Raw genomic sequence first — 72,089 nt, forward strand, 5'->3', positions numbered from 1 at the left:
TCTGTCACCCATGTAGAAGTCCCTGATAGCTCGCGCCACCCCCCCCCCCCCCCCGTCACCATTTCTTAAAAGTGCCGTCTAGCGTGGCTAGTGGGAATTTGTGGTTACCGCAGATGAAGGCCATGGTGGACATCTTGGTTAAGCCGAATGTTGTCTCAATTGGTTCCATGTTTTCAACGTGGCTACCACCACTGGGTTCGACATGTTTTTTGCCGGAGCGGGGATGGAAGCACTGCTATGGCGAGGGCCCGGAGGATCGTTCCCTCACAGGACGCCTCCAGCCTCACCGATTGCGTGCTCAGTTCCCTTCCCCATCCCCTCACTCTCTCGGCTGTGGCTGCCCAGCGGTGGTACTGCAAGTTCAGGAGGGCCAGGCTGCCCATGTTTCTTCTCCTCTGCAGTGTTGTCTTGGGGATTCTCCCTCCCACACACACACAGACCATACTCATTTTGTCTATTCCTCGGATGAAGACCTTGGGGATGAAGATCGGCTTGGATCTAAGCAGGAAGAGGAACCTTGGTAGTACGTTCACCTTGATCATCTGCACCCTCTCTGCCTGGGAGAGCGGGAGCGTGGCCCATCTCTGTAGGTCCTTATTATCTTCCTCCGCCAGACTAGTCAGATTCCATTTGTGGATCCGTGTCCAATCGTGGGCTACCTGAATCTTCAGGTAGCGGAATTTGTGTTGGGCTAGTTTGAATAGTCAACCCTCCAGCTCCATCCCTCCCCTGTTCTGATTCACTGGGAATGCCTCACTCTTACCCAGGTTGAGTTTGTAGCCTAAGAAGGCCCCTGGAATCTTCCAGGAGCTTCATGATTTCTTTCAAGCCATTACATGGGTATGAGAAATAGAGGAGCAGGTCATCTGCATAGAGTGAGTCCCTGTGCTATCTGCCTCCTCTTCGGATTCCCTTCCAGCTTTTTGCGTCTTGCAGAACAATCGCCAGGAGTTCAATTCCCATTCCAACCTCCCCAAACAGGCGCCGGAATGTAGCGACTAGGGGCTTTTCACAGTAACTTCATTGAAGCCTACGTGCGACAATAAGCAATTATTATTATATTATATTATAACTGCCAGGGTAAACAGGAGCAGAGAAAGTGGGCATCCCTGCCTGATGCCTCGGTGCAGCTGGAAGTATTTAGAGCTGGTGGTGTAGCCATCTAAGGTGGCCACTTGCAAAGGACCATGGGAATTATGGCCAACCCAGGACTCAGACAGATACACAGCCTACGTGTATCTAAAACACTGGTAACCAGACCAGACCAAAACCCCCGTTTACATTTCAATGGCCCATTTTCCCAGTACAATAGAACTCCAATCAAGCAACTGGTACAGCCACAGCTTGATCAGTGCCACCCCCTTACTCAGAAATAACAACTACCAAGGTCAATGATCACTAAGGACCCGCCCAGTCACCAAGGCACCCGCCCCTTTGTTGGCCGAAATCGAAGAGAGTGATCAGAGCCCTGTCGAACTATTGGGTCCAAGGTCAAGGACCGCCCCAAAGAGCGCAAAATCCCAGAGGGATAAAAGAGAGCGCAGTGTTCTGTCTCTCTTGGATCCGGCCTGTGCCTAATCCAATTGCAGCAGGAACAGTCAGCTAAATTCAAGACCAACGATCGCTACCTGACGGATGAGCCCAGCAGAGACAAAGCAACTTTCTTCAAACCAGCTAAGTGAAATCCAGATAAAGGCCTTATCCATTTGCACAGTGCCAGTCACCCTGAAGTTAAGTATAGGTTATTGTAGCTGATAGCTATAGCTCAACTCGTAGTAGATAGTGTGTTTGCATGTTGAGATAACTCTTGTGTATGTAAATAAACCATCTTTTGAACTAACTAACTGGTTGTGTGGTCATTTGATCGATATAAGGGAAAGGCTTGTGCTTCACCAAGATAAATAAAAATACCAACATTTTTGGCGTCCCTGGTGAAAGGCAACATTATTGCCGACCTCTGACGAGACTCGATTAGAAGTGACTTTGTCACTCCGAGAGAACCCACAAACTTTGAATCCAATTGCGAGAAAGAGAAAGAACCACAAGTGCAAATCCCATATCGACCAAATAACTGAATTTCGGAAGTGTGTACTAACCTGCATGCGTACTAACAGGAAGAGTAAGGTAAACTCGTTAGAATTGTGTACAATTATAGAGGGATTGTGAGCCAGGAAATTGCTTAAGCGATACCCGCTGTTCAAATTGCCGCCTTATCCCCCTGTCCCAAATTAAAAGTAGAGAAAGAGATAAGAGAAGTAATGGCCACTAAAGCAATGCAAAGATTGATAAATCCACAGGAACCCGAGGTCACAGCGTCTAACAGAGCAGAGCAATGCCCCATATGGGAGGAAGAGTTAAGGAAATACTAAAAGGGAAAAGGATGGCTGCTTTGGTCGAATTTTTGCACTAAGGATGAGTCAGGTCCAGGAAAGATAGAACAAACTTGGTGGGAGAACCTAAGCGAGGTTCACAAGAAAAATGTAGGGAAAGTCAGAAAGCTGATGGCAATAGTGTCCTGTTTGGCACAGTTGCGAGGTACAGAGGAGGTCGTGAAGACGGTCCGTAGGCAGTTAATTGAGAAGGAACGAGGAAAACAGTAACGAAAGTGAGAAGATGATTGAGCAACTCCGGGAACAGTTAGCAGCTAAGGACAAGGAAATGGCCGATGTAAAACGCGCACATCAATCTTGTCTGGTTCACCTTAGTAGCTTCCAGACCCAGTATGATAAAGCCTACCAAGATACATAGCGTGCAGTTCTGGTAAGAGAGGAAACGCCCAGCTAACTAGCAAATGCGCAGATCTAAAAGCAGCTGAGAGCGCTCCACAGCTCCACTAAGGAACAGAGGCAGAGTACCGTTGACCATGCTAAATGCCAACAGAAGATAGAAAAGTTTCAGTCGCTACTCTCAGTACAGAATGGCTTCAGGTACACTTTTGGGCAGGATTTAGATGAGGAAGATACTCCCGATTGGCAAGAGTTAAACAAAAGCACCCAAAAATACGTAGAGGACATGGGAAATCAAAACTGAACCCCCCCACGCCCCAAAAAGAAAAGCACCCGCAGCACCAACTGCACAGCCAGCACACACCCCCTCTCACAATTCGACCCCATGAATCCGATTACCACAGAATGCAGGTCATCGGATCAGGAGGAGCCTGATATCGTTCATACCACCCCACTATCCATAACCCAATTAAGAGACGCTTGCACGAAAATTATTCCATTCCAGCCCACCGCAGACCCACAAAGCTTCTTTAAGGAGGTGCGCCAACAAAAAGCTATGTACGGCCGAGATGAGAGGGAGGAAGTAAAGCTCATAGTTATGAGCCTTAGCCAGTCTGTAAGATCACCTTTGCCGGAACCCCAAAAGGGAGCAGGAGGAACACTACAGGAAGTGAAAACAGCCATATTAGATGCCATCGGGTATAACAAAGGAGATCCAGTCGAGGGTTTAAATCACTGTAGGCAAAAGGAGAGAGAACAGCCAACCGCCTTTGCTGGTTGTCTATGGATTAATTTCATGGCAGTCTACGGAAAATTGAACAATGAGGAGGACACCACTAAATGGTCCCACACCTTAGTCTCGCATGCCACAACGCAGGTCAAAAGGCTTGTGTAAACTACGACCCCGCAGAGAACACACACAGGTTTGGGTACTTAAAACGACATTCTAGGGCATGGGAACAAATCCTTCACCGACGGACAGATCAGGACGATACAGAAGCAAACATCCACCCAGTTAGGACTAGCCAGGACCCAGCATGGATAAACGAGGGTAGACATGAGGGACAGCACCCAAGAGAATAGGCACCACGAGGTTGTTACAATTGTGGCCACATGGGACATTACACCCGAGATTGCCGACAAAACCCCCCGAACCAGCAACGATACCAACAACCAAATCCCCCACCTAGGAACAATGTTAGGCCCATGCATAATGTTAGCGCCCGTTCAGACGACTTAAGTGTTTGACTTCCTAGATTGACGGGTGTTCGGACTCCCAACTTGGGTCTGTGACACACGGTGGGCCAAATCAGGCAGACCAGTAGTTACAGGCACATAGAACATAGAACTATACAGCACAGTACAGGCCCTTCATCCCGTGATGTTGTGCCAAACTAGTATGAAACTAAGATCAAATCAACCAACTCCCCATCATTCTACTGCACTCCATATGCCTATCCAATAACCGCTTGCAATTCCTAAAGTGTTCGACTCCATAGCTGGGATTGCGTTCCATGCCCCAACCACTCTCTGAGTAAAGAACCTACCTCGGACATCCACCATGAACGTTATAGTTATGCCCCCTTGTAACAGCTACATCCACCCGATGAAAAAGTCACTGAACGTCCACTCTATCTACCCTTCTTATACACCTCCGCACAGTCCGGGGACATACAGTCGATTTTCTATAGGACACAGGAGGCTCCCGCACCTCTTTGAACTCCTCCACCATGTTTCAACAGGACAAATGGCCCACCACAGACACCATCACCCTGAGTAGATTCACAGGCCACATGCAACAAGGATCTATCACAGCTCCCGTATCCATCCAAATAGGGAACATTAGCACCAAACACCCCGCCGTTTTAGTTGACTTACCCCAAACTGCAGAACACATCTCAGGCAATGACTTTATGAACTCCCATAACCTTTCGTTTGACTCAGTGAACAAATGTGTCTGCCAAAAGGCTAAAACAGCTAGGGCTCCCGCTACGCTCACAGTAGGGGATTATGAAAACAGGATTTGCTCAGTAGGGGACTATTGGTTTAATCCGCAAACAATTAGTGCAGACCAGGCGTTTAGAGAGGTCCTCGTAAAACACAAAGCTTTGTTTGCAGAACACAAACACAATTGTGGGAAGATCCCAGGTGCAGTGAAGATTTCAGGTCCCAATCTAAAGCCGCAAAGAACAAAGAACAAAGAGCAAAAGCAATATGCTTTCCCACAGCAAGCCGAGGGTGAGATTTTGAATGTTATTAACAGTTTGTTAGACCAAGGAGTTATTCGACCTGTACCTTCCACAAACAACCCCCCTCCCTATCTCCCCCTTACATTCCCCATCCCTGTGATTACCCACCCCCCTGCCAGGCACGCCCTCCCTGCCAAGAGATGCGCCGCAGCCCTGTTTGCCATATTTCCTGCGCTAGCCTTCCCCGCTAGTGTGGTGGCCCCCCTCCCGGGGCTGATCTTACCCCTGTCCCATGTCCGCTAACTATCCGTTCTCTCTGTCTATGCCTCACCCTCTCCTGCGTTCCATTGCCCTAGCCCTTCCCTATGATCTAATCTTTCTTTTTTTTAAATTTAGAGTAGCCAATTAATTTTTTCCAATTAAGGGGTAATTTAGCATAGCCAATCCACCTACCCTGCACATCTTTGGGTTGTGGGGGCGAAACCCACGCAAACACGGGGAGAATGTGCCAACTCTACACGGACAGTGACCCAGAGCCGGGATCGAACCAGAGACCTTGGCGGCGTGAGGCAGCAATGTTAACTACCGCACCACGGTGCTGCACTTGACCTTTCTGATAAAAGCAAGGCAGTACAGTCCCGCACAAACAAGTGTGTGTCCATCACAGCTCTTTTTCCCTCTTTTCTCCCCTTCTTCGCCTCAGCATTCCTTTGTCCATGCCATTCGCCCAAACTCTTTCGCCTCTGCTGGGGTGTTGAAGTAATGTTCCTTGTTTTGGAACGTGACCCAGAATCTGGCTGGGACTAGCGTTCCAAATCTCACTCCATTCTTGTACAGGGCCAATTTCGACTGGTTGAACTCGGCCCTGCGTTTTGCCAAGTCTGTCCCAATGTCTTGATCGACCTGGATTCTAGGTCTTTCCCAACTGCTTGACTTTGTTTGCCTTGCCCACTGCAGGGTCTTCTCACGATCCTGATAACGATGCAGTTTCGCGATTATCGACCTTGGCCGTTCCCCCATCTTGGACTTCAGCCGGAACTATCTGTGTGCCGTTGATTTCCGGCGGGTTGGGGAAGCTGCCTCTCCCAGCATTTGGGCCACTTTGCCCATCGGGTCACTAACCTCGATCCCCTCTGACAGGCCCACAATCCTGGCACATGTTACATGTCTCTCGTGTTTGTTCACTGATGTTCCAGGAGGTCCAACACCTGTGTGAAGGTTTTATTACAGAACTCAGACTGAGAGTTTCTCCCCTGTCTGATAGTTGTGATGGATCAAGAACTACATTGTGTGAAAGCCCGTCACATACCTCACACCTGAACGGTTTGTCACCAGTCTGAATCCACTGGTACTTCAACAAATCAGAGGATTAGGTGAAAGCCTGGTCACAGACATTGCACAAAATGGTTTCTGCACTGTGTAGCCAATTAATTAATTAAATCGGAAACATGCATAAAAACCTTTCTGCAAACCTCAGATTTAAAGGGCTACGCCCCTGTGTGGATTGTCTGATGTTGCAAGAGGCTTGATAACTGTGTGAAGGTTTATTCACAAACCTCACATGTAAAAATCGCTTCTTTCCCCTGGGTGAATGCATTGGTGCCTCACCAGCTCCAATGATTGTGCAAAGCTCTTATTACACACCTCACACCTGAACGGTTTCTCTGCTGTGGTGTTTTCTTTGGTGCAGCAGAAGGGTTGTAGATGTTGCAAAAGCTTTGTCGCAAACCTCACATTTGAAGGGTTTCTCCCCTGTGTGGATTGTCTGATGCCTCGTGAGGCTTGATAACTGTGTGAAGGCTTTGTTACAAACCTTACAAATGTACGGTTTCTCTCCTGTGTGAATACGTTGGTGCACACGGAGATTGATCATGTGTGAGAATGATTTGTTGCACACTTTGCATGTGAAGGGTTTCTCCCCAGTGTGAATCCTCTGATGCGTCTGTATTTCGGAGCATTGGGTGAAAGACATCCCACAAACATCACAGCTGAATGGTTTTTCCCCAGTGTGAATCCTCTGGTGTATCAGAAGCTTTGTAGATGTCATGAAAGCTTTATTACAAACCTCACATTTGAAGGGTTTCTCCCCTGTGTGGATTCTCTGATGGGCCAGAAGATACGATAACTGTGTGAAGGCTTTTCCACAATCCTTGCAAGTGAACGGCTTCTCCCCAGTGTGAATGCGTAGATGTACACGGAGGTTCGATGACTTGGAGAAGGATTTTTGACACACCTTACACGTGTATGGCTTCTCTCCTGTGTGAACGCGTTGGTGTGCACGGACGTTTGATAGTCTTGAGAAGGATTTGTTACACACCTCACATGTGAATGGTTTTTCCCCTGTGTGAATGTGTTGGTGTCTGAGGAGGGTCCATGACCATGGGAATGATTTCTCACACACTTCACATGTGAATGGCTTCTCACCAGTGTGAGTTCGTTGGTGTCTTGCGAGTGTTGATGACTCTCCATAGGCTCGATCACACACCTCGCATTTGAATGGTTTCTCTTCCATTCGTCTGTTCAGAAAATGCACCTTGCGTGTTAAGAGATGTTTTGAGCCTGTACAGTCCTCCTCACACTTGAGCAGCCGCTTACCTGAAGGAATGAGTAAGTGATTCGGGAGGTTCAATGAATGATTGACGCTCTCAGCACACTTGGAGCTCACTCACACTTCTTCTCAGCCTCACCCTGACCGATCATCCACAGCTGAGCCTTTGCAAAGGTTGGTTCTGATGAAAGACTCCACACCACTGACAAGTTGTCAAAACTCCCCTGACCTGAACAATTTCCAGATGATGGTTTTACTGTCCAACCTTCTGTGTTGAGCAATGCTGTGAAGGGACGGGATGTCTTCCCACAGTTGTTCCTTGTATAATGGTCAGGATCTATCTGTGGTGTCTATCCAATCCCTCTGTATTCTCTGGTGTTGTACGGTGCAATATGTCTGTAAAACAGGAAACGGAAACATAATTTTCTCCAACTCCCTCTCCTCATTTGCTGAAGGGGCTGACTTCTCAGTTAGAGACTGTTCCACGATGAGTACTTGTCTGATATTCCCCTGTGACGGGGATCAGGTGCAAGTCCTTTCTTTTCCTCACTTGACTATCACAACCCCTCTGTTTCCAGCAGGGACACTGGATAGTGACCCGGAGCAGAGAACATGGCTATTTTCTTTCTCAGCCCAGCCCTCATCTTCCCAGGCAAAGAAAATACATCGGGCAGGAAGTGCTGGAAGCTGAAGAAAACATTACTTCAGTGAAGCTGATTGAAGGTTCTGGTTTATCCTGGGAAATTAGACACACTGCACTCACTCAGACTGCACATCCCAAATTCAGCTCTCAGACACAGCTCTGGGCAAAACTATCAAATCCAGGCCCAGGCTTTTGGGAAAGGCTGCGGCCTTCAGGTAAAATGTTTAAAGAAGACATTAAAAACATTTGAATAAACGTGTCTCTGCCCCTGCCAGATAATTACACCTCACCTTCTCATATTCAGGACTGACCCATCAACAAAACTCAGCCTGTAAATCAGAAGGGAAAAGCTTCCAATAAACACTCAATATCCAACACAGTCAATCAAACAGTTCAGCACAAAGCACCGAGTAAACAGGTCTCTCAGCTGGATCTTCTCAGACAGAATAAGGGGCATTTCCACAGCTGATTCCCACAGGATAGTCAGACTGCCTGAACATTAGTGTGGATATTGTGCAATGTAATGATTCTAAATTCTGCTCCTTCACTCACCATCTTCTCAATTTGTTTGGAGTCCCTACAGGAAATGAAGCAGCTGTGGTAGAGGAAGAGGAGAGAATGGGCAGAGTGGGTGGGCCTCTCTGATTGACGTCTCTCACAGACAATCCAAATATTTCTGCAGTAACAGGAGGGGCAGGATTCTCCAATCCAGTGGCTAAGTGGTGACGCCATCGTAAAACCCGGAGCATTTTACGGCGGCGTGAACGGGCCGCTTTGAGTAGCGATTCTGGCCCGCTAAAGGGGCTAGCACGGGCGCTCCAAGAAGCACGGGGGGGTGGGGAGAGTGGGGGGGGGGGGGGGGGGGAGCAGCCCCAGACTGGCGTCGGATAGGCGCAACGAGTCAATGACACTGGCCCGCGTCGCTTAAGGGTGCGCGAGCGGCACTCAGTCCCGAGACCCGCAAGATGGCCACCGCCCACCGTGCAGCCCTGAGGTTCAGGGACCATGACCTGGACACGCTGCTGGACGCGGTGGAGGAGAGGAGGATGGTCCTGTGCCCCAGACGTGGACACCACCACCCGTGCAGCACCATCTGGCGTTTGTGAAGGGAGGTGGGCAATGCCATCAGCGCCGTGGGGCACACCCCACGTACCGGCGAACAGTGCTGCAAGAAGATGCACAACCTTACAAGGGCAGACAGGGTGAGTACACATGGGCTGCACCCACCCATGCCAGGCGCTTTGGTCGGGTGCCCCATGCTGCCATGCCATCATTTACCCAACATCAGCGCTGCTTGCGATGGACCATCTAACAGTGATGTTTGTTCCCACCCCAACCCCGCCCCAGGATAAGACCACCACAACCACAGGAAGCGGGAGAGAATCGGAGGGGGTCAACCTGTACTGCACCCCCTCACCGTTCATGAGCAGAGGGATTGGACCTCGCAGGTGGAGCCGAGGACCTGGAGATTGCCAGCTGCCAGGTCGGAGGCGAAACAGCAAGTGAGACTCCCCCGCCTGACTCCACCCCCCTCACCCTATCTCCCCCATGCCCCACTGAACCCCCTCACCCCATGCCCCACTGCACCCACTGCACCCTCTCACCCCATGCCCCACTGCACCCTCTCACACCATGCCCCACTGCACCCTCTCACCCCACTGCCCCACCCTTACCGCCGTCCGCCTGTCTAACGATACATGCTGTCTTGTGTCTTACAGGACCATCCGCCAGTGGTCCCGGCCCGTCTGGCATTGCAGGCCCAAGGCCAGTGCCAGGCTCATTGGCCCCCAGGGATGCAGGCCATGGCGGGGAGGCCAGACACCATGGAAGCCCTTCCATTGACACAGAGACCCAGGACACTGAGACCCAGAGGACGGACACCCAGGACACCGAAAGCCAGGACACGTACACCCAGGATCCAGATGCACACGGCACCGAGGACACTGACACACAGAGGACTGAAAACCGAGAGGACTGAAAACCCAAAGGACTGACAGACCGGACAGTGAAATGCAGATGGGGGCGACTCAGGGCCCATCAGGCCAGGGGTCAACGCAAGGCACCCGGGACTTTGGCTCCGACGACAACCTTGACTTAGCACTGATATCTCCCACATCCTCCACCATCGCAGATACTCTCGCCTTGGTTGGGCACTTTAGTGATGAGGCTTCTGGGACGCTGACTGGTGCGCACCATACAGCTGTATCGGGACAGCAGGTGGAGGTAGGAGCAGCTGAGGGGCCGGACGGTCGGAGGGCAGCCCAGTCCCAGCAACCAGCTGCCGCCTAGATGGGTTCCTGGACTTACCAGACTCACCCCTAGACCCAATGCAGTTAGACACCCAGAGATTAGACAACGGGATGACGGCCAGCTTCCAGCAGCTGCAGACGAAGGTGGAGCAGTCTATCCGAATCCAGGAGCAGCGAGTGGTGCCGGTCATGGCTGCCACCCAGGCTGACACCGCATGGGTGGTGCCCGCGGTGAAGACAATGGGGGCAACGGTGTCGGTCATGGGTCAGGTTATGCAAGGCATGGGGCTGCATGAGCATGCGTCATCCGTGGCCCAGGACAGGCAGGCATGTGCCAGAGGCAGGTGGACATTGCAGCCGCAATGTCTGGCCGAGTTTCAGTAGGCCATCGCTGAGAGCATCAGCGGCCTTGCCCAGATGTTGGGTGGCATCGCACAAGCACAGAGGCAGGTGGCACAGTCCCAGACAGGGAAGGCCCACTCCCTGAGCTCCATCGTTGCTGACGTAAGGACCCTGGTCGACACCACAGCGGGCCTCCAGGACAGGCAGCGCCAGGTGTCGGTGGTGCCTCGGGCTTGTCTCCACTCACACCCCCGTCCTATAGAGAGGCCCGGGGGCCACTGGGCACCCGAGGGAGGAGGAGAGGCTGGGGCCCGTGCCGGTGACTCCTGCAGGGGACGTCCCGGAACACCGCAGCACCTCGGACTCCCCCCGTTCCGGCCCTGGTGCATCTGGTGGGCAGAACAGGGTGGCACCACGCCATCCAGGACATCCGAGGAGCAGCCTGGCCCAGCCAAACTGGGCCACCCCAGGAAACAAGCGCCGACGGGGAGCCAGGTTGCAGGGCCGGGGTCTCAGCAGTCCGCCTCTACTCCTGCTGTACTGTCTGGGGAGGCATAGAGATGTAGTGGTAGGTCCCGTAAGGCCAGGAAGTTAGACTCCTAGTAAGTTTGGATGGGGCTGTTTTTATCCAGTGTGTGCAGGAGGGTTTCCTCACATAATATGTGGATAGACCGACAAGAGGCGGGACCACATTGGATTTGGTACTGGGTAATGAACCGGCCAAGTGTTAGATCTTGTTGTGTGAGAGCACTTTGGAGATAGTGACCACAATTCGGTGACTTTCACAATAGCAATGGAGATGGATAGGAACATACGGCAGGGCAAGGTTTATAACTGGGGGAAGGGTAATTACGATGCGATTAGGCAATAATTGGGGAGCATAAGATGGAAACAGGAACTGTCAGGGACAATTGAGATGCGGAGGTTGTCCAAGGAGCAAATACTTTGTGTCCTTGATATGTATGTCCCTGTCAGGCAGGGAGGAAATGGTTCAGTGAGGGAACCATGGTTTACAAAAGAGGTTGAACGTCTTGTCAAGAGGAAGAAGAGGACTTATGTAAGGATGAGAAAACAAGGTTCAGTTAGGGCACTTGAGGGATACAAGATAGCTAGGAAGTAGCTCAAGAAAGGGCTCAGGAGAGCTAGGAGGGGGCATGAGAAGCCCTTGGCGGGTAGGATCAAGGAAAACCCCAAGACTTTTTACATTTATGTGAGGAATAAAAGAATGACCAAGGTGAAGTTAGGGCCAGTCAAGGACAGTAGTGGGAACGTGTGCATGGAGTCTGAAGATATAGGAGAGGCCCTAAATGAATACTTTTCTTCAGTGTTCACAAAGGAGAGGGGCCATGTTGTTGAGGAGGATAGTGCGATACAGGCTGGTAGGCTGGAGGAAGTAGATATTCGGAAGGAAGATGTGTTAGAAATTTTGAGAAGCTGGAGGACAGATAAGTCCCCTGGGCCTGATGGGATATATCCTAGGATTCTTTGGGAGGTGAGGGATGAGATTGCAGAGCCTTTGGCTTTGATCTTTATGTCCTCACTGTCTACAGGAATAATGCCAGAAGACTGGAGAGAGGCGAATGTTTTCCCCTTGTTCAAGAAAGGGAACAGGTATAACCCTGGGAATTATAGGCCGGTTAGTCTCACTTCGGTCATAGGTAAATTATTGGAAAGGGTCCTGAGGGATAGGATTTATGATCATTTGGAAAGATACAGCTTAATCCAAGATAGTCAGCACGGATTTGTGAGGGGTCAGTTTTGCCTCACAAGTTTGATTGTATTCTTTGAGGAGGTGACTAAGTACATAGATGAAGGTAGAGCAGTTGATGTCGTATACATGGATTTTAGTAAGGCGTTTGATAAGGTTCCCCATGGTCGGCTCATGCAGAAAGTAAGGAGGCATGGCATAGAGGGAAATTTGGCCGATTGGATAAGTAACTGGCTATCACATAGAAGACAGAGGGTGGTGGTAGATAGTAAATTTTCATCCTGGAGCCCAGTCACCAGCGGTGTACCACAGGGATCAGTGATGAGTCCTCTGCTATTTGTGATTTTTATCAATGATCTGGGTGATGCAGTTGAAGGTTGGGTTAGTAAATTTGCTAATGACCCCAAGATTGGTGGAGTAGTGGATAATGTGGAGGGCTGTTATAGGCTGCAAAGAGACATTGATAGGATGCAGAGCTGGGCTGAAACGTGGCAGATGGTGTTTAACCCTGGTAAGTGTGAGGTGATTCATTTTGGTAGGACAAATTTGAATGCGGATTACAGGGTTTACGGCAGGGTTCTGAAGAATGTGGAGGAGCTCAGAGAGATCTCGGAGTTCATGTCCATAGGTCTTTGAAGGTTGCCACCCAAGTGGATAGAGCCGTGAAGAAAGCCTATAGTGTGTTAGCATTTATTAACAGGGGGATTGAGTTTAAAAGCTGCAACTGTACAAGACCTTGGTTAGACCACATTTGGAGTATTGTGTGCAGTTCTGGTCACCTCATTATTGGAAGGAAGTGGAAGCATTGGAAAGGGTGCAAAGGAGATTTACCAGGATGCTGCCTGGATTGGAGGGTAGGTCTTATGAGGAAAGGTTGAGGGAGCTAGGGTTTTTCTCATTGGAGCGAGGTGACTTAATTGAGGTGATAAAGTTGATGAGAGGGATAGAAAGAGTGGATGTTCAGCGAATTGTTTCCTTGTGTTGATGTAGCTGTTACAAGGGGGCATAACTATAAGGTTCACGGTGGGAGATATAGGAGGGATGTCAGAGGTAGGTTCTTTACTCAGAGAGTGGTTGGGGCGTGGAACGCACTCCCAGCTATGGTAGTGGAGTCGGACACTTTAGGAACTTTCAAGCGGTTATTGGATAGGCATATGGAATGCACTAGAATGATTGGGATAGGTTGATTTGATCTTAGTTTCAGACTAGTTCGGCACAACATTGTGGGCCGAAGGGCCTGTATGGTGCTGTACAGTTCTATGTTCTAAGTTGGCATGGGTGCAGGGCACAGTTTAGTTACAGGGGCTAAGGCACGTGTATATAACCTTTCAAATTAAACTCACTGTCACACCAATGCAAGCTGCCTCTGTACTATGTCCGATGACGGCGGGTTCGGGGAGGGGAATGAGTGCCACGGTGGTCGAGGGGTGAAGGAACTGTCATAATATACATCCATGTATATGATGGAGTGCAGACAGGCAGTGATTGGCACACAAGATGACCAGTGAGCACACAGAATACAGCGGCCAATCACCAGACAGGACACGACCACTAGAAAGCCAGAGGGCACCAGTTTTCCCGCTCTCTCGGGATCCAGCCTCTGAGACAGTCAGAGCTCGTGAGCAGCAACTAGTACAAACACCATGTGGTAGTCAGTTAGTCTGGTCAGGTTAGCCTCAGGTCTCCAGTCAAGTCAGCATCGTGTCAACCCACAGTTAAGCATGTATTATAGTTAGATGTTAAATAAAATCATGTTGCATCTCATCAAGTGTTGGAAGCCTGTCGCTCTACTGCATCAAACGCAGTCCACATAGACCCAGCTTACCCAACACATCATGGTACCAGGTATGGATGTTGAGAATTGACGGACTCACCTTGAGACAATCTGCCTTGACCAGCGATCAGCCATCTGGTAGCATGGACAGCGTCCGCCCTCCTCTGCAGCTCCGCATCGCCAGCAACCTCGGTGCAAACTGGAAGATCTTCAAACAGAAGTGCCAACTCTATCTCGAAGCCACCGACCTCGAGGCCGCATCAGATGCCAGGAAGATCGCACTATTCCTTTCTACAGCCGGTGACCACGCTATCCACATCTTACATTCGCTGAAGGCGAAGACAAAACAAAATTTAAAACTGTCCTACTGAAGTTCGACAGCCACTGCGACATGGAGGTGAATGAGAGCTTTCTCATTGATACGGTACGTTTTCCAGCAGAGGCTTCAGGGTAAGGATGAACCTTTTCAGTCCTTTTTCACCCATCTCCACATCCTCGCGCAGTCATGCAATTATGACTCGACGACTGATTCCATGATCCAGGATCAGATCGTTTTCGGGGTCCACTACGATTCCCTTCGCCAGCAGCTCCTGAAAGTCAAGCAGCTCACCCTTACCATCGCTATCGAAACCTGTGTCCTCCACGACCACGCTAACAACCGGTACTCCCACATCAGGGCGGCAGAAACGGCAAGGCTAAACCCCCACGAGGCAGAACGGGTGCAGGCCATCAAATAAATGCAGGGCCTGAGCCTTAATGAGAGTGGCCATTTTGCGCGCTTTTCCCGGGCTCCAGCGCATGCGCCACAACCGAGGGGACGGCGAGACCGACGATCGGCCTGCGCAGGTGCGCACGTCGTTTGACCGCACTGTGCATGCACGTTGGTGCACGGAATGCGCTGACGTTGGCGTCATGACGTATCCGAATTGTGGCTCCGCCCATTTAAAGCGGCAATGTCCGGCAAAATCACGACGCTGTCTCCAGTGTGGCAAGCTTGGCCACTACGTAGCCCTTTGCAGATCTGCTCCACTGCCCAGCATACAACGATCCCAGCCACAGGGTAGAAGCGTCCGTTCGGTACAGCAGGCTGTGCCAGACTCCGACCCCGACAGCCCAACAGATCCTGACGCTGAGGGCTTCAAATCCCCATTCCGGGTGGGCATCATTACTAAGCATGCACTGCCTCTCTCAACGATGGTGAAACACTTCCCAATCCTGAGCGTTGATCCAGACGACAAGTGGTGTGCTACCCTTACAGTTAACAAAGCTCGCATACGTTTCAAGCTGGACACCGGCGTTTCAGCGAACCTCATTTCAAAATCCGACCTCGACATCATCCGCGTCAGACCAAGCATTCTTCCACCGGCCTGCCAGCTCCTCGACTACAATGGCAATGCCATTGCTGCCAGTGGCTCATGCCAGTTTGGGGTGTCCAATAGGTCACTGAAAGCGACGCTGCGATTTGAAATCGTAGCACCCGACAGAGCATTCCTGCTCGGTGCTTGGGCCTGCAAACTCCTGAACCTTGTGCAGCGGGTCCACGCCATGTCATCCACACAGGCAACAGCCTCACCTGATGAAAACTTCCAGGCTCAACTCGATGACATCATAGCGCAATACCATAGCGTGTTCGAAGGTATTGGCACACTCCCATACCGATACAAAATCCTGCTCAAACTAAACGCCACCCCTGTGGTTCAGATACCGCGTCGGGTGCCGGCACCCCTCAAGGACCACCTCAAGCAGCAGCTGCAAGACCTCCAGGACCAGGGCATCATATCAAAGGTCACGGAACCCATGGACTGGGTTAGCTCCATGGTTTGCGTCAAGAAGCCATCAGGGGAACTTCGAACCTGTATCGACCCCAAAGATTTAAACCGCAACATCATGAGGGAACATTACCCAATACCTAAACGAGAAGAGGTAACCAGCGAGATGACTCATGCCAAATTCTTCATGAAGCTGGATGGGTCCAGTCGCAAGCTGTGCACATTCAATACCCAGTTCGGTCGCTACTGCTACAACCGAATGCCCTTTGGCATCATCTCTGCCTCAGAGGTATTTCACCGCATAATGGAACAAATGATCGAGGGGGTGCGAGTGTACGTCGACGATGTCATAATCTGGTCCACAACCCCTCAAGAACACATCGATCGCCTCAAGCGGCTGTTCCACAGGATCTACGAGCATGGCCTTCGACTCAACAGAGCCAAATGCTCCTTCGGTCAATCAGAAATCAAATTACTTGCCGACCACATTTCGCAGCAAGGCGTGCAGCCGGATGCTGACAAGGTTTCGGCGATCAACGCCGTGAAGACCCCGGAGGACAAGAAGGCGGTCCTCTGCTTTCTAGGGATGGTCTACTTCCTTGGGAAATTCATCCCCAACATGGCGTCACACAACACAGCCCTCCGCCACCTCGTTAGAAAAACGACGGAATTCCAGTGGCTACCCGCTCATGAGAAAGAGTGGCATGAGCTGAGGGCGAAACTCACCAAGTTTCTGACGTTTTTCGACCCCGCCAAGGAAACAAAAATATCCACTGACCCGAGCCAGGATGGTATTGGGGCAGTGCTCCTCCAACGGGATGACTCCTCCAGTTGCGTTTACCTCTAGAGTCATGACGCCCACTGAGCAACGGTACGTTCAGATTGAGAAGGAATGCCTGGGCCTCCTTACCGGAATCGACAAGTTCCACAACTATGTATGTAGCCTCCCCAAATTCATGGTTGAGACGGACCACAGGCCATTGGTTCACATCATCCAAAAAGACCTCAATGACACGATGCCATGGTTACAACGCATCTTTCTCAAGCTACACCGCTACGGTTTTGACTTGGTTTGCACCCCGGGCAAAGAGCTCATTGTTGCCGATGCACTTTCCAGGTCTATCACCAGACCGTGTGAGCAGACTGACATTGTCTGTCAAATAGACGCGCAGGTGGAATTCTGTGCCTCCAACTTCCCGGCCTCTGATGAGAGGGTCATTCAAATTCGTGAGGAGACGGCCAGGGATCCTCTGCTCCAGCGGGTGATACAGCACCTCACGGATGGCTGGCAGAAGGGACAGTGTCCCCAGTTTTACAATGTCAAGGACGATCTGATGGTAGTAGACAGCATCCTCATGAAGCTTCACAGAATTGTGATCCCACAGAGCATGCAAAATTTGGTTCTCGGCCAAATCCACGAGGGTCACCTGGGGATCGAGAAATGTCGCCGTCGAGCCCGTGAGGCAGTATACTGGCCAGGCATCAGCCAAAACGTCACCAATACGGTCCTCAATTGCCCTACGTGTCAAAAATTCCAGCCGGCCCAGCCTAAAGAAACTCTACTGCAACATGAGATGGTGACCTCCCCATGGTCCAAAGTCGGTGTTGACCTGTTCCATGCCAAGGGGCGTGACTATGTCCTCCTAGTAGACTACTTTTCCAATTACCCCAAAGTGGTCAGACTGTCTAACCTCACGTCGGCGGCGGTGATCAAGGCATGCAAGGAAACTTTTGCCAGACATGGGATACCACTCACAGTGATGAGTGACAATGGCCCCTTGCTTTTTCAGCCAGGAATGGTCAGATTTTGCCCGGCTGTACAATTTTCGGCACATCACATCCAGCCCCACTACCTCCAGCCGAATGGGAAGGCTGAAAAAGGGGCCATATCGTAAAAAGATTATTATGTAAGGCTGCAGACTGCCGCTGTTGGCATACAGAGCGACCCCTCTGTCCGCTGTCCTGTTCCCAGCGCAGCTCCTCATGCACCGTACACTGCGAACGACGGTTCCGGCTATCCACATTCCGGACCTTGACAACTTCCCGGTTATACAGAGGATGCAGCAGTCTCGGGCCCAATACAAATCGGCATACGACGCCCATGCCAGAGATCTCCCCGAACTGGTTCCTGCTGATCGAGTTCGTGTTCAGCTGCCTGACGGTGGCTGGTCCGCTGCAGCTGTGGTGGTCAAGCAAGTGGCCCCGAGATTGTTCCTTGTTCGCATGCCAGATGGCTCTTTTCTCCGGCGCAACAGGCGGGCACTGCGCAGACTTCCACGCCCGCCACCTGACCGTGACGTCCCGCCTCGCACACTGCTTCCTCCGGACGCGCTCTGCCACGAGGCCATCGATCTACCAGACATTCTACCGACCTATGCGACCACCACAATGGAGGCAGTCCCGCCCGTCCAAGTGCAGGCGGCCGCTGACCCACCCTTGAGGCGGTCAACCTGAATTCGTCGCCCACCACAGAGACTAAATTTATAGACTGACTGTTGCAGAACCTTGTTATCTCATCGTTTTGACATTTGTACATATCGTTTTTTTCTCATGTGTTATCTGCCCTCTATCTGCACTGGACACCTTCCCATGTATATAAGTTAGCATGTTCTGTATGTAGTCAAGTACCTGTACACATCTTCATGCACGCACACCTCATTATTTATTACCTGAACATATCTTTTTTTTAGAAAACAAAAGGAGGGGAGATGTCATAATGTACATCCAGGTATATGATGGAGTGCAGACAGGCAGTGATTGACACACAGGATGACCAGTAATCACACAGAACACAGCAGCCAATCACCAGATGGGACACGACCACTATAAAGCCAGAGGGCACCAGTTTTCCTGCTCTCTCGGGATCCAGCCTCTGAGACAGTCGGAGCTCGTGAGCAGCAGCCAGTGTAAACACCATGTGGTTGTCAGCCTGGTCAGGCTAGCCTCAGGTCTCCAGTCAACTCAGCATAGTGTCAACCCACAGTTAAGCATGTAATATAGTTAGATGTTAAATAAAATTGTGTTGCATCTCATCAAGTGTTGGAAGCCTGTCTCTCTCTCTGCACTGCATCAAACGCAGTCCACATAGACCCAGCCTACCCAACACATCAGGAACATTGAGCCCCGGTGGGTGTAATGTGCAAACCCCCGCCCCACCCCCGGATATCCACGCCACCCCACCCCCAGGACAGGGCCATGCGATGGAGTGTCCAGCACGCAGACACGGAGCAGCCCGGTGGAGGGTGTAACTGTGACCATGAGTCAGACATTGTCTAACTATTTGGAGCTCACAGCTCATCGCAGAGCGGGTTGTCATCATCCTTCATGGCATCGACCACACCAGTTTCCACAAGCAACCGTGTGAGCCCAGCCCTTTGTGCCGCAGGTGGATGTGTAATGGAGGTGTGTGGTGCATGAGGTCGTGTGGGAGGTAAGGGTGGTGGGGAAGGTGCGTCTCATGGGTGTTGTGAGAGGTGGGGGTGCGGGGTGGTGAGGTGGTGTCATACAGTGGGGTCAGTGCCTGTGCTCAGCGAGCCCCTACCCCCCTAGCTGGTGATCAATGCCTCCCATGCTCGCTGGCCAAGCCGATGGCGTTGTGCAGCCTCCCATCCATAACCAGCCCCCATGTCCCATCGATTGCCTCCCCATCCTCCTTATCTGGAGAGCCATGCCCTTCCCCAGGCTCCCCCTCTGCCTCCTCCTCCTCCAGCACATTGCCCCTCGGCTGGGCTATATTGTGGAGGATGCAGCAGACCACAACGATGCGGCCGACCCTCTCTGATGGGTACTGGAGGGCCCCTCCAGAGCAGTCCAGGCACCTGAAGCGAATCTTCAGCAGCCCAAGGCACCTCTCGACCACACCCCTGATTCTGCATGGGCCTCATTGTAGTACTCCACGTCGGTCTGTGGCCTCCATATAGGCGTCATCAGCCATGACCGCAACGGGTAACACTTGTCGCCCAGCAACCAGCCCCTCAGCCGGGTGTTCCTCGAACATGGGGAGGATGAATGATTGTGCCAGGATAAACGCGTCATGTACACTGCCCGGGTACCGGGCGCAGACGTGCAGGATCTTCATCTGGTGGTCGCAGACCGCCTGAATGTTCACAGACCAGGTCCCCTTCCTGTTCATGAACACGTCCCTGTTCTCTGCTGATGGCCACATGGCGATGTGAACCTCATCGATCGCCCCCTGCACCATGGGTATCCCAGCCACGGCAGCGAATCCTGCTGCCCGGGCATTCTGGTGGGCCTGGTCCACAGGGAACTGGATGTACCGGTCCGCGATGTCAGATAGGGCATCAGCCACTGCACAGATCCACCGGTGCACCGATGCCTGGGAGATGCCGGACAGGTCCCCACTCGGCGACTGGAACGACCCCGTGGCATAAAGGTTCAAGGCCTTGACGACCGCCGGGATAGCATGTCCTCCCCCAGGTGTGCCATCAGGTGGCAGATATGGCTGTAGCCATGTAAAATGTAAAGGACCATGGGAATTGTGGTCAATTTGGGACACAGACAGGTACACAGCCTCTGTGTTGCGCAAAGAAACCAGTCTTGGCTGAAACTTGCATCCATTGAGAATCAATTACCATTTTCCCCAAGACAATAGCAGTCGCTCTGAGGACCATCAACGATAGCAGACCAACCAGTGCCACCCCTCCCCCTCCTTATTTGGCAAGGCCTACGTGCCTGGGACAATGATAGCTAGGACCTGTCCAGGCACCAGGGTATCTGCCCCCTAATTGGCTGAGAACGATGAGGGTGATCGAAACCCTATTGATCCGGAGGAAACCCACGCAAACACGGGGAGGATGTGCAGACTCCGCACAGACAGTGACCCAAGCCAGAATCGAACCTGGGACCCTGGAGCTGTGAAGCGATTGTGCTATCCACAATGCTACTGTGCTGCCTTAAAGTGCTTGCATCCCATGTGTCAGTTCCTGTGCGAGTGTCGTTCCTGAATATTCCATCCAAGTATGTAAAAATCTTTCCTCAAAATCCTGAATATCTTCATTTTTTTTTGAATGCAAGATGTGATCTTAGACCAATCGGTCCTCGGGGGGTGAAATGTTAATAGCCAATCCTCGATTGCTAGCCAACCAGCTTCTAAATTTTGCAAATCGTCTCCAAGGGCAACTTCCACCTCAGTTCTAAGGGTTGAAATTACACGAGTACCTGGCATGATAGTGAGAATTTGTACTCCATCCAATGGGTGGAGACTGTAAATGGATTGTAATCTGTGAATTCCATCCCATGTGGACATACCACCCTTTTTAGGGTGTGGAAGATTTTTAAGACCATTCGTCAATTTTTGTAGGATCTGCTGGTTCATGAATCCATTGATGATCAAATATGTTTCTAGTGATAGTTTCACCTCCTTCTTCTATTTTTTTGCTTCCAATTCTAACCCATTTGCGTTTTAAAGGGGCTAGTTGAATTAATTTAGCATTTTGCATTGTAGGAACACTATTTTCGTCTGATTCATCTGGCAGAGGAACTAATTTATTCCTGACACTTGGGACGGAATTCTCCGCTCCCCATGCGGCCTGGGAGAATTGCAGGAAGGCCCCCCGACATTTTTCATGCCCCCCTGGCACTCCCGGCGATTCTCCCCACCCCCACCCCCCTCGATGGGGCATTGAGGGGTCCGATTGGGATAGGAGCACCACGACTGTGCTCGGGAGGGGACAGGCCCGCGATCGGTGCCCACCAATCGTCGGGCCAGCGTCCAAAAAGAACAAAGAAAATTACAGCACAGGAACAGGCCCTTCGGCCCTCCTAGCCTGCGCCGATCCAGATCCTTTATCTAAACCTGTCTCCTATTTTCCAAGGTCAACTTCCCTCTGTTCCCGCCCATTCATATACCTGTCTAGATGCGTCTTAAATGATGCTATCGTGCCCGCCTCTACCACCTCCGCTGGTAAAGCGTTCCAGGCACCCACCACCCTCTGCGTAAAAATCTTTCCACGCACATCTCCCTTAAACTTTCCCCCTCTCACCTTGAAATCGTGACCCCTTCTAACTGACACCCCCACTCTTGGGAAAAGCTTGTTGCTATCCACCCTGTCCATACCTCTCATCATTTTGTAGACCTCAATCAGGTCCCCCCTCAACCTCAGTCTTTCCAACGAAAACAATCCTAATCTACTCAACCTTTCTTCATAGCTAGCACCCTCCATACCAGGCAACATCCTGGTGAACCTCCTCTGCACCCTCTCCAAGGCATCCACATCCTTCTGGTAATGTGGCGACCAGAACTGCACGCAGTATTCCAAATGCGGCTGAACCAAAGTCCTATACAACTGTAACATGACCTGCCAACTCTTGTAATCAATGCCCCGTCCGATGAAGGCAAGCATGCTGTATGCCTTCTTGACCACTCTATCAACCTGCGTTGCCACCTTCAGGGTACAATGGACCTGAACTCCCAGATCTCTCTGTACATCAATTTTCCCCACGATCCTTCCATTGACCATATAGTCCGCTGTTGAATTTGATCTTTCAAAATGCATCACCTCACATTTGCCTGGATTGAACTCCATCTGCCATTTCTCTGCCCAACTCTCCAATCTATCTATATTTTGTTGTATTCTCTGACAGTCCCTCCTCGCTATCTGCAACTCCACCACTCTTAGTATCATCTGCAAACTTGCTACTCAGACCACCTATACCTTCCTCCAGGTCATTTATGTAGATCACAAACAACAGTGGTCCGAGCACGGATCCCTGTGGAACCACCACTAGTCACCCTTCTCCATTTTGAGACACTCCCTTCCACCACTACTCTCTGTCTCCTGTTGCCCAGCCAGAGTTCTTTATCCATCTAGCTAGTACACCCTGAACCCCATACGACTTCACTTTTTCCATCAACCTGCCATGGGAAACTTTATCAAACGCCTTACTAAAGTCCATGTATACAACATCTACAGCCCTTCCCTCATCAATTAACTTTGTCACTTCCTCAAAGAATTCTATTAGGTTTGTAAGACATGACCTTCCCTGCACAAAACCATGCTGCCTTTCACTGATAAGTCCATTTTCTTCCAGATGTGAATAGATCCTATCCCTCAGTATCTTCTCCAACAGTTTGCCTAATCACTGACGTCAAGCTCACAGGTCTATAATTCCCTGGATTTCCCTGCTACCTTCTTAAACAAGGGACACATTAGCAATTCTCCAGTCCTCCAGGACCTCACCCATGCTCAAGGATGCTGTAAAAATATCTGTTAAGGCCCCAGCTATTTCGACCCTCGCTTCCCTCAGTAACCTGGGATAGATCCCATCCGGTCCTGGCCACTTGTCCACCTTAAAGTCTTTTAGAATATCCAAAATTTCCCCCTTCCGTATGACAACTTGACCTAGAGTATTTACCGATGCAAAGTACTCATTAAGAATCTCACCCATCCTCTGAGTCCACGCATAAATTCCCTCTTTGTCTTTGAGTGGGCCAATCCTTTCTCTAGTTACCCTCTTGCTCCTTACATACGAATAAAAGGCTTTGGGATTTCCTTAACCCTGGTTAGCCAAAGATATTTCATGACCCCTTTTAGCCCCCTTTGTTGTGCGTTTGAGATTCGTCCTACTTTCCCGATATTCCTCCAAAGCTTCATCAGTTTTGAGTTGCCTCGATCTTATGAATGCTTCCTTTTTCATCTTAGCTAGTCTGGAGGAAGATAGTTAGAGGTTCCCGTGTTTAAAGAAAAAGAAATGTAATGCATGCTTGAATGTTATAGTGCCCCTGACGATTTTATAATAATATGATGTAAATAAAAGCAATTTAGGTAAATGTTTGAATCCATAGGCAGAGTAGGATAGAACCTGTCCTTGATTGCGGGTGCTCGACTTAGGCAGAGAACAAAGAAGATTCAGTAATGTGATCCTTCACGCTTCGCGTTGAGGATCATGAGGAGGGAGTGTAGCCATCTGGGATGGCTACTTTCAGCATATAAAATGGACACTCGCAGAGCATACAGGGAAAAATGGACAATGCAAAGTAACAAGCAGGTACAGAGCCTGAATGTGTATTTAGAAGACAGACTGCAGACAGAACCGAAATTCTTGGCCGATTTGCACATTTGATGGCCCATCTCCGATGAACAAAAGACTAGAGCTCAGGTAGCCGATATCGTCCCGACATTCCGGCGCCACTACCTCAGCAAGAAGATACAAACAAAGTAAGGCCAAAGGTCACGCCCAGCCATCAAAACACCCGCCCCTTTATTGGCTCAGATCGATGGCGGCGATCAAGAAGCTGCCCAATTAATTGGGACCAAGTTTAAGGCTCCCCTAAAAGCACGCAAGGCCCCCCCCCACCCCCCCCCCCCCCCCCGAGTATAAGAAGAAACCCCACCATGTGTTCGCTCTCTTGGAATCAGCTCTCAACTGGAGAGACCCTTCCACTTGCACCACTAGAAGCAAGTAAGTTCAACGCTCGCTACCAGACGGACGACCTTAGCTATACTCCTACTACCCAACAGCCTCAGATCTGAACAACGGCCACTGTTCCGCTGACCTAAGTGGGCACCCGAAGTATAGCTGTTAGTGATAGACATAGTTTAGCCTGTCGTGTTATTGCGCATGAGTAAATCATACTGCGTGTAAATAAAGTATCATTGACTTTGAACTAACTAACTGGTGTATTGGCTCTTTGATCGGTATTCGGTTGAACCTTGCGGCGGTATCAAGAGATACCTGGCGACTCTGAAAGCATATTCATAATTAAGATTAAGAAAGGCGACGTTATTAATCGCCATATTTATAGCCATTAAAAGATAGCGACAAAGCGCACAGTGTTAGGCAGTTAAACGCAATGCAGCACAGGGCTGGGTAGCTGGTGGGCCTCCATGGCCATGGCAGCTGGTATGGGTGCTGGCATACGGTGCATGGTGGGGAGCGCGCACACCATTGGTGGGTGGGGTCCGGTCGCGCTCTGGGTTGGGGGTAGTTACAGTTGAGTGGGATGGGGGTTAGTGCCAGGGGCACAGTGTTGCCTACTCACCCTTGCCACCCGGAGGAGGTTGTGCAGTTTTTTGCAACATTGAACATAGAACATAGAACGATACAGCGCAGTACAGGCCCTTCGGCCCTCGATGTTGCACCGACATGGAAAAAAACTAAAGGCCATCTAACCTACACTATGCCTATCATCCATATGCTTATCCAATAAACTTTTAAATGCCCTCAATGTTGGCGAGTCCTACTGTCAATGTTGGCGAGTTCACTAAAGCGTTGATAATGCTGGGCAATCCCAGCGCTCGCCACCTGTGCCCAGGTCGATTGTTAGTGGTGGGTGGCAGCCTCCTTTGCACCTCGGGGCACAGCGTAGCCCACCTCTCCTCCACTGCGTCTAGCAAGGTCTCAAGTTCTGTGTCCACAAACTGGGGTCCACCTTTCCACGCTGTTATCTTGTTGATTGGGATGAGTGCGTGTGGGGAGTGGAGTGCTAATATATGGCTGTGTATTAGCCAATTGCTCTGGCACTGGCACCGATTTTGCTGTCGCAGAAGTCCACTGATTCTGTCCAGGTGTCAGCACTTAGTCTCACAGAGAGCCTTAACCACCATCTCCCCATTCTCAATGTTTTTTGCACCTTCTCCAGTTTCTTTGTTCTTTTTCAAAATGTTTACCTGAACTGTGTACAGCTCTCCAAATGTGGTCTAAACAAGGTTCTATACAATTTCAACATCACTTCACTGCTTTTCAATTTTATTATTCCAAAAATTGACCCACTGTTATTGCTTGATTGGTTTATAAAATGTCCTGTGGTCTGCCTTGTTACTTTAATGATTAATGAATCTGCAGCTCTGCTTTTCCACAACTTGTAAGTATGACCATTGGTCCTCCCGACCCTCTTCAATTGAAATAACTTGTCCACTTGAAGCCATGAAGACAAACTGTTATAGAATCATAGAATTTACAGGGCAGGAGGCCATTCGGCCCATCGAGTCTGCACTGGCTCTTTGAAAGAGCATCCTCCCATAGCCCACATCTCCACCTAATCCCTATAACCTAGCAACCCAGGGCAGCATGGTGGCACAGTGATTGAGGTGGCCGGCGCTGAGGATGCGGGTTTGAATCCCGGCCCTGGGTCACTGTCCGCGTGGAGTTTGCACATTCTCCCTTGTCAGCGTGGGTTTCACCCCCACAACCCAAAAGATGTGCAGGATAGGTGGATTGCACACTAAATTGCCCCTTAATTTGAAAAAATAATTGGGTACTCTGAATTTTTTTAAAACCCAGCAACCCCAACTAACTAAGGGCAATTAGCATGGCCAATCCACCTAACCTGAAATGAAATGAAAATTGCCTATTTGTCAGAAGTAGTCTTCAAATTAAGTTACTGTGAAAAGCCCCGAGTCGCCACATTCCGACTCCTGTTTGGGGAGGCTGGTACGGGAATTGAAAGCCGCACTGTTGGTCTGCTTTAAAAGCCAGCTATTTAGCCCACTGTGCTAAACCAGCCATCTTTGGACTGTGGGAGGAAACCGGAGCACCCGGAGGAACCCACGCAGACATGGGAGAATGTGCAGACTCCGCACAGAGTGACCCAGCGGGGAATCGAACCTGGGACCCTGGCGCTGTGAAGCCACGGTGCTATCCACTCTGTGCTACCCGTTGTTATTTTGTTTTGTTATTTTCAAAGCTGCATCAAATCAGCCCATCGTCTCCACTTCCCTGAAGTGCAGACATCAGCTGTTGGAATCCAGTGGGGAGAAATGGTGTCAATGCTGCAAATCCGAGAGATTCAGGAAATACTGGAAATGTTCAGGTCAGGAAACATCTGTGGAGATAGAAGCAACCTGCCTGCAGCCCTTACCTTCCCCGTCTACACTACCCTCCCCATCAACAACACTTTTATGTGTGGTTCAGTCAGAGGGACCTTTTTCCTCTTCAGTTGTACCCAGAGAATCTGCTGCAATGGTGAATCTTCCCCCACCGCCATCATTCTGCTTCCTCCCAGGGCCAATCTCCGCTCGGGGCTCGCGCTCCTCACATTCCAACTCCCAAACACCACTGCGCGCGACAGAACTACAACTCCAACAAACAATCGCAAACTAGCGCTCCCCATTCAGACTGCCGCTCCTCACTGCGCAGGCGTGCAGACCACGTGCTGCATCGGAGATGACGTTCCAGACGGATGTGGAAAGCGGCTGCGCAGATCTGCATGGTAAACGAAGTGTGACCCCACCTCCTCCTATGTGATTGGTTGCGCCGTGATTGACATGGCTATTAATGGCGGGTCTCCAGGTTCTGGTCTCCCTGATTGGGCTGTGCGTGCCGTCAATCGGAGTTGAGCTGTTTGATTGGCTGGTTGGATATTGAGTGTTTTTTGGAAGCTTTTCCCTTCTGATTTATAGGCTGAATTTTGTTGATGGCTCAGTCCTGAATATGAGAAGATGAGGTGGAATTATCAGAGTCTCATTTATTCAAATGTCATTTATTATCTTTTAATTGTATGAATTCTTTATTCAAATGTATTTTATGTCTCTTGATAAAGATTTTATCTGAAGGCCAGCTGCACCTCTCCCCAACGCCTACAAAGCAAACCGGCCACAAAGCAAAGCCGAGCAGTATCTCTGATAGCAGCGCACCCCTCCCCGATGAACTCAATGCATTCTATACTTGGTTCAAAGCAGGGAAACCATTGATCCGCTGTCCGAGTGCCCCAGCAGCCAACACCCATACCCATCGTCACAGCTTCCAAGTCAGATCGGCATTCCTGAAAGTGAACCCTTGGAAGGCAATGGGTCTGGACGGGAGCCCTGGCACGTGCACTCAGAGCCTGCACAGACCTGCTGGCAGATATGTTCGCAGACGTCTTCAACCTGTCCCTACTCTGCTCCGATCCTCACCTGCTTCAAGAAGACCACCATCATACCGGTGCCAAAGAAAAACCAGGCAACATGCCTCAATTACTACCGTCTGGTGGCCCTGACATCAATCATAATGAAGTGCTTCGAGAGGATGGTCATGAAGCCCATCAACTCCATACTCCCAGAACCCTAGATCCACTGCAATTCACATACCGCTGCAACTGGTCCACAGCAGACGCCTGGCCTTACATTCATCGCGAGAGCATCTCGACAACAAGGACTCAACGTCAGCCTCCTATTTATTTACTACAGCTCCGCCTTCAACACCATTATTCCTGCCAAGCTCATATCAAAGCTCCAAAACCTTGGACTTTTGGCCCTCACTCTGCAACTAAAGTAAATGTAACCGAATTGTGGTCACTATCACCAAAGTGCTCACCTACCCCCCAAATCTAACACCTGTCCTGGTTCATTACCCAGAACCAAATCCAATGTGGCGTCACCTCTTGTTGGCCTATCTATATACTGTGTCAGGAAACCCTCCTGCATTCATTGGACAAAAACGGACCCATCTAAAGTACCCGAAATATAGTGTTTCCAGTTATATGTGGAAAGTTAAAGTCCCCGATAACAACTACCCTGTTACTTTCGTTCCTATCCAGAATCATCTTTGCAATCCTTTCCTCTACATCTCTAGAACTCCCAACAAGGTGACCTCTCCTTTCCTGTTTCTAACCTCAGCCCATACTACCTCAGTGTCCTCATCAAACGTCCTTTCTGCCACCGTAATACTGTCCTTGACCAACAATGCCACCCCTCCCCCTCTTTTACCACCTTCCCTGAGCTTACTGAAATATCTGAACCCCGGAACCTGCAACAACCATTCCTGTCCCTGCTCTATCCATGTCTCCGAAATGGCCACAACATCGAAGTCCCAGGTACCAACCCATGCTGCAAATTCACCCACCTTATTCCGGATGCTCCTGGCGTTGAAGTAGACACACTTTAAACCACCTTCCTGCCTGTAACCACACTCCTGCAACCTTGAAACCTTACTCATGACCTCACTACTCTCAACCTCCTGTATACAAGAGCTACAATTCAGGTTCCCCACCCCCTGCTGAAGTTTAAACCCTCCTGAAGAGCATTAGCAAATTTCCCCCCCAGGATATTGGTACCCCTCTGGTCCAGGTTAGACCATCCCGTTTGTAGAGGTCCCACCTGCCCCAGAATGAGCCCCAATTATCCAGGTATCTGAAACCTTCCATCCTGCACCATCCCTGTAGCCACGTGTTCAACTGCTCTCTCTCCCTATTTCTTGTTTCGCTAGCACGTGGCACGGGTAACAACCCAGAGATAATAACTCTCTTTGTTCTAGCTCTAAGATTCCACCCTACCTCCCTGAATTCCGCCTTACATCCCTATCCCTTTCCTACCTATGTCGTTGGCGCCTATGTGGACCACGACTTGGGGCTTCTCCCCCTCCCCCTTAAGGATCCCGAAAACACGATCCGAGACATAATGGACCCGGGCATCTGGGAGGCAACACACCAAATGTGAGTCTCTCACGTTCCCACAGAATCCCCTGTCAATCCCCCTAACTATGGAGTCTCCAATGACTAATGCTCTACTCCTCCCCGCTTCTCTTCTGAGCAACAGGGACAGACCTCTGTGCCAGAGACCTGTACCGCATGGCTTACCCCTGGTAAGTCCCCCCCCCCCCCCCCGCAACAGTATCCAAAGCGGCATACTTGTTACTGAGGGGAACGACCACAGGGATCACCTGTACTGACTGCTTCCTCCAGCCCCTCACCGGGGCACCAATGTCCTGGGAGGGAAATTTGCTACAGCTCTTCTGGGGGGTGGGGGGGTTTAAACTAATTTGGCAAGGGGATGGGAAAAGATTTGTAGTCCAGGAGATAGCGTTGCTGGAGTTCAGGAAGTTGAGGGTAATGCAGTACTGAGGAACGGTACCAAGGTCACAAGAGTGGACCTGCAGGCATGAAGGTGGTTTGAAGTGTGTCTACTTCAATGCGAGGAGCATCTGAATAAGGTTGGTGAGCTTGAAGCATGGATTGGTACCTGGGACTACGATGTTGTGGCCATTATGGAGACGTGGATAGAACAGGGGCAGAGTTGGTTGCTGGAGGTTCTGGGGTTTACATGTTTCAGTAAGATTAGGGAGGTGGTAAAAGAGGTGGAGGAGTAGCATTGCTAATCAGGATAGTATAATGGCTGCAGAAAGGGCAGTGTGAGGAGGATCTGTCCACCGAGGTAGTGTGGGATGAAGTTAGAATAGGAAAGGAGCGGTGATTTGTTATGAGTTTTCTATAGGCCCACAACCAGTAATGGAAATGTGGAGGAAAAGATTGCAATGCAGATTTTGGATAGATGCGGTAGTCACAGGGTAGTTGTCATGGGTGACTTTAACTTTCTAAATATTGATTGGAACCATATAATTCGAATAGTTTGGATGGGCTGTTTTATCCAGGTGTGCAGGAGGATTTCACAGAACATAGAACATTACAGCGCAGTACAGGCCCTTCGGCCCTCGATGTTGCGCGACCTGTGAAACCACTCTAAAGCCCATCTACACTATTCCCTTATCGTCCATATGTCTATCCAATGACCATTGAATGTCCTTAATGTTGGCGAGTCCACTACTATTGCAGGCAGGGCATTCCACACCCTTACTACTCTCTGAGTAAAGAACCTACTTCTGACATCTGTCCTGTATCTATCTCCTCTCAATTTAAAGCTATGTCCCCTCGTGCTAGCCATCACCATCCGAGGAAAAAGGCTCTCGCTGTCCATCCGACCTAATCCTCTGATCATCTTGTATACCTCAATTAAGTCACCTCTTAACCTTCTTCTCTCGAACGAAAACAGCCTCAAGTCCCTCAGCCTTCCCTCATAAGGTCTTCCCTCCATACCAGGCAACATTCTGGTAAATCTCCTCTGTACCCTTTCCAATGCTTCCACATCCTTCCTATAATGTGGTGACCAGAACTGCACACAATACTCCAAATGCGGCCGCACCAGAGTTTTGTACAGCTGCAATATGACCTCATGGCTCTGAAACTCAATCCCTCTACAATAAAAGCTAACACACCGTACGCCTTCTTAACAACCCTCTCAACCTGGGTGGCAACTTTCAGGGATCTATGTACATTGACACCGAGATCTCTCTGCTCGTCCACACTAACAAGAATCTTACCATTAGCCCAGTACTCTGTCTTCCTGTTATTCCTTCCAAAATGAATCACCTCACATTTTTCTGCATTAAACTCCATTTGCCACCTGTCAGCCCAGCGCTGCAGTTTATCTATGTCCCTCTGTAACTTGTAACATCCTTCTACATTGTCCACAACTCCACCGACTTTAGTGTCATCTGCAAATTTACTCACCCATCCTTCTATGCCCTCCTCCTAATCATTTATAAAAAATGACAAACAGCAGTGGCCCCAAAACAGATCCTTGTGGCACACCACTAGTACCTGGACTCCAGTCTGAACATTTCCCATCAACCACCACCTAGCCAATTTCTGATCCAAACTGCTAAATCACCCCGAATCCCATGCCTCCGTATTTTCTGCAATAGCCTACCATGGGGAACCTTATCAAACGCTTTACTGAAATCCATATACACCACATCAACTGCTTTACCCTCATCCACCTGTTTGGTCACCTTCTCGAAGAACTCAATAAGGTTTGTGAGGCACGACCTACCCTTCACAAAACCACGTTGACTATCTCTAATCAAATTATTCCTTTCCAGATGATTATACATCCTATCTCTTATAAACCTTTCCAAGACTTTTCCCACAACAGAAGTAAGGCTCACTGGTCTATAGTTACTGGGGTTATCTCTACTCCTCTTCTTGAACAAGGGGACAACATTTGCTATCCTCCAGTCTTCTGGCACTATTCCTGTAGCCAAAGATGACTTAAAGATCAAAGCCAAAGGCTTAGCAATCTCCTCCCTAGCTTCCCAGAGAATCCCAGGATAAATCCCATCCGGCCCAGGGGGCTTATCTATTTTCACTCTTTCCAGAATTCCTAACACCTCCTCCTTATGAACCTCAACCCTTCTAGTCTGGTAGCCTGTATCTCAGTATTCTCCTCGACAACATGTCTTTTTCCTGCGTGAATACTGACAAAAAATATTCATTTAGCACCTCTCCTATCTCCTCGGACTCCACGCACAACTTCCCACTACTGTCCTTGACTGGCCCTACTCTTACCCTAGTCATTCTTTTATTCCTGACATATCAATAGAAAGCTTTAGGGTTATCCTTGATCCTACCTGTCAAAGACTTCTCATGTCACCTCCTGGCTCTTCTCAGCTCTCTCTTTAGGTCCTTCCTCGCTAGCTTGTAACTCTCGAGCGTCCTAACTGAACCGTCACGTCTCATCTCTACATAAGCCTCCTTCTTCCTCTTAACAAGTGATTCAACTGCTTTAGAAGGAGATGGGTGGGGTGGATTCCTGGAGGTTTTTACATCCGCGGGAGTATAAAGTGTACTCACGGTTGACTTATTTGTGGTGCAGAAGGCTCTGCTAGCTGGGGTAAAGAAGGCACAGTATTCAGCGATTGTAATATCACACCATGCTCCGCACTGGGTGGTTTGGTCTGGAGAAGGGTCCAGCCTCAAGAGGCGTGTGTGGAGGCTAGATGTGGTTTGAGGCAGACCTGAATTTTTTTGCACTAAAATGGGGAAGGTGATTGAGTATGTGGAGTTACCTGGAATGGGATGGTCTCGCAGTTGGTAGTCTGGGAGATGTGAAGATATAGTGGGGCACGAGTCATTTAATAAAGGCAAAGGTGGAATAGGGAGGCGCGGGGGAAATGGCAGCATTTGATAGAGGAGATTTTGGAGGGAGAGGGAGATATGCAGAGGACCGGAAGCCAAAACATTTGGTGAGGAGGAAAGTTTTGCATACAAAGTTTGATTTTATGCACGGGGTGGGAATTTTGGCAGCTGAGGCGAGCGAGGGGTTCGTCTAGGAGTATGGTGAGAAGGCCCGTCAATGCTGGCGGGCCAGATCCTGTGTCAGGCAGCAAGGAGGGAGATCATGTGGAGCCGGTGAATAACGTGTTTGAAGACTTCAGAGGGACTTGTATAAGTCGGGAGCCACCGGAGGATGAATCGGAGATTAGGGAATTAAGGAGCAATGGAGTGTACAGAGGAGGGAGAGGGCGGGATGGAGGACCCAATGGGGGTGGAAAAAGTGCAGGCAGCAATAGGGAAGATGCAGTCGGGTAAGGCACCGGGGGCTGGATGGGTTCCCGGTGGAATTTTATAAAAAATTCAAGGATACGTTGGCACTGCTGATGGTAAAAATATTTGAGGATGTGACGGTTAGTGGAGTATTGCTGGAGACGATGGGGCAGGCATCCATCTCATTAGTACTTAGAAGGAGAAGGATGCGGTGGAGCGATATTGGGGTAGGTATTGGAGGTGAGGTTGAAGGAGTGCCTTCCGAAGGTGGCGGGGGAGGATCAGACAGGGTTCGTCAAGGGCAGGCAGCTGTCGTCGAATGTGCGGCGGCAGCTGAATGTGGTGCTTTCTCCGGCAGAGGGAAGGGAGTTGGAGGTGGCGTTAGATGCAGAAAAGGTGTATGACAGAGTGGAGTGGAGTTAGTTGTTTGCGGTGCTGGAGAAGTTTGGGATTGGGCCTTTAGTTCGTCGCATTACAAAATTGTTATACAAGGACCCGTGCGGATGAGCAAATATGAATTTGGATACTTGCACTATTTCGGGGAACAGGCAGGATGTCCATTATCCCCCTTTCATTCGCGATGGCAATTGAGCCCCTTGGCCATTGAGCTGAGGGGTTTGGACTATGGAAGGGGATAGTGAGGGAGGGGTGGTGGAACAGAGGGTGTATCTGTACCCGGACAATGTACTTGTGGTGAATGTAACTTAGTAATTTACACTGTAAACACTGTAACAGCACGGTAGCATGGTGGTTAGCACAAATGCTTCACAGTTCCAGGGTCCCAGGTTCGATTCCCGGCTGGGTCACTGTCTGTGTGGAGTCTGCACGTCCTCCCCGTGTGTGCGTGGGTTTCCTCCGGGTGCTCCGGTTTCCTCCCACAGTCCAAAGATGTGCGGGTTAGGTGGATTGGCCATGCTAAATTGCCCGTAGTGTCCTAATAGTAAGGTTAAGGGGGGGAGGGGGGGAGTTGTTGGGTTACGGGTATAGGGTGGATACGTGGGTTTGAGTAGGGTGATCATTGCTCGGCACAAATCGAGGGCCGAAGGGCCTGTTCTGTGCTGTACTGTTCTATGTTCTACTTACCAATACCATTGTAAGCGCAGTGGCGTTATCCGACCACTAGGGGGAGTAGCTCTGGGAATGCTCAGGAGTTTGAAACAGGGCTCCACCCTTGGCCCCGCCCACGACTCCTCCCCCTGGACTTGTGTATAAATACCCTTGTCCAGAGCCAGCCTGCAGTTCATCGAGAGTTCAACGGGTAACAGGCTGGCTCTGTAGTAAGTAGATTAAAACCACTGTTCATATCTTAAAGCACGTGTCTAGCGAATTGATGGTTTCCATCACTACTGCTGTACATCTCAGACCTAAGTTCCTCGGTGAGGGATGTTGGGGTGTTAAGGAATTTGGGGCATTTTCAGGATATAAGTTAAATGCAGGGAAAAGCAAATATTTTGTGTTGTCTTCTCCAGGCGCAGGGGCAGGAGTGGGAGGGTTGCCATTTCGGGTAGCAACAACTAATTTTAGATGGTGCAGGTGGCATGTGACTGGGCACGGCTTCATAAGCTTAATTTCACAAATCTGGTGGGGAGGCTAAAGGAGGACTTGGTGCAATGGGATAGTATCCCCTTGTCGCTGGCAGGCCGGGTGCAGGCAGTAATAAATTAACATTCTGCCACGGCTCTTGTTTCTGTTTCAGTGTCTGCGAGACTTTCTCTGTTTTTTTATAAATTTAGAAGTGCCCAATTCATTTTTTCCAATTAAGGGACAATTTTAGCGTGGCCAATCCATCTAACCTGCAAGTCTTTTGGGTTGTGGGCACGAAACCCATGCAAAAATAGGGAGAATGTGCAAACTCCATGCAGACGGTGAGCCAGAGCCAAGATCGAACCTGGGACCTTGGCGCTGTGAGACAGCAGTGCTAAGCACTGCCCCACTGTGCTGCCCTAAATTCATTCTTTAGAGGGGTGGACAGGCTGGCCTCATCATTTGTGTGTGCAGGGAAGGTGCCAGGATAAGGAAAACGGTGCTCCAAAGGGGGCAGCAGTCAGGGAGGTTTGCCCTTCCAAACTTGTTACACTATTACTGGGTGGCGAATGCGGATAAGGTGAAGGGCTGGAGTAGAGAGATAGAGGCTTTGTGGGTGTGGACGGTGGCAGGTTCTTATAAAAGGTCGAGGTTGTGAGCTCTATCAACGGTGCTGTTACCGTTCGTCCCAAAGAAGTACTCTGCGCTGAAGATCTGGAGGCAATTCCAACAGCACTTTAAGTTGAAGGCAGGCTCGGGGATAATGCCGATAACAGGGATTAATGGTTTTGGGCCAGGGAGGATGGATGCGAGGTTCCAAGGATGGAAGGAAAGAGAGGTGAAAGGGATGAATGATCTGTTTTTGGAGGGTCGGTTTGCAAATTTGGCAGAGTTGGAGGTGAAGTTTGGGCTTCAGCGCGAGGAAGGTTTTGGATATATGCAGGTAAGGAACTTCGCAAGAAAAGTTTCCAGTGGCACGGTCCTCAGCGTTGCTGGAGGAGGTACTGTCGGTGGAAGGTTGGGTCGTTTCGGCAATTCGTGGTAGGATCATGGAGGATAAAGTGTCTATGGAAGGGGTTAAGGCTAAGTGGGAGGAAGAGTTGGGGATGGTGTTGGAGGGATTATGGTGCAAAGTGCTGTAAAGGGTCAATGCCTCAATCTCGTGCACGAGGCTGGAGTGGATTCAATTAAAAGTGGTGCATGTGGCACACTTAACGAAGGCGAGTATCAGCCGGTTGTTTGAGGGAGTGGCGGATAGCTGCGAGCGGGGTCCAGCCAATCAAGTCTATATGTTCTGCTTCTGCCAAGTTGGAGAAATTTTGGGGGTCGTTTTTCAGCATCATGTCTGAGGTTCTGCACGTAGATTTGGAGCCGGATCCCCCGGAGACCATATCTGCGGTGTCAGACCTCCCGGAATTGCAGACGGGTGAGGGGCCAGATGTCTTAACCTTCGCCTTGTTGATCGTTGGCAGGCGAGTCTTGTCGGGGTGGGAGTCAGCTTTTCCCCCTGTGCCTCGGCGTGGCTGGGGGGATCTAAAGGAGTTCCTGTATTTGGAGAAGGTGAAATTTGCTTTGAGAGGGGCAGGTGAGGGGTTCCACAAGGGATGGTGTTTTTTTTTCTTGCGCTTTTCTTACAGGGATCTGGTTGCCGTCCAGGGGTAGGGTAGAGGGGTAGTTTTGGGGGGATGTTGGGGTTGTTTATTTGTTGTAAAAATGTTAAAAATTTGAATAAAATATTTTTCAAAAATAAAAAATCCAGGACAAGCCCCCAATTTTATTTACCCCACAACAGTGGATAGGAAACTGGAACAAACCCCCAATACTTTATTTTATTTTGTGGGACTGTGCAGAAAGGTAATTTTGCTCCAGGAGTGACTGCATGAAGAAATTGTGATTTGTTATTTTAAAACAAAACTTTATTAGTACAGTATGAAAATCTTTAATCACACACCTGAAATTAGCTTACAATTACCCATTAAACAATACTACTCAATACAGTCAATACAACATCCTTAATTACTATCTCTGTTCCCAGTTAAACAAGAAAAAAAATCATCTCCCCAAGCAGAAAACAAATTAAATCCCCAGGGACTCCCCCTAGTCAAACAACAGCGCATCAGCTCATGCTTTTAAATGGTCAATTTCACATCTGGCTCTCAAAAGCTTTCTGGTCTTGCAAAAAAAAATTATTTTAAAAACACATGACTATTATTTTAAAAACACACTCTGACCCAGGGTTTTAACCCGTAAATTGCGACATGCTTATAATCCAATATATCTAAAGTCCTGCATTTGTCACACCTGCGTGAATCCTCATATGTGAGAAAAGGTGGGAGGATTGGTTGAAGCTTTCTTACAAAATCACACTTGAAGGGTTTCTCTCCTGTGTGAATCCTCAGGTGTGAGAGAAGAATGGAGGATTGGTTGAAAGCTTTATTACAAAAATCGCATTTGAAGGGTTTTTCTCCTGTGTGAACACGTTGGTGCTGATGGAAGTTTGATGACTTCGAGAATGATTTGTCACACACCTCACACGTGAAAGGTTTCTCCCCTGTATGAATCCTCTGGTGTGATAGAAGATCGGCTTTTCGGCTGAAAGTCATCTCACAAACATCACACCTGAAGGGTTTCTCCCCTGTGTGAAGACGTTTGTGTTCACTGAGGCTTGATGACCATGTGAATGATTTGTCACACACCGCGCATGTGAAGGGTTTCTCACCTGTGTGAATACGCTGGTGTTTACGGAAGTATGATGACACCGAGAACGATTTATCACATACCTCACACGTGAAGGGTTTCTCACCTGTGTGAACTTGCTGGTGTTGGCGGAGGGTCGATGCTTGTGAGAAGGACTTTTCACACACATCACATTTGAAGGATTTCTCCCCTGTGTGAACACGTTGATGTCGATGGAAGTTTGATGACAATGAGAATGATTTGTCACACACCTCACATGTGAAGGGTTTCTCCCCTGTATGAATCCTCTGGTGTGATAAAAGATGAGAGGATTGATTGAAAGATTTCTTACAGAATTCACATTTGAAGGATTTCTCCCCTGTGTGAATACGTCGGTGCTGCTGGAAGTTCGAAGACTGCGAAAATGATTTGTCACACACCTCGCATGTGAAGGGTTTCTCACCTGTGTGAACTTGCCGGTGTTGGCGAAGGATCGATGCTTGTGAGAAGGACTTCTCACAAACATCACACCTGAAGGGTTTCTCCCCCGTGTGAAGACGTTTGTGTTCTCGGAGGCTTGATGACCATGTGAATGATTTGTCACACACCTCGCACGTGAAGGGTTTCTCACCTGTGTGAATACGCTGGTGTTTACGGAAGTACGATGACACCGAGAATGATTTGTCACATATCTCACACGTGAAGGGTTTCTCACCTGTATGAACTTGCTGGTGTTGACGGAGGGTTAATGCTTGTGAGAAAGCCTTCTCACAAACATCACACCTGAATGGTTTCTCCCCTGTGTGAATCACTTGGTGCCTCAGGAGCTTTGTAGAATTCACAAAACCTTTATCACAAACATCACACCCGAATCGTTTCTCTTCCATGTGACTGCCCTTGAGGTAACAGGAGTTGCAACAAATGCACCTTAGAAGATGTTGTGATCTGTGGAGATCCCGACACACACCTCAAAGTTGAACAGCCTCTGACCTGCAGGAAAGAGTCAGCGGTTCATGAGACTCAATGAATGAATGAAACTCACACCAAAACTTGGAGCCAACTCACACTTGTTCCCAGCCTCACCCTGACTGATCAACCACAGCCAAACATTGGGAAAAGCTGGTTCTGATGGAAGGCTCCAGACCACTAACCAGTTTCAGATCTGATGACATGTCAGAGTGATTTCCAGATGATGGTTTCACTGTGCATCCTTCACTGTGTTGAGCAATGCTGTGAAAAGACTGGATGAATTTCCAGTTATATAGTTATTCCTTGGGTGATGGTCAGGATCTATCTGTGGTGTCTATCCTCTGTGCATTCTCTGGTGTAGTATGGTGCAATTCTTCTGTAAAACAGGAAAAGGAAACATGATTTCCTCAAAACTCCATATCTTCCTTTGCTGAAGGGCCTGACTCCTCAGTTAGAGGCTGTTCCAACAATCTCTACTGTTTAGGGCTGGTTTAATACAGTGGGCTAAACAGCTGGCTTGTAATGCAGAACAATGCCAGCAGCGCGGGTTCAATTCCCGTACCAGGCTCATCGATCAGGCGCCGGAATGTGGCGGTTAGGGGCTTTTCACAGTAACTTCATTGAAGCCTACTTATAACAATAAGCGATTATTATTATGTTCCACAGTGAATACCAGTCTGATATTCCCCTGTGTGGGGAATCAGATACAAGTCCTTCCTTTTTCCTCATTTAACTGTCACACATCCTCTATCTGGATAGTCACCAGCAGCAGATAACATGGCTACTTTCTTTCCTCCGCGCAACCCCCATCTTCCAAGGTCGTGTGAGAGCAATGGAAAATACAGCTGGAGCTTGTGTTGTGCAGGCAAAGACCAGTTTTACCCTTTGAGTAGGTGTTCAATGTAAAAATCCTCAGGAGAAACACAAAGAATGAATGTTAATTCTGTGGAGATTTTGAAATTTCTTATATTCCCAAATCATTTGAAGAAAATACATCGGGCAGGAAGTGCTGGAAGCTGAAGAAAACATTACTTCAGTGAAGCTGATTGAAAGGTTCTGGTTTATCCTGGGAAATTAGACACACTGCACTCACTCAGACTGCACATCACAAATTCAGCTCTCAGACACAGCTCTGGGTAAAACTATCAAATCAAGGCCCAGGCTTTTGGGAAAGGCCCAGGCCTTCAGGTAAAATAAAGAAGACATTAAAAGGCATTCCAATAAATGAGTCTCTGATAATCACAGATAATTACACCTCACCTTCTCATATTCAGGACTGACCCATCAACAAAACTCAGCCTGTAAATCAGAGGGGAAAAGCTTCCAATAAACACTCAATATCCAACACAGTCAATCAAACAGTTCAGCACAAAGCACCGAGTAAACAGGTCTCTCAGTTGGATCTTCTCAGACAGAATAAGGGGCATTTCCACAGCTGATTCCCACAGGATAGTCAGACTGCCTGAACATTAGTGTGGATATTCTGAGATGTAATGATTCTAAATTCTACTCCTTCACTCACCATCTCCTGACTTGGTTTGGAGTGCCTACAGGAAATGAAGCAGCTGTGGTAGAGGAAGAGGAGAGAATGGGCAGAGTGGGTGGGCCTCTCTGATTGACGTCTCTCACAGACAATCCAAATATTTCTGCAGTAACTGGAGTTTCCTGAAGCTTGGGAAACTGATGGTGAAACAGAGGCGACTTGGAGCAGCATCAAGTGGGGATTTAAACTTGTCCTTGTCCCCTCTGAATAAAACCTCACTTATTGTAACTGCTCTCTCAGTTCCCCACCGCTATCCGCAATTCCCCAGGTTAATGTTTGACAGAGATTTCTAGAGTGGGAATAGCATTCTTCATCCGCGGTCGCTTTCAAACTGACAACATTAGTGTGGAATGTATAGCCTCAAATGTGTTTGACAGCAGATCAGAAGAGGAAGACCCAGAGCATCCAAGGCAGTGATGATGTGCAGTGGTGGAATCAACCAATGCACAGGAGAGAGAGATATCCGTAAAGGAGAGATTGACCCAGTTCACGGGGAGTGTCTCTATTCCTCACAGAGTGACTTGGTGACTCAAGGAGTGTGCTGGGGCTCATTGCAGATGCTCCATGGTTCGATATACCTGTATTACAACCTATCTTGTCCATGGGCTCTGGATATTCAGCTTCCCTCAGCCTCAATTTCTGAGAGTCAATCAGCCCTTCTGGTTATTCTCCCAGGATGTCCTGATCTGTTCACTTCTCCCTTGATGCCCCAATCCATTTACCTCTCCCACATAAGCAAAGAAAAGTACAGCACAGGAACAAGCCTTGGGGCCTCCAAGCCTGTGCCGATCATGCTGCCCGACTAAACTAAAATCTTATACACTTCCTGGGTCCGTATCCCTCTATCCCCATCCTATTCATGTATTTGTCAGGTAGCCCCTTAAATGTCACTATCGTCCCTGATTCCACCACCTCCTCCAGCAGCGAGTTCCAGGCACCCACTAGCCTCTGTGTAAAAACTTGCCACGTACATCACCTCTAAACCTTGCCCCTCACACCTTAAACCTATGCCCCCTAGTAATTGACCCTTCTACCCTGGAAAAAAGCCTCAAACTATCCACTCTTTCTATGCCCTTCATAAGTTTGTAGACCTCTATCATGTCACCCCTCAACCTCCGTTGTTCCAGTGAGAACAAGCCGAGTTTATTCAATCGCTCCTCATAGCTCATGCCCTCCATACCAAGCAACATCCTGGTGAATCTCTTTTGCATCCTCTATAAAGCCTCCACATCCTTCTGGCAGTGTGGCGACCAGAATTGAACACTATACTCCAAGTGTAGCCTAACTAAGGTTCTATACAGCTGCAACATGACTTGCCAATGCCCCAGCCAATGAAGGCAAGCATGCCGTATGTCTTCTTGACTACCTTCTCCACCTGTGTTGCCCCTTTCAGTGACCTGTGGACCTGTAAACCTAGATCTCTCTGACTTTCAATACGCTTGAGGGTTCTACCGTTCACTGTATATTCCCTACCTGCATTAGACTTTCCAAAATGCATTACATCACATTTGTCCGGATTAAACTCCATCTGCCATCTCTCCGCCCAAGTCTCCAAACGGTCTAAGTCCTGCTGTATCCTCTGACAGTCCTCATTGCTATCCGCAACTCCACTAACCTTTGTGTCGTCTGCAAACTTACTAATCAGGCCAGTTACATTTTCCTCCAAATCATTTATATGTACTACAAACAGCAAAGGTCCCAGCACTGATCCCTGCGGAACACCACTAGTCACAGCCCTCCAATCAGAAAAGCACCTTTCCATTGCTACTTTCTGCCTTCTATGACCTAGCCAGTTCTGTATCCATCTTGCCAGCTCACCCCTGATCCCGTGTGACTTTTTTACCAGTCTACCATGAGGGACCTTGTCAAAGGCCTCACTGAAGTTCATATAGACAACATCCACTGCCCTACCTGCATCTATCATCTTTGTGACCTCTTAGAAAAAATCGATCAAGTTAGAGACATGACCTCCTCTTCACAAAACCATGCTGCCTCTCGCCAATTGGGAGTAGATCCTGTCTCGAAGAATTCTCTCCAGTAATTTCCCTACCACTGACGTAAGGCTCACCGGCCTGTAGTTCCCTGGATTATCCTTGCTACCCTTCTTAAACAAAGGAACAACATTGGCTATTCTCCAATCCCCAACTGGACAAGACACCCAACACCTCGTCTTTTTGGATCTCAATGTGACCCAGGCTATCTACACACCCTTCTCCAGACTCAACATCCACCAATTCCTTCTCTTTGGTGAATACTGATGCAAAGTATTCATTTAGTGCCTCGCCCATTTCCTCTGGCTCCACACATAGATTCCCTTGCCTATCCTTCAGTGGGCCAACCCTTTCCCTGGCTACCCTCTTGCTTTTTATGTACGTGTAGAAAGCCTTGGGATTTTCCTTAACCCTATTTGCCAATGACTTTTCGTGACCCCTTCTAGCCCTCCTGACTACTTGCTTAAGTTCCTTCCTACTTTCCTTATATTCCACACAGGCTTCGTCTGTTCCCAGCCTTCTAGCCTTGACAAAATTTTTGACGAAGCCGACAATATCTCTCGTTATCCAAGGTTCCCGAAATTTGCCGTATTTATCTTTCTTCCGCACAGGAACATGTCGGTCCTGAATTCCTTTCAACTGACATTTGAAAGCCTCCCACATGTCAGATGTTGATTTACCCTCAAACATCCGTCTCCAATCTAGGTTCTTCAGTTCCCGCCTAATATTGGTAGAAATAGCCTTCCCCCAATTTAGCACATTCACCCAAGGACCACTCTTATCTTTGTCCACCAGCACTTTAAAACTTACTGAATTGTGGTCACTGTTCCCGAAATGCTCCCCTACTGAAACTTCTACCACCTGGCCGGGCTCATTCCCCAATACCAGGTCCAGTACAGCCCCTTCCCTAGTTGGACTATCTACATATTGTTTTAAGAAGCCCGCCTGGATACTCCTTACAAACATTGCCCCGTCTAAGCCCCCAGCACTGAGTGAGTCCCAGTCAATATTGGGGAAGTTGAAGTCTCCCATCACAACAACCCTGTTGTTTTTACTCGTTTCCAAAATCTGTCTCCCTATCTGCTCCTCTATCTTCCGCTGGCTATTGGGAGGCCTGTAGTAAACCCCCAACATTGTGACTGTACCCTTCTTATTCCTGATCTCTACCCATATAGCCTCGCTGCCCTCTGTGGTGTCCTCCCGTAGTACAACTGTGATATTCTCCCTAACCAGTAGCGCAACTCCGCCACCCCATTTACATTCCCCTCTATCCCGCCTGAAACATCTAAATCCTGGAACGTTTAGCTGCCAATCCTGTCCTTCCCTCAACCAGGTCTCTAATGAAATGAAATGAAATGAAAATCGCTTATTGTCACGAGTAGGCTTCAATGAAGTTACTGTGAAAAGCCCCTATTCGCCCCATTCCGGCGCCTGTCCGGGGAGGCTGGTACGGGAATCGAACTGTGCTGCTGGCCTGCTGACCTCAACCAGATCCCCCCTCAACCTCCGTCTTTCCAACGAAAACAATCTTAATCTACTCAACCTTTCTTCATAGCTAGCACCTTCCATACCAGGCAACATCCTGGTGAACCTCCAGGCCATTCGGCCCATCGAGTCTGCACCAGCTCCTGGAAAGAGCACCCTACCCAAGGTTAACACCTCCACCCTATCCCCATAACCCAGTAACCCCACCCAACACTAAGGGCAATTTTGGACACTAAGGGCAATTTATCATGGCCAATCCACCTAACCTGCACATCTTTTGACTGTGGGAGGAAACCGGAGCACCCGGAGGAAACCCACGCACACACGGGGAGGATGTGCAGACTCTGCACAGACAGTGACCCAAGCCGGAATCGAACCTGGGACCCTGGAGCTGTGAAGCGATTGTGCTATCCACAATGCTACCATGCTGATAGCACTGTTGATAACTCCTTCCATCACTTTGCTGATGATGGAGAGTAGACTGAAAGGGCGGTAATTGGCTGAGTTGTATCTGTCCTGCTTTCTGTGTACAGGATACACCTGGGCAATTTTCCACATTGCCGGGTAGATACCAGTGTTGTAGCTGTAATGGAACAGCTTGGCTCGGGTTGCGGCCAGTTCTGGAGCACAAGTAGCACAGTTGCTTCACAGCTCCAGGGTCCCAGGTTCAATTCCTGGCTTGGGTCACTGTCTGTGCAGAGTCTGCACGTTCTCCCCGTGTCTGCGTGGGTTTCCTCCGGGTGCTCCGGTTTCCTGCCACAGTCCAAAGATGTGCAAGTCAGGTGGCTTGGCCATGATAAATTGCCCTTAGTGTCCAAAAAGATTAGGTGGGGTAACTGGGTAATGGGGATAGGTTGGAAGTGTGAGCTTAAATGGAGTGCTCTTTCCAAGGGCTGGTGCAGACTCGATGGGCCGAATGGCCTCCTTCTGCACTGTAAATTCTATGAATCGAAACTGGGTGGGGAGGAGGTGCTTTTTAACCCTGGTAAGTGACTGGAAAGTAGTTTTTCTTTTCATTGTCTAATTTATTTATGTTTCTTTCGTTTTTTGAAATTGTTGTTGCATAAGTTTACCTAAGGTTTAAGACATGGCAGGATATCCAAGACCCATGTCATGCTACTCGTGTGCGATGTGGGAGCTCAGGGACACGTCCACTGTCCCTGACTCCTTCACGTGCAAGAAGTGTGTTCAGTTGCAGCCCCTGTTAGACAGCTTGATGTCTCTGGAGCTGCGGATGGACTCATTTTGGAGCATCCGCGATGCTGAGGAGGTCGTGGATAGCACGTTTAGCGAGTTGGTCACACCGCAGGTGAAAGTTACTGAGGGAGATAGAGAATGGGTGACCAAAAGACAGAGTAGGAAGGCAGTGCAGGTGTCCCCTGCGGTCATCTCCCTGCAAAACAGATATACTGCTTTGGATACTGTTGAGGGAGATGGCTCACCAGGGGAAGGCAGCAGCAGCAAGGTTCATGGCACCGTGGCTGGCTCTGCTGCGCAGCAGGGCAGGAAGAAAAATGGCAGGGCTATAGTGATAGGGGACTCAATCGTAAGGGAAATAGACAGGCGGTTCTGCGGACGCAATCGAGACTCCAGGATGGTATGTTGCCTCCCTGGTGCAAGGGTCAAGGATGTCTCGGAGCGGCTGCAGGACATTCTGGGGAAAAGGGTGAACAGCTAGCTGTCATGGTGCACATAGGCACCAACGATATAGGTAAAAAACGGGATGAGGTCTTACAAGCTGAATTCAAGGAGTTAGGAGTTAAACTAAAAAGTAGGACCTCAAAGGTAGTAATCTCAGGATTGCTACCAGTGCCACGGGCTAGTCAGAGTAGGAATGTTAGGATAGATAGGATGAATGCATGGCTTGAGAGATGGTGCAGGAGGGAGGGCTTCAAATTCCTGGGGCATTGGAACCGGTTCTAGGGGAGGTGGGACCAGTACAAACCGGACGGTCTGCATCAGGGCAGGACTGGAACGAATGTCCTGGGGGGGGGGGGGGGGGGTGTTTGCTAGAGCTGTTGGGGAGGGTTTAAACTAATGTGGCAGGGGGATGGGAACCGATGCAGGAAGTTGGAAGGTAGTAAAACAGGGACAGAAACAAAAGGCAGTAAGGGGGAAAGTGTAAGGCAGAGAAGCCAGAGTCAATAATCAAAAAGGGCGACAGTACAAGGTACAGTGACTGAGGGGAGCTCAGTGAATAGGCCCAGTAATACTAAAAGGAATAAAACTGGAAGTAAAAACATTAATGGTAAGTGACGCGGCAGGTTGTTACATGAAGATATGGGTTCAACGACAAGGAAAATTAGGAGAAAAGTTAAGAGGAAATATAACTTAGGAGAGGTTACTGATCAAGGTGTTAAGATTCAAACAGAGGTAAAAAAAAAACAACATAAGTGTACTTTACCTGAATGCTCATAGTATTCGGAATAAAGTAAATGAGTTGATGGCGCAGATCATCGTGAATCACTATGATTCAGTGGACATTACTGAAACATGGTTAAAGGATGGTCATGACTGGGAGTTAAATATCCGAGGGTATTAAACTATTCGGAAGGACAGCTTGGATGGTAAGGTGTAGCTCTGTTATTTAAGGATGACATCCGGACTTCCGGTAGCGGCAATGACCAGCTGAGCCGCACGTACGGAGGCTCCCGAAAAGAACGGACTTCGGGGCTTTTTTTAAAGGCCCCCAACGGAGCTTAAGAGGCAAATCCCGACGGGGGAAGAGGCCAGGAGTTTCCCCAGAGGTCCCATGGTGCAGACCAGGAGCGGAGCAGGGAGAGAATCGGGAGGAAAAACTTTTGAAAAAAATCGGGACCCGCAGGACAAAATGGCGGCTGGCGAAAGTTTTGAAGAACTGAAGAAGTGGGTCCAGACGACTCTGCTGAGCCTCTTCCAGGATCTGAAAGTGGAGCTCCTGGAGTCCATCAAGGTAACCAACAGGGAACTGATGGAGACCTAGACAGCCCAGGGGGCTGCGATCCGGGAGCTGCAGCAGCAAGCCGCCGAGAGGGAGGACGAGGTCGTGGCCATGGTGGGGAAGGTGGAGGTGCACGAGGCGCTCCATAAAAGATGGCAGGAGCGGTTCGAGGAGTTGGACAACCGGTCGAGGAGGAAGAATTTACGGATCCTGGGACTCACGGAGGGGCTGGAGGGGTCGGACCTAGCGGCCTATGTGGTGATGATGCTGAACACGCTGATGGGAGCTGGGTCCTTCCCTGGGCCCCTGGAGTTGGAGGAGGCCCACAGAATTCTGGCTAGGAGGCCCAAGCCGAACGAGCCGCCACGGGCGGTGTTGGTAAGGTTCCACCGGTTTGTGGATCGTGAGTGTGTGCTCCGGTGGGCCAAGAAGGAGTGGAGCAGCAAATGGGAGAACACGGAGGTGCGGATCTTCCAGGACTGGAGTGCGGAGGTGGCGAGGCGGAGGGCCAGGTTTAACCGGACGAAGGCGGTGCTCCACAGACGGAAGGTGAAGTTTGGAATGCTGCAGCCGGCCCGTCTGTGGGTCACCTACCAGGATCGGCACCACTATTTTGAGTCCCCGGAGGCGTGGGCCTTCGTGCAAGCCGAGAAACTGGACACAAACTGAGGGTCCCCCGGATGGGGGATGCTGTGGAATACTGTATTTATTTATACTGTATGTGTATCTGCGGGGTTTAGGGTATGATGTGGGGTGGCCGTAGGGTGGGTGGGGTGATGCCGTACGGGTGTTTTCTTTATGGGTTTTCTAGCAGGAGTTGGGTGGACGGGTTTGGACTGAGGGGTGAACGGGGTGTTTGGGGAGCTGGTGGGGGAGGACTGACAATGGGAGTGGCCCTGGAGGAGGCGGGGCCCGGCAGGGCAAAAGCGCGGGCTTTCTGCGGGATCCCCGCGCTGTGAGAGGGAGGGGGCGGGGTTTTCTTTTCCCGCGCAGGAGCGGGGGAGGGTGGACTGGTTGATGGGCACTATGGGGGAGGGGCAGTCCCACGTTGGGAGGAGCCGAAAGTAGGGCGGGAGCCGCCGGGGTCAGCAGAAGATAGCTGGCTCACGGGAGTGCTGTAGAGGGGGGGCGCGGCTAGGAGGGGTCCTAGCCTTGGGGGGGGGGGGGGGGGGGGGGGGGGGGGTTACCGGGTTGCTGCTGAAACGGTCAGGAAGGAGCTGGAGGACGCAGGGAGTGCTGGAGGGGGGGAGGTGCCGCCGTGGGAAACTGGCAGAGCGTGGGACGCTGGCCGGGGGTGGGCAAGGGATGGGGTATGGCTAATCGGCAGGGGAAAGGGGCAGGGAGCCCTCGGATCCGGCTGATAACCTGGAATGTGAGGGGGCTGAATGGGCCGGTCAAAAGGGCCCGAGTAGTTGCGCACCTGAAGGGACTGAAGGCGGATGTGGCCATGCTCTAGGAGACACACCTGAGAGTGGTGGACCAGGTCCGGCTGAGGAAGGGGTGGGTGGGCCAGGTATTCCACTCAGGGCTGGACGAGAAGAGTAAAGGGGTGGTGATCCTGGTGGGGAAGAAGGTGTCGTTTGAGGCGTTGAAGGTGGTGGCTGACAGTGGCGGGAGGTACGTGATGGTGAGTGGCAAGCTGCAGGGGGAGCGGGTAGTGTTGGTGAATGTTTATGCCCCAAATTGGGACGATGCGGGGTTCATGCGGCGTATGCTGGGCCGCATTCCGGACCTGGAGGTGGGGGGCCTGATCATGGGGGGAGACTTTAACACAGAACTGGATCCCCCATTGGATCGATCCAAGTCCCGGACGGGTAGGAGGTCGGCGGCGGCTAAGGTGCTGAGGGGATTTATGGACCAGATGGGGGGGGTGGACCCTTGGAGGTTTGAGAGGCCAAGGGCCAAGGAATACTCATTTTTCTCCCATGTACATATGGCCTACTCGAGGATTGACTTTTTTGTCCTGAGCAGGGGGCTGGTGCCGAGGGTGGAGGAAGTGGAATACTCCGCCATTGCCATTTCGGACCATGCCCCGCACTGGATGGACCTCGGGCTGGGGGAAGAGAGGGACCAACGTCCGCTCTGGCGTGTGGAGGTGGGGCTGCTGGCAGAGGAGGAGGTGGCCAGGAGGGTCCGGGGGTGTATTGAGAGATACCTCAACGCCAATGATAACGGGGAGGTTCGGGTGGGGACAGTCGGGGAGGCATTGAAGGCGGTGATGAGGGGGGAATTGATCTCCATCCGAGCCCATAGGGAGAGGGGGGAGCAGAGGGAAAGGGAAAGACCGATAGGGGAGATGGTGCAGGTGGATAGGAGATATGCGGAGGCCCCGGAGGAGGGATTGCTGGGGGAGAGGCGTAGCCTACAGCCAGATTTGACCTACTGACGACCAGAAAGGCGGAAGCCCAGTGGAGGAAAGCACAGTGTATGAACACGGGGAGAAGGCGAGCAGGATGCTGGCGCACCAGCTCCGGAAGCGAGATGCGGCCAGGGAGATTGGGGGAGTGAGGGATAGCGCTGGGAAGGTGGTGCGGAGGGGGGTAGAGGTCAATGGGGTCTTCAGGGACTTTTATGGGGAACTGTACCGCTCTGAGCCCCCGGTGGAGGAGGGTGGAATGGGGCGCTTCCTGGACAGGTTGCGTTTCCCGAGGGTGGAAGAGGAGCGGGTGGAGGGACTAGGGGCACCGATCGAGTTGGAGGAGGTTGTCAAAGGGATAGGGAGCATGCAGTCGGGGAAGGCGCCGGGGCCGGACGGGTTTCCGGCGGAATTTTATAAAAAGTATTTGGACCTGTTGGGCCCCCTGTTGGTTCGGACCTTTAACGAGGCATGGGAGGGGGGGCTTTGCCCCCAACTATGTCACGGGCGCTGATTTCCTATATCCTGAAGCGGGACAAGGACCCTCTGCAGTGTGGATCATATAGGCCGATTTTGTTGCTGAACGCCGATGCCAAGCTGCTGGCAAAGATCCTGGCCACTAGAATAGAGGATTGTGTGCCGGGGGTCATACATGAGGACCAGACGGGGTTTGTGAAGGGAAGGCAGCTGAACACAAATGTGCGAAGACTCCTCAATGTCATTATGATGCCGGCGGTGGAAGGGGAGGCGGAGATAGTGGTGGCGTTGGACGCGGAGAAGGCCTTCGATAGGGTGGAATGGGAGTACTTGTGGGAGGTGTTGGAGAGGTTTGGGTTTGGGGAGGGGTTTATTCGGTGGGTGAGGCTGCTCTACGAGGCCCCGATGGCAAGTGTAGCCACGAATAGGAGGAGGTCGGAGTACTTTCGGCTGCATCGGGGGACGAGACAGGGGTGCCCCCTGTCCCCCTTGCTCTTCGCGTTGGCAATTGAGCCCCTGGCCATGGCATTGAGGGAGTCGGGGAACTGGAGGGGCATGGTGCGGGGTGGGGAGGAGCATCGAGTGTCACTGTACGCGGACGACCTGCTGATGTATGTGGCGGACCCGGTGGGGGGGATGCCGGAGGTGATGAGGATCCTTGGAGAATTCGGGGGTTTCTCGGGGTATAAGCTGAACCTGGGCAAGAGCGAGGTGTTTGTGGTGCATCCGGGGGATCAAGAGGAGGGGATTGGTAGGCTCCCACTGAAGCAGGCAAGGAAGAGCTTCAGGTACCTAGGGGTCCAGGTGGCTGGGAGTTGGGGGGCCCTGCACAAGCTCAACCTCACAAGGTTGGTGGAGCAGATGGAGGAGGAGTTTAAGAGGTGGGATATGTTTCCGCTGTCACTGGTGGGGAGGGTGCAGTCCGTTAAGATGACGGTACTCCCGAGGTTTTTGTTCTTGTTCCAGTGCCTCCCCATCTTTATCCCGAAGGCCTTTTTCAGGAGGGTCAACAGCAGTATCACGGGTTTTGTGTGGGCGCATGGGACTCCAAGGGTTCGAAGAGTGTTCCTGGAACGAGGCAGGGATAGGGGGGGGCTGGCGTTGCCCAACCTCTGTGGGTACTACTGGGCGGCCAACGCAGCGATGGTGCGTAAGTGGGTAATGGACGAGGAGGGGGCAGCGTGGAAGAAGATGGAGGCGGCGTCTTGTGTGGGCACGAGCCTGGAAGCGCTAGTAACGGCGCCGTTGCCGCTCCCTCCAACGAGGTATACCACGAGCCCGGTGGTGGCGGCTACCCTCAAAATTTGGGGGTAATGGAGACGGCACAGGGGAGAAATGGGGGGCTCGATGGAGGCCCCGATACGGGGGAACCATCGGTTCGCCCCAGGGAGCATTGATGGCGGATTTCTGGGCTGGCACAGGGCAGGGGTTAGGAGGTTGAGGGACCTGTTTGTGGAGGGGAGGTTCGCGAGCTTGGGGGAGTTAGAGGGGAAGTTTGGGCTCCCCCCGGGGAACATGTTTAGGTACATCCAGGTGAGGGCGTTTGCCAGGCAGCAGGTGGAGGGGGTTCCCCTTGCTGCCCCCACGAGGGGTGCGGGATAGGGTGCTCTCGGGGGTGTGGGTCGGAGGAGGGAGGATCTCGGACATATACCGAGTAATGCAGGAGGTAGACGAGGCCTCGGTGGAGGAACTGAAGGGGAAGTGGGAAGAGGAGCTGGGGGAGGAGATTGAGGAGGGGACGTGGGCGGATGCCCTGGAGAGAGTGAATTCCTCCTCTTCCTGTGCGAAGCTTAGCCTCATACAGTTCAAGGTGCTGCATAGGGCCCACATGACTGGGACAAGGATGAGTAGGTTTTTCGGGGGCGAGGACAGGTGTGCTAGGTGCTCGGGAAGCCCAGCGAACCACGCCCATATGTTTTGGGCGTGCCCAGCGTTGGGGGATGTTTTGGAAGGGGGTAGCAAAGACGGTGTCGAGGGTGGGTGGGATCCAGGGTCGAGCCAGGCTGGGGACTCGCAATTTTTGGGGTTGCAGTGGAGCCGGGAGTGCAGGAGGCGATAGAGGCCGGGGTCCTGGCCTTTGCGTCCCTCATAGCCCGGCGGAGGATCTTGCTCCAATGGAAGGATGCGAGACCCCCAAGCGTGGAGGCCTGGATCTCGGATATGGCGGGGTTCATTAAATTGGAGAGGGTGAAATTTGCCCTGAGGGGATCAGTACAAGGGTTTTTCAGGCGGTGGCAGCCCTTTCTGGACTTCCTGGCGGAACGGTAGGGAAACAGGCCGACAGCAGCAGCAACCCGGGGTGGGGGGGGGTAAGGATTGGGGGGAGGGAGAACTGTGCACAAGGGTTTGTGGAGGGTGCTATCTCTCTCCTTTGTTTGTTTTTTTTTCTTTTCTCTTTTTCTTTGTTTTTGTTTCTTCCTTTTGTTTGAAGTTGCTCTTGAAGCTGGGGGGCATTGTTTATGGGGTGTTACCGCGGTTGTACGTTAATAGAGTTAAGATGTTTATATTTTGTATTTTGTAAAAATTTCAATAAAAATTATTTATTAAAAAAAAGGATGACATCCGGGCAATAGGAAGGGATGACATTGGTGCTATGGAGGATAAGGTTGAATCCATTTGGGTGGAAATCAGGAATAGTAAGGCGGAAAAGTCACTGATAGGAGTAGTCTAAAGGGCACCAAATAGTAACAGTATGGCGGGGCAGGCAATAAACAAAGAAATAACTGATGCATGTAGAAATGGTACAGCAGTTATCATGGGGGATTTTAATCTACACGTCAATTGGTTTAACCAGGTCGGTCAAGGCAGCCTTGAGGAGGAGTTTATAGAATGCATTCGTGATAGTTTCTGTAATGAACTCCAATTGGCTTTATTGGTTGGCCAAGTGGAGTATGAGCTCCTTCAATGATAGCTCATTGAGGGGGCCCATATAAGCACCTGTGTAGGCTTTGTGAGCCAGTCTTAAGTTGACTGGACTGCTAGCAGCACTGTTTGTAGCTGCTCTTGTAACATCATTATTGTAAATAAATATTGGTGTGGTGACGGAACTCCTGCCTCCCGTGGATTACTAGAGTGATGACGAGGTAAACTAAGAATTTTGCGGAGACCAGCTGCCGCACTCGGAGGGTAAGCCTTGCATTTTAAAAATGCCGTTTTTTGTGAGGTGAGAGGCATTCGACCCGGCTATTGAGGACTGGTCCCAGTATGTGGAGAGAATGTGTTACTTCTTCCGGGCAAATGATACTGACGGACGAAAGGAGATGGCTTATCCTGCTGTCGGCGTGCGGACCCTCAGCTTTCGCCCTTATACGTAGTCTGACTTATCCCGATGCGCCGGACACGAAAACTTTCCAAGAAGTAACGGAATTGGTGAAAGAGCACTACGACCCAAAACCACCCCACATTTTGCGTAGGTACAGATTCGACACAGTGAAGCGGGAAGACAGGGAGTCAGTCACAAATTTCTTGACCCGCCTGAGAAGGCTGGCGGAAAAATGTGAGTTCGGCCCAACACTAAACGAAATGCTTCGGGACCGGTTAGTGTGTGGTATAAACGACCTCACAATACAGAAACACCTGTTGGCGGAAACGGAGCTAGACTGCAGGCAGGCGTTACAGCTCGCACTGTCCCTAGAAAAGGCAGCAAGTGGGGCGCAGGAACTACAGGGCACGCCAATGGAGGTAGATACCTGTGAGAGGGACTACCACAACGGGTCCTGCTACCAGATAGCCGCTCTCAGGAAAAGCCTGAGGAATAGAGGGAAAAAGGAAAACCCCAGAACTGCCCCCAAGTCTGCCAGGACTAACTGGAGACAGAGGGAAGTACCGGCTGAGGCTCCCCCAACAGAGAAGGACCGTTTCTGGCACCAGACAGAGTGGGGTAACAGCGACAGAAACCCTAGAAGGAGGTGGCAAAAGAGGAATAGCAGGTGGGGACGCAGGGAAGTACACAACCTAGACGCCCCATCCTCCTCCGAAGGGGAACAATTATATAATATTGCAACAAAGAAAGCAGAACCCATTAAGATTACCCCACAGGTGAACGGGCTGCCGGAAATAATGGAAATAGACACGGGTGCGGCCGTATCAGTCATGGGAGTGGCAGCATTTAGAAAAATCAAAGATGGACTCCAGCCACTAACCCTAACAAAAACATCGACGAAACTTAAAACCTACACATGGGAACCCCTGGAAGATCTCGGCACGATTCATGTACCCGTGGAATATGAGAAACAATTGCTCAGATTACCGTTGACGATAGTAGAGGGCTCCGGACCGAGCTTAATTGGACGAAACTGGCTGAAAGACCTAAAATTAGATTGGATGAAAATTTTACAGAGTGGAAGAGGGCAGTTGAGTGGAGTACTCCAAAAATACCCAGAGGTCTTCCAGGAAGGTTTGGGGGAAATCATAGGTGCCAAAGCAACTTTGCACGTGGACCCAGATGCCCTTCTGAAATTTTGTAAGGCCAGGCCGGTACCTTTTGCATTAAGGAAGAAAGTAGATGACGAAATAGAAAGGTTACGGCACGACGGCATTATCAGACCAGTACAGTTCTCCGAATGGGCAGCGCCGGTGGTACCAATTTTGAAGTCAGATGGCTCGATACGTCTCTGATTTCAAACAGACGGTAAACAAATACGCACTGCTGGACAAATACCCAATCCCGAAAATAGACGACCTATATGCCAAATTGGCAGGTGGGCTTTTCTTCACGAAACTGGACATGAGCCACGCCTACCTGCAGTTAACACTGGACAAGGACTCCCAGAAGTTCGCTACGATCAACACCCTGAAGGGCCTTTTTCGTTATACTAGGCTACCTTTCGGAGTGTCATCAGCCTGTGCTATATTCCAGCGTACGATGGAAAATATTCTGCAGGGACTACCGCAGGTGGCGATTTATTTGGACGATGTCTTAATCATGGGTAGGACAAACAGGGAACACTTAAGGAACCTGGAGGAAGTGCTCAGGCGTTTCGCAAAGGCAGGCGTACGGCTAAAAAGGGAAAAATGTGTTTTTCTGGCCCCACAGGTGACGTACCTGGGATATAAAGTAGACGAGTCAGGCTTACATCCATTAGAAGACAGAGTAAGGGCAATAAAGAAGCCCCAGCTCCCACCACGGTCCAGGAGTTACGATCATTTCTAGGGTTGGTAACCTATTATAGAAAATTTATTGAAAATAGGGCGTCCATCCTAGAACCCCTCCACCAGCTACTAAAAAAGGGGCAAGAATGGAAATGGTCCGCCCGCCAAAACCGAGCATTTAGGGACATTAAGGAACAGCTGTCATCCGAAAATGTCCTAGAGCATTATGCCCCAAGGAAGGAGTTGGTGGTCACTTGTGATGCATCCCCCTACGGGGTAGGAGCCGTCTTAGCCCATAGAGGAAGGAATGGGGAAGAACGGCCAATAGCCTATGCTTCGAGGACCTTGGCGATGGCTGAGAGGAAGTACCCCCAAATCGAGAAGGAAGGACTGGCTGTGATACACAGATACACAGAATTTACAGTGCAGAAGGAGGCCATTCGGCCCATCGAGTCTGCACCGGCTCCTGGAAAGAACACCCTACCCAAGGCCAACACCTCCACCCTATCCCAATAACACAGTAACGCCACCCAACACGAAGGGCAATTTTGGACACTAAGGGCAATTTATCACAGCCAATCCACCTAACCTGCACATCTTTGGACTGTGGGAGGAAACCGGAGCACCCGGTGGAAACCCACGCACACACGGGGAGGATGTGCAGACTGCGCACAGACAGTGACCCAAGCCAGATTTGAACCTGGGACCCTGGAGCTGTGAAACGATTGTGCTATCCACAATGCTACCGTGCTGCCCTTCGCAGTAAAAAAATTTCACCAGTATCTGTACGGGCGGAAATTCACCAGAGTGACGGACCATAAGCCGTTATTAGGGTTATTAAAAGAAGACAAGTTAATACCCCCGATTGCATCAGCTAGAATCCAACGCTGGGCGTTGCTACTGGCGGCATATAGATACGTTCTGGAGTACAGACCGGGAACGCGAGTAGCAAATGCAGATGCTTTGAGCAGACTGCCCCTCCCGAACACTCCGCCGCAAATACCAAAAGTAGAGGAGACAGAATGACTCTAAATTTTTTGGACACCCTACCAGTAGACGCACAACATATTCGGTTGTGGACGCAAAAAGACCCATTTTTGGCCAAAATGAAGCATTTACTGCTAACAGGGGAACTGGAAAGACCAGTGGAGCCCCAGATGCACCCAGAAGGGACCAAATAACCGTAGAAGACGGTATCCTATTATGGGGAGGGGAATGGGACAACTCATCGCCGCTGACTCATCGCCGCCGACTCATCGCCAGCCCAACTCATCGCCAGCCCAACTCATCGGCAGCCAACTCATCGCCAGCCCAACTCATCGCCAGCCCAACTCATCGCCAGCCCAACTCATCGCCAACCCAACTCATCGCCAGCCCAACTCATCGCCAGCCCAACTCATCGCCAGCCCAACTCATCGCCAGCCCAACTCATCGCCAGCCCAACTCATCGCCAGCCCAATAAAAACAGTACAGTCAACAGACTTCTTAACAGCGCTCTGGAGTGAATGGAATCTATTTAAACCAACAGACTTCTTAACAGCGCTCTGGAGTGAATGGAATCTATTTAAACAATTTAAACCTATAGAAAACAAAGGACATTTTAACATATTTTTCAGTAAATTGACTCTATATATATTGCATATATATTTATTAACATGATAATCCTCCCACATCTATCCACGCAAACGCATCCACACACACACACCTGCATAGGGCTATCAATCGTGGCGTCTCAAAGAAACTTATTAGCATGAAACCAGTGGCATATATCAGCTGACTTGTACCAGAGTGCACTTTGCAACTCACAAAGTTGCTCAATGTATATTCGCACCTGCCACACATAATTTTGTGCTTTTCGTCTGAATAGCTGAATAGCTGAAATTGACAAACACCAGGGTTATGGAACATGCGAGCGACAAATGTGAAATTGATTAGGTTCAGATTTGGTCAGTTGACTGTTTACTGTATATTTTTCAGTAAATTGACTCTATTTAAAAAGTGCCCAATATAAAAACGATTGTATTTAACCAGAGACGGACGGAAAACACAATACAAAAAACAGTAACTTACAATTAACAGCGTCTATTTCAATAGAGCCCTACAGTAAACAGTCTACAAAACACCGTGAGTATTTCGCCAAACCTTGCAGTGTGACAGAAATCTTTATTAAATTCTACCTCTCAAACCAGAAATTTCTCATTGTATCTGATTTGTATTGGAGTGTCTGTCTCAGCCGACCAGTGGTAAAATGCAGTTTAGATGCATTTTTCCGTCCGTCTCTGGTTAAATACAATCGTTTTTATATTGGGCACTTTTTAAATAGTCAATTTACTGAAAAATATGTTAAAATGTCCTTTAGAACATAGAACATAGAATGATACAGCGCAGTACAGGCCCTTCGGCCCTCGATGTTGCACCGACATGGAAAAAATCTAAAGGCCATCTAACCTACACTATGCCCTTATCATCCATAAGCTTATCCAATAAATTTTTAAATGCCCTCAATGTTGGCGTGTTCACTACTGTTGCAGGTAGGGCATTCCACGGCCTCACCACTCTTTGCGTAAAAAACCCACCTCTGACCTCTGTCCTATATCTATTACCCCTCAATTTAAGGCTATGTCCCCTTGTGCTAGCCACCTCCATCCGCGGGAGAAGGCTCTCGCTGTCCACCCTATCTAACCCTCTGATCATTTTGTATGCCTCTATTAAGTCACCTCTTAACCTTCTTCTCTCTAACGAGAACAACCTCAAGTCCATCAGCCTTTCCTCATAAGACTTTCCCTCCATACCAGGCAACATCCTGGTAAATCTCCTCTGCACCCGTTCCAAAGCTTCCACGTCCTTCCTATAATGAGGCGACCAGAATTGTACGCAATACTCCAAATGCGGCCGTACTAGAGTTTTGTACAACTGCAACATGACCTCATGGCTCCGGAACTCAATCCCTCTACCAATAAAGGCCAACACACCATAGGCCTTCTTCACGACCCTATCAACCTGGGTGGCAACTTTCAGGGATCTATGTACATGGACACCGAGATCCCTCTGCTCATCCACACTACCAAGAATTTTACCATTAGCCAAATATTCCGCATTTCTGTTATTCTTTCCAAAGTGAATCACCTCACACTTCTCCACATTAAACTCCATTTGCCACCTCTCAGCCCAGCTCTGCAGCTTATCTATGTCCCTCTGTAACCTGCAACATCCTTCCGCACTGTCTACAACTCCACCGACTTTAGTGTCGTCTGCAAATTTACTCACCCATCCTTCTGCGCCCTCCTCTAGGTCATTTATAAAAATGACAAACAGCAACGGCCCCAGAACTGATCCTTGTGGTACGCCACTCGTAACTGAACTCCATTCTGAACATTTCCCATCAACTACCACTCTCTGTCTTCTTTCAACTAGCCAATTTCTGATCCACATCTCTAAATCACCCTCAATCCCCAGCCTCCGTATTTTCTGCAATAGCCGACCGTGGGGAACCTTATCAAACGCTTTACTGAAATCCATATACACCACATCAACTGCTCTACCCTCGTCTACCTGTTCAGTCACCTTCTCAAAGAACTCGATAAGGTTTGTGAGGCATGACCTACCCTTCACAAAACCATGCTGACTGTCCCTAATCATATTATTCCTATCTAGATGATTATAAATCGTATCTTTTATAATCCTCTCCAAGACTTTACCCACCACAGACGTTAGGCTCACCGGCCTATAGTTACCGGGGTTATCTCTACTCCCCTTCTTGAACAAAGGGACCACATTTGCTATCCTCCAGTCCTCTGGCACTATTCCTGTAGCCAATGATGACCTAAAAATCAAAGCCAAAGGCTCAGCAATCTCTTCCCTGGCTTCCCAGAGAATCCTAGGATAAATCCCATCCGGCCCCGGGGACTTATCTATTTTCACCTTGTCCAGAATTGCCAACACTTCTTCCCTACGCACCTCAATGCCATCTATTCTAATAGCCTGGGTCTCAGCATTCTCCTCCACAATATTATCTTTTTCTTGAGTGAATACTGACGAAAAGTATTCATTTAGTATCTCGCTTATCTCCTCAGCCTCCACACACAACTTCCCACCACTGTCCTTGACTGGCCCTACTCTTACCCTAGTCATTCTTTTATTCCTGACATACCTATAGAAAGCTTTTGGGTTTTCCTTGATCCTACCTGCCAAAGACTTCTCATGTCCCCTCCTGGCTCGTCTCAGTTCTCTCTTTAGATCCTTCCTCGCTTCCTTGTAACTATCAAGCGCCCCAACTGAAACTTCACGCCTCATCTTCACATAGGCCTCTTTCTTCCTCTTAACAAGAGATTCCACTTCTTTGGTAAACCACGGTTCCCTCGCTCGACCCCTTCCTCCCTGCCTGACTGGTACGTACTTATCAAGAACATGCAATAGCTGTTCCTTGAACAAGCTCCACATATCCAGTGTGCCCAACCCTTGCAGCCTACTTCTCCAACCAACACATCCTAAGTCATGTCTAATGGCATCATAATTGCCCTTCCCCCAGCTATAACTCTTGCCCTGCGGGGTATACTTATCCCTTTCCATCACTAACGTAAAGGTCACCGAATTGTGGTCACTGTTTCCAAAGTGCTCACCTACCTCCACATCTAACACCTGGCCTGGTTCATTACCCAAAACCAAATCCAATGTGGCCTCGCCTCTTGTTGGCCTGTCAACATATTGTGTCAGGAAACCCTCCTGCACACATTGTACAAAGAATGACCCATCTAATGTACTCGAACTATATCTTTTCCAGTCAATATTTGGAAAGTTAAAGTCTCCCATAACAACTACCCTGTTACTTTCGCTCTTTTCCAGAATCATCTTCGCCATCCTTTCCTCTACATCCCTAGAACTATTAGGTGGCCTATAGAAAACTCCCAACAGGGTGACCTCTCCTTTCCTGTTTCTAACCTCAGCCCATACTACCTCAGAAGAAGAGTCCCCATCCAGCATCCTTTCCGTCACCGTAATACTGTCCTTGACTAGCAGCGCCACACCTCCCCCTCTTTTGCCCCCTTCTCTGAGCTTACTAAAACACCTAAACCCCGGAACCTGCAACAACCATTCCTGTCCCTGCTCTATCCATGTCTCTGAAATGGCCACAACATCGAAGTCCCAGGTACCAACCCATGCTGCCAGTTCCCCTACCTTATTTCGTATACTCCTGGCATTGAAGTAGACACACTTCAAACCACCTACCTGAACATTGGCACCCTCCTGCGAAGTCAAATCTGTGCTCCTGACCTCTATACTCTCAATCTCCCGCACCCCAAAACTACAATCCAGGTTCCCATGCCCCTGTTGAATTAGTTTAAACCCCCCCAAAGAGCACTAACAAATCTCCCCCCCAGGATATTGGTGCCCCTCAGGTTCAGATGTAGACCATCCTGTCTATAGAGGTCCCACCTTCCCCAGAAAGAGCCCCAGTTATCCAGAAATCTGAATCCCTCCCGCCTGCACCATCCCTGTAGCCACGTGTTTAATTGCTCTCTCTCCCTATTCCTCATCTCACTATCACGTGGCACGGGCAACAACCCAGAGATAACAACTCTGTTTGTTCTCGCTCTGAGCTTCCATCCTAGCTCCCTAAAGGCCTGCCTGACATCCTTGTCCCCTTTCCTACCTATGTCGTTAGTGCCAATGTGGACTATGACTTGGGGCTGCTCCCCCTCCCCCTTAAGGACCCGGAAAACACGATCCGAGACATCATGTACCCTTGCACCTGGGAGGCAACATACCAAACGTGAGTCTCTCTCGCCCCACAAAATCTCCTATCTGTGCCCCTGACTATTGAGTCCCCAATTACTAATGTTCTACTCCTTTCCCCCCTTCCCTTCTGAGCAACAGGGACAGACTCCGTGCCAGAGGCCCGTACCCCATGGCTTACCCCTGGTAAGTCGTCCCCCCCACAAGTATCCAAAACGGTATACTTGTTACTCAGGGGAACGACCGCAGGGGGTCCCTGCACTGACTGCTTCTTCCCAGTCCCTCTTACAGTTACCCATCTATCTCCAGTCTTTGGTGTAACTACTTCCCTGAAGCTCCTATCTATGACCCCCTCTGCCTCCCGAATGATCCGAAGTTCATCCAGCTCAAGCTCCAGGTCCCTAACACGGTTTTTGAGGAGCTGGAGTTGGGTGCACTTCCCACAGATGAAATCAGCAGGGACACTGACGGCGTCCCTCACCTCAAACATTCTGCAGGAGGAGCATTGTACTGCCTTCCCTGACATCACCTCTAGATTTAAAAAAAAAACAAGAAAAAGAAAAAGAAAGGAAGAGCTTACCTGATATTACCTCAAACCCTGCTCCCGTTGAAAGGTAAGCAAATTTAAAGGCACTCACTCACCTTCACGACAGGCCCCTGCTCCCGCTTCCCAACCACCGTGGGGTGGGGGGGTTGGTTAGAGGAGGAGGTAGGGTGGGAAACACTCACAAAGTATTACATAGAACAGTACAGCACAGAACAGGCCCTTCGGCCCTCAATGTTGTGCCGAGCCATGATCACCCTACTCAAACTCACGTATCCACCCTATACCCGTAACCCAACAACCCCCCCCCCCCCCATTAACCTTACTTTTTTTTAGGACACTACGGGCAATTTAGCATGGCCAATCCACCTAACCTGCACATCTTTGGACTGTGGGAGGAAACCGGAGCACCCGGTTTAAATTTAAATATAGGTTAAATTGTTTAAATAGATTCCATTCACTCCAGAGCGCTGTTAAGAAGTCTGTTGACTGTACTGTTTTTATTGGGCTGGCGATGAGTTGGGCTGGCGATGAGTTGGCTGGCGATGAGTTGGGCTGGCGATGAGTCAGCGGCGATGAGCCGGCGGCGATGAGTTGTCCTAGACCCATGGGGAGCCCGGGTAATAGTCCCAGCTTAGGGCCGTCAGGCAATCTTAACCGAGTGACATCACGGATACCCAGGGGTGCCTAAAATGAAGATGCTAGCTCGAAGCTACGTTTGGTGGCCAGGTTTGGACACAGACATAGCAGCCTTGGTACGTCGGTGCCAGGAGTGCCAACAGGGGTAAAGAGTACCACCATTGCACCCGTGGGAATGGCCAGGCAGACCGTGGACCCACCTGCATATTGACCACTCCGGCCCTTTCATGGGCTCAATGTTTTTGGTGATAGTGGACGCCCACTCCAAATGGTTGGACATCCACTGGGTAAACGCGGCAAGCACAGCATCAACAATTGAAAAACTCAGGGCCTTGTTTGCAACACATGGACTTACGGAGGTATTGGTGTCGGACAACGGAACGACATTCACAAGTGGGGAATTTGGAAAATTCCTGAAGGAAAACGGAGTCCGTCACATCAAAACGGCCCCTTACCATCCAGCGACCAACGGCCTGGCAGAGAGAGTGGTCCAGACACTTAAAGCGGGACTCAAGAAGCAGCCAGCAGCGTCAATGGACACAAAGCTCTCCCGCTGGCTGTTTGATTACAGGACCACACCGCATTCCACAACGGGCATACCGCCAGCGGAACTCTTAATGAGAAGGCGGCTGCGAATGAGGCTGAGTCTCCTTTTCCCAAATTTAACGGGGAAAGTGGAGAAACAACAGGAGGCCCAACGCAGGGGGCATGATAATAGTCGGCAGCAGAGACATTTCCAGGTGGGAGCACCGGTTTGGGTCAAGAATTATGGGAATGGACCAACGTGGGTCAAAGGCACGGTAGATTCCCAAACAGGGCCCATATCCTATGAGGTTTCGATAGGAGGTAAGGTGCTGAAGAAACACCTAGACCAAATAAGGGCAGCGGAACCACATCTGGAGGCAGGCGAAGCAGGACCGCCTCAAGCTGGGATAGCCCAGACGGAAAGGATACCCACACCCCAGCCCTCAGCAATTTCTCCAGACCCCGTCATCCAGTCGTCAGAGTCGGTGATGGACACGTTCGACGAGGCCGCCACGACACCTCTCCCCAAGGAGGAGGAAGAACAACTTCCAAGGAGGTCGTCAAGGAAAAGACGGGCACCTATAAAGTACACCCCGCCCACTTCGGAGAACGACCCGGCAGACGACACAGAGGTGACAGACCCAGACATGAGGAGCAGGAAGAAGCTCAGAGGAATGCCAGCTGGCAGGAATTCCTCGGACCTTGGGGGGGAGGGGTGTAATGAACTCCAATTGGCTTTATTGGTTAGCCAATTGGAGTATGAGCTCCCTCAATGATAGCTCATTGAGGGGCCCATATAAGCACCTGGGTAGGCTTTGTGAGCCAGTCTCAAGTTGACTGGACTGCTAGCAGCACTGTTTGTAGCTGCTCCTGTAATATCGTTATTGTAAATAAATATTGGTGTGGAGACGGAACTCCTGCCTCCCGTGGATTACTACAGTTTCGTAGAACAGTATGTAATGGAATCTACGAGTGAACAAGCGGTCCTAGATCTTGTCCTGTGTAATGAGACAGGATTGATTCATGATCTCATAGCTAGGGATCCTCTCGGAAGGAGCGATAACAATATGGTGGAATTTAAAATACAGATGGAGGGTGAGAAGATAAAATCAAATACTAGTGTTTTGTGCTTAAACAAAGGAGATTACAATGGGATGAGAGAAGAATTAGCTAAGGTAGACTGGGAGCAAAGACTTTATGGTGGAACAGTTGAGGAACAGTGGAGAACCTTCCAAGCGATTTTTCACAGTGCTCAACAAAGGTTTACACCAACAAAAAGGAAGGACGGTAGAAAGAGGGAAAATCGACCGTGGATATCTGAGGAAATAAGAGAGAGTATCAAATTGAAGGAAAAAGCACAAAAAGTGACAAAGATTGATGGGAGACTAGAGGACTGGGAAATATTTAGGGGGCAACAGAAAGCTACTAAAAAAGCTATAAAGAAGAGTAAGATAGATTATGAGAGTAAACTTGCTCAGAATATAAAAACAGACAGTAAACGTTTCTACAAATATATAAAAGAAAAAAGAGTGGCTAAGGTAAATATTGGGCCTTTAGAGGATGAGAAGGGAGTTTTAATAATGGGAGATGAGGAAATGACTGAGGAACTGAACAGGTTTTTTGGGTCAGTCTTCACAGTGGAAGACACAAATAACATGCCAGCGACTGATAGAAATGAGGCTATGACAGGTGAGTGCCTTGAGAAGATTGTTATCACTAAGGAGGTAGTGATGGGCAAGCTGATGGGACTAAAGGTAGACAAGTCTCCTGGCCCTGATGGAATGCATCCCAGAGTGCTAAAAGAGATGGCTAGGGAAATTGCAGATGCACTAGTGATAATTTACCAAAATTCATTAGACTCTGGGTGGCCCCGGTGGATTGGAACGTGACACCACTGTTTAAAAAAGGAGGTAGGCAGAGAGCGGGTAATTATAGGCCAGTGAGCTTAACTTCAGTAGTAGGGAAGATGCTGGAATCTATCATCAAGGAGGAAATAGCGAGGCATCTGGATAGAAATTGTCCCATTGGGCAGACGCAGCATGGGTTCATAAAGGGCAGGTCGTGGCTAACTAATTTAGTGGAATTTTTTGAGGACATTACCAGTGCAGTAGATAACGGGGAGCCGATGGTATATCTGGATTTCCAGAAAGCCTTTGACAAGGTTGCTGCATGAGTTAAAGATGCATGGCATTAAGGGTAAAGTAGTAGCATGGATAGAGGATTGGTTAATTAATAGAAAGCAAAGAGTGGGGATTAATGGGTGTTTCTCTGGTTGGCAATCAGTAGCTAGTGGTGTCTCTCAGGGATCCGTGTTGGGCCCACAATTGTTCACAATTTACATAGATGATTTGGAGTTGGGGACCAAGGGCAATGTGTCCAAGTTTGCAGATGACACTAAGATGAGTGGTAAAGCGAAAAGTGCAGAGGATACTGGAAGTCTGCAGAGGGATTTGGATAGGTTAAGTGAATGGGCTAGGGTCTGGCAGATGGAATACAATGTTGACAAATGTGAAGTTATCCATTTTGGTAGGAATAACAGCAAAATGGATTATTATTTAAATGATGAAATATTAAAGCATGCTGCTGTGCAGAGAGACCTGGGTGTGCTAGTACATGAGTCACAGAAAGTTGGTTTACAGGTGCAACAGGTGATTAAGAAGGCAAATGGAATTATGTCCTTCATTGCTAGAGGGATGGAGTTTAAGACTAGGGAGGTTATGCTGCAATTGTATAAGGTGTTAGTGAGGCCACACCTGGAGTATTGTGTTTGGTTTTGGTCTCCTTACTTGAGAAAGGACGTACTGGCACTGGAGGGTGCGCAGAGGAGATTCACTAGGTTAATCCCAGAGCTGAAGGGGTTGGATTACGAGGAGAGGTTGAGTAGACTGGGACTGTACTCGTTGGAATTTAGAAGGATGAGAGGGCATCTTATAGAAACATATAAAATTATTAAGGGAATAGATAGGATAGATGCGGGCAGGTTGTTTCCACTGGCGGGTGAAAGCAGAACTAGAGGGCATAGCCTCAAAATAAAGGGAAGTAGATTTAGGACTGAGTTTAGGAGGAACTTCTTCACCCAAAGGGTTGTGAATCTATGGAATTCCTTGCCCAGTGAAGCAGTTGAGGCTCCTTCATTAAATGTTTTTAAGGTAAAGATAGATAGTTTTTTGAAGAATAAAGGGATTAAGGGTTATGGTGTTCAGGCCGGAAAGTGGAGCTGAGTCCACAAAAGATCAGCCATGATCTCATTGAATGGTGGAGCAGGCTCGAGGGGCCAGATGGCCTATTTCTGCTCCTAGTTCGTATGTTCTTATGAATCTATGAATCTCTCTATTATTGTTGGGATATTGTCAGGGCCCATAGCTTTGCAGTTTCCAGTGCCTTCAGCTGTTTCTTGATATCACTGGAATGAATTGTAGTGGCTGAAGACTGACATCTGTGGTGCTGGGGACCTCCAGAGGAGACTGAGATGGAGCATCCACTCGGTACTTCTGGTTGAAGATTGTTGCAAATGCCCTAGCCTTGACTTTTGCACATAAGTGCTGGACTCCTCCATCATTGAGGATGGCAATATTTGTGGAGGCTCCTCCAGTGAGTTGTTTAATTGGCCAACATAATTCACAGCTGGATGTGGTCAGACTACAGAGCTTAGATCTGATGCGTTTGTTCTGCAATCGCTTAGCTCTGTCTATTACTTGCTGCTTATGCTGTTTGGCACACAAGTAGTCCTGTGTTGTAGCTTCATCAGGTTGACACCTCATTTTTCGGTATGACTGATGTTGCTCCTGACATGCTCTCCTGCACTCTTCATTGAACCAGGGTTGATCCCCTGGCTTGGTGGTAATGTTGGAGTGGGGGATATGCTGGGCCATGAGGTTGCAGATTGTGGTTGAATACGATTCTGCCGCTGATAATGGCCCACAGAGCCTCATGGATGCCCAGTTTTGAGTTGCTAGATCAGTTTGAAGTCTATCCCATTTAGCACGGCGGTAGTGCCACACAACACGATGGAGGGTATCCGCAATGTGAAGACGGTATCCACAACGTGAAGATGGGACTTTGTCTCCACAAGTGCGGTGGTCGCTTCTACCGATACTGTCATGACCAGATACATCTGCAGGTTTTGGTGAGGATGAGGTTCCTCTTGTTGGTTCCCTCACCTTTTGCAGTCCCAGTCAAGCAGCTATGTCCTTTAGGACTCGGCCAGCTCGGTCTGTGGTGGTACTACTAAGCCACTCTTGGTGATGGACATTGAAATCCCTCACCCATAGCATATTCTGCGCCCTTACCACCCTCAGCGCTTCCTCTAGTGGTGTTCAACATGGAGGAGTTCTGATTTATCAGCTGATGGTGGCCAGCATGTGGTAATAAGCAGGAGGTTTCCTTGTTTAACCTGAAGCTATGAGACTTCATGTGGCCCAGAGTCGATGTTGAGGATTCCCAGGGCAACTCCTTCCCGTCTATATACCAATGTGCCGCCTCCGGGGGGTGGGGGGTGGGGGGGAACAGGCAGACCGGGTGAGGGCCTCCCTGGCTCTCAGGGCCAGGGAGGGCCTCCCTGGCACTCAGGGCATACTGGACCCTCGCTGCCACAGCCTGTCCTTCAACTGCTCCCACGGTCCTTCCTAGGCTCGCCCTCCAGCACCTCCTGGTCCAGCTCACGCTCGTCCTCCACCTTTGATGAGGCAGCATGTTCCTCTCGCTCTAGCACGTCTCCCTGCTGCTATGCCAGTTGGTGGAGGGCACAGCAGACGAGCACAGAGTGGGCGACCCTCCAGGGTCGTACTGCAGTGCACCACCAGAGTGGTCAAGGCATCTGAACCACATATTGGGCTGGGTTAGCTCAGTGCGCTAAATTGCTGGCTTTTAAAGCAGGCCAGCAGCACGGTTTGATTCCCGTACCAGCCTCCCCGGACAGGCGCCGAAATGTGGCAACTAGAGGCTTTTCACAGTAACTTCATTGAAGCCTACTCGTGACAATAAGCGATTTTCATTTTCATTTTCATTTCATTATTAAGCATTCCAATGCACTGCTGAATGACTGCCTGGGCCTCGTGATATCGGGTCTCCAAATCAGTCAACGGCGACATTAACCAGGTCATCACCCTTATCTTGAGATGGTGGTTGCACACGAGTTGGACCCCTGGACCTGGGGCATCCTGACAATGGCAGAGGTTCCTGCTGCCCAGGCATCATGATGGGCCTGGTCTAGGTCAGAGTTTATATCGTCAACTGCCCAGGCAAACAGGTCAGTTTATATCATCAACTGCCCAGGCAAACAGGTCAGTTTATATCATCAACTGCCCAGGCAAACAGGTCAGTTTATATCATCAACTGCCCAGGCAAACAGGTCAGTTTATATCATCAACTGCCCAGGCAAACAGGTCAGTTTATATCATCAACTGCCCAGGCAAACAGGGCAGTTTATATCATCAACTGCCCAGGCAAACAGATCAGTTTATATCATCAACTGCCCAGGCAAACAGGGCAGTTTATATCATCAACTGCCCAGGCAAACAGGTCAGTTTATATCATCAACTGCCCAGGCAAACAGGTCAGTTTATATCATCAACTGCCCAGGCAAACAGGTCAGTTTATATCATCAACTGCCCAGGCAAACAGGGCAGTTTATATCATCAACTGCCCAGGCAAACAGATCAGTTTATATCATCAACTGCCCAGGCAAACAGGGCAGTTTATATCATCAACTGCCCAGGCAAACAGGTCAGTTTATATCATCAACTGCCCAGGCAATCAGGTCAGTTTATATCATCAACTGCCCAGGCAAACAGGTCAGTTATATCATCAACTGCCCAGGCAATCAGGTCAGTTTATATCATCAACTGCCCAGGCAATCAGGTCAGTTTATATCATCAACTGCCCAGGCAAACAGATCAGTTTATATCGCCAACTGCCCAGGCAAACAGGTCAGTTTATATCATCAACTGCCCAGGCAATCAGGTCAGTTTATATCATCAACTGCCCAGGCAAACAGATCAGTTTATATCATCAACTGCCCAGGCAAACAGGTCAGTTATATCATCAACTGCCCAGGCAAACAGGGCATCCGTGACCTCACAGAAGCACTTGTGGGTTGTTGGCTGGGATTTGTCACACATGTCCCGCTCAAGCCCTGGAATGAAAGATGTAAAGGTTCAGGGCTGTGGTAACCTTGACAGCCACTGGGAGCAGGCAGCCTCCTCCTCCACCTGGTGCCAAGTCCACAAGTACATGGCACATGTGCCGCCCTGTCCCCTTGTTGAGGTGGAGCCTCCTGCGGCACATGCTGTCCGACATCTTCTCTGGGCCTTTGCTGCCTCCCTCTCTGGGTCCTCCCGGCCTGATGGGCAGCTGGGTCCTCAGTGTGTGGCTGCTCATGGGCTTCTGCCTTGAGCTTCTGTCAACGCTGCTGCTGCCCCCTTCTCCGGCTTCTGGCCGCCTGGATTACCACCGCAAGGGCAGCTGCTGCAGTGTCCACAATATCATCCATATTGTGATATCTGTCAGGCATTGGAGAGGGTTTGAGGCCAACAATCATTTATGGCTTCCACCCCTCTAATTCCCCCGAGCCTCCCCCACCCTTAAATCCACTGCCATCGCTCAGGGTGCCATCCACCATATCAGTTGTGCTGCGGTCTCACGCCCTGCACATGCACCCCCGGCCACAGCAGGGGGCTCTGGGTACTGGGCCCAGACCCTCGCTGGGAACAGCACTGGGACCGGGTTCAGGTACCCCCCCCCCTTTCTCCACTCTCTGCAGTCGGTGCTTAGTGTCGCATCGAATTTTGGACTCTCCCGCGATCTAACTGGCTGGCTCGGATTCACACCCAGCCCCGTGCAGCCGTTACATTGTGCTCATAATATTTCTCAACCGTGATTTCCAGCCTACAGTTGTTGACAGGGCCCTCAACAGTGTGCGGTCCATCTCCCACGCCAATACCCTCACCCGCTCCCCTCCCTCCCAGGACAAGGATAAAGTCCTCCTCGTTCTCACATTTCACCCCACCAGCCTCCATATGCAAAGCATAATCCTCCGCCATTTTCACCAACTCCAGCGTGATGCCACCGCCAAACACATCTTCCCTTCACTCCCACTGTCAGCATTCCGCAGAGACCGTTCCCTCCGAGACAATCTAGTCCACTCCTCCACCATACCCAACACCTCTCCCATCACCCATGGCACCTTCCCATGCAATCACAGATGGTGTAACACCTGCCCCTTTACCTCTTCCATGCTTAACATCTCAGGCCCAAAACACTCATTCCAGGTTAAGCAGCGTTTCACTTGCATCTCTTCCAATTTGGTCTACTGCATTCACTGCTCCCAATGTGGTCTCCTCTATATCGGAGAGACCAAACGCAGACTGGGTGATCGCTTTGCTGAGCGTCTTCGGTCTGTGCGCATTCAGGACTCTGACCTTCCTGTTGCTTGCCATTTTAACAAAAGACCCTGCTCCATGCCCACATGTCTGTCCTTGGCCTGCTGCAATGTTCCAGCAAAGCTCAACGCAAACTGGAGGAACAGCATCGCATCTTCCGGTTAGGCATGCTACAAGGTTCCGATCTCAACATCGAAGTCAACAACTTTGATTAGTTGTACCCCACCTTGACCCCTTTGTTATCATTCCATTTCATTTTAACTGTCTTTTACCTTTTATTTCTTTCTTGTCTTTCTTCATATATATTTCCTCCCACTCTTTCTCCCTATCTTATCCCCCCTTTCATTACCCTTTCATCTCTTTTCTTCCCTCCTTTTTCTTATTTTACCTCTCTCCCACCCATGACCCCCCCCCCCCCCCCCCCCCCCCCCCCACATCTCCATCTGTCACAGCTTATCTTCTGATTTTAGTTTCTCTGCTGTTTGGTCTTTCACATCTTTTATTCTCTCTGGGGACTGGCATTAGCACTCTTTTCTCTTGGTTTATGTGGCTAAGATTAATCATTCATTCCCTCACCCTAGAGTATAAATATCTCCCACTTTCTATGCCTTTTAGCTTGGCTAAAGGATCATCTGGACTCGACACGTTAGCTCTTTTCTCTCCTTACAGATGCTGCCAGACCTGCTGCGATTTTCCAGCATTTTCTCTTTTGGTTTCAGATTCCAGCATCTGCCGTAATTTGCTTTTATCTGATAACATTTCTGTTGTATCAGATTCAATTTCTAAGGGGTTAAGTCCCAAGGCTGTGTGCAGAATATTTTTTCCCCTGTAAACTGGTAGCCTGAAAGTTCCTGAAGCTGTGTAAGGTGGTAAATTCCCGGATGTCAGGAGAGGTGAAACTGGTGGAGAAAAGTGGGTAGACTCCAGGAGTGAAGAACCTACAGACACAGTTCATCCCCACATCGAGCATAAAACCCAACCATCCTAAAATCCACCTACTCAAATAGAGCCACACTTGAGAACAACTATCGGCTGTCTAAAAATCCCTGGTATTCCTCAGTGATACTGGTCTGCAATACACCCTCCCACCACTAGATTCTGTATCTGGAGGACTCTTTCACATTGTACCCTGTTATAAAGCATGACATCTGATGTCATTAAGGTCATCAATAATGAAATGAAATGAAAATCGCTTATTGTCACGAGTAGGCTTCAATGAAGTTACTGTGAAAAGCCCCTAGTCGCCACATTTCGGCACCTGTCCGGGGAGGCTGGTACGAGAATTGAACCGTGCTGCTGGCCTGCCTTGGTCTGCTTACAGGAGTTTCTGAGTGACTGAGGCAGATCAGTCTTGATCCTGAGCCGTGTGTGAGTGACTCTGAATCCCATAGTCCAAGGGCAATTTAGACAGAGCATGGCTCTATATCTAACCCGTGCTGTTTCTTCTCCGTGAGTGATGAGACACTGCCAATATATAGAAGTAATTTCATCCCATTTTAAATGTTGAGGGATTGTTCCTTCAAGTTCACACCCAGGGGGCGAGATTCTCCCTTCTGGGGACTAAGTCCCCACGCCCGTTTTCCAACGGGCGAGAATCACTCCAGAACTTTTCCTCGAAGGTCCGGGGTGATTCTCCGTTTTCCAGGGGGTTTGCAGAGCCCCGGCGTTCGTCCCGCAGCTCTGCCGCCCGTGGTGCCCTGCTAGCCAGACCGCATGGCCACACATGTGCGTGGCGGCCCACCTCGGCGCGGGCGCCGGCGACATGGTGGGGCCACACAGCGGGCCCGCGCGGAGGAAGGTAGATCCCTCCCAGATTGCCATGGCCTGCCGTTCGGTGGCCCCCGATCGTGGGCCTGGCCACCGCAGAGGCCCCACCCGGAGTCAGATACCCCCTGTCCCCACCAGGACCGCCACCGCGGCCACGGGTACCAGCTCCCGCCGGGCAGTGACACATGTAAACCATGCCGGCGGGAGTTTGGTTGGCCGACCGTGGAGAATTGCCATGGGGGCCTGTTCCAACGGCCACCAACGGGCGCCGCGTTAACTACGCGCACGGGACTGGCGGGTCTGTGGAGAATCGCGGAACATAGAACAGTACAGCACAGAACAGGCCCTTCGGCCCTCGATGTTGTGCCGAGCAATGATCACCCTACTCAAACCCACGTATCCACCCTATACCCGTAACCCAACAACCCCCCCTTAACCTTACTTTTTAGGACACTACGGGCAATTTAGCATGGCCAATCCACCTAACCTGCACATCTTTGGACTGTGGGAGGAAACCGGAGCACCCGGAGGAAACCCACGCACACACGGGGAGGACATGCAGACTCTGCACAGTGACCCAGCCGGGAATCGAACCTGGGACCCTGGAGCTGTGAAGCATTTATGCTAACCACCATGCTACCATGCTGCACAAGTGCCGTCGTGCCGGATTTCCGGTGTGAAAGGCCCCTGCGCCGGGCGTGATTCCGGCGCGGAGGGTCGGAGAATCCCGCCCAATGCGTCTCTTAAATGTGCTGAGGGTTGCTCCCGAGACAGTGAGTTTCAGACCCTCACCACTCTGGGTGAAAGAATCACTCCTCAACTCGCATCTAATCTGTCCAGTGACTTTAAAGAACAAAGAAAAGTACAGAACGGGAACAGGCCCTTTTGCCCTCCAAGCCTGTGCCGATCATAATGCCCTCACTAAAAAAACCTTCTGCTCTTACTTGGTCCATATCCCTCTATTTCCTCCCTATTCATGTACCAGATGCCTCTCTAATGTTCCTAATGTGCCTGCTTCCACCACATCCTTTGGCAGCACGTTCTAGCCACCCATCACTCTCTGTGTGAAAAACTTACCCTGCACATCTCCCTTAAACATTCCCCCTCTCAAAGGCGTCACGTTGGCACAGTGGTTAGCACTGCTGCCTACAGTGCTGAGGACCCGGGTTTGATCTCAGCCCTGGGTCACTGTCTGTGTGGGGTTTGCACATTCTTCCGTGTCTGCATGGGTTTTACCCCCAGAACCCAAAGAGATGCAGATTAGGTGGATTGGCCACACTAAATTGCCCTTAATTGGAAAAAAATAATTGGGTACTTACATTTATTTCAAAAACCTTTCCCCCTCTCACCGTTAACCTGTGCCACCTTGTATCCACCCTGTCTATCCCTCTCATAATTTTGTAGACCTCTATCAGGTCTCCCCTCAGCCTCTAGTCTTTCCAGTGAAAACAATCCTAGTTTATTCAACCTCTCCTCATAACCAA

At 49.9% G+C, this 72,089-nt stretch overlaps 1 long non-coding RNA gene and 1 pseudogene across 1 annotated transcript; one reads left to right on the forward strand and one right to left on the reverse strand.

The window, feature by feature from the left end:
* Positions 1 to 5,097: 5,097 nt before the first annotated feature.
* Positions 5,098 to 39,408, reverse strand: LOC119964249 (annotated as a pseudogene).
* LOC119965010 lies at positions 9,004 to 11,743 on the forward strand. The gene is made up of 3 exons (XR_005460417.1): positions 9,004 to 9,308; positions 9,454 to 9,608; positions 9,825 to 11,743. It is a non-coding gene; the product is annotated as an uncharacterized LOC119965010 (long non-coding RNA).
* Positions 39,409 to 72,089: the final 32,681 nt, after the last annotated feature.

This window comes from Scyliorhinus canicula, chromosome 4 (assembly GCF_902713615.1).
Source record: "Scyliorhinus canicula chromosome 4, sScyCan1.1, whole genome shotgun sequence".
Taxonomy (NCBI): Eukaryota; Metazoa; Chordata; class Chondrichthyes; order Carcharhiniformes; family Scyliorhinidae; genus Scyliorhinus; species Scyliorhinus canicula.